General features: G+C 44.8%; 2 protein-coding genes and 1 non-coding gene across 4 annotated transcripts; all 3 read left to right on the top strand.

Moving 5' to 3' along the window:
• The first annotated feature begins 20,122 nt into the window (after positions 1 to 20,122).
• sh3bgrl2 (SH3 domain binding glutamate-rich protein like 2) lies at positions 20,123 to 40,443 on the top strand. Of its 2 annotated transcripts, XM_045721188.1 has the most exons (5): positions 20,123 to 20,430; positions 32,745 to 32,903; positions 33,014 to 33,040; positions 35,297 to 35,377; positions 37,727 to 40,443. In XM_045721188.1, exons 1-5 carry the CDS (start codon positions 20,386 to 20,388, stop codon positions 37,739 to 37,741), a joined length of 327 nt encoding a protein of 108 aa, XP_045577144.1. In that variant the 5' UTR covers positions 20,123 to 20,385; the 3' UTR covers positions 37,742 to 40,443. The 2 variants fall into 2 exon arrangements, with proteins under 2 accessions (XP_045577144.1, XP_045577143.1); XM_045721187.1 differs by lacking the exon at positions 33,014 to 33,040 and having other exon boundaries at positions 32,745 to 32,930.
• Positions 40,444 to 55,107: 14,664 nt separating this feature from the next.
• Positions 55,108 to 60,006, top strand: rps12 (ribosomal protein S12). Its single transcript, XM_014206222.2, has 6 exons — positions 55,108 to 55,192; positions 55,352 to 55,403; positions 56,492 to 56,608; positions 57,316 to 57,418; positions 57,828 to 57,929; positions 59,867 to 60,006. Exons 2-6 carry the CDS (start codon positions 55,390 to 55,392, stop codon positions 59,927 to 59,929), a joined length of 399 nt encoding a protein of 132 aa, XP_014061697.1. The 5' UTR covers positions 55,108 to 55,192; positions 55,352 to 55,389; the 3' UTR covers positions 59,930 to 60,006.
• Positions 55,670 to 55,747, top strand: LOC123743600 (small nucleolar RNA SNORD101). The gene has a single exon (XR_006770456.1). It is a non-coding gene; the product is annotated as a small nucleolar RNA SNORD101 (small nucleolar RNA).
• Positions 60,007 to 72,089: the final 12,083 nt, after the last annotated feature.

Consider the following 72,089-nt stretch of genomic DNA (forward strand, 5'->3'; position numbering starts at 1 on the left):
ATGCCTCCACCCCCAACCCTACACAGCCAATATGCCTCCACCCTCAACCCCACCCAGCCAATATGCCTCCACCCCCAACCCTACACAGCCAATATGCCTCCACCCTCAACCCCACCCAGCCAATATGCCTCCACCCCCAACCCTACACAGCCAATATGCCTCCACCCCCATCCCTACACAGCCAATATGCCTCCACCCCCAACCCTACCCAGCCAATATGCCTCCACCCCCAATCCTACACAGCCAATATGCCTCCACCCCAACCCTACACAGCCAATATGCCTCCACCCCCAACCCCACCCAGCCAATATGCCTCCACCCCCAACCCTACACAGCCAATATGCCTCCACCCCCAACCCTACACAGCCAATATGCCTCCACCCCCAACCCTACCCAGCCAATATGCCTCCACCCCCAACCCTACCCAGCCAATATGCCTCCACCCCCAACCCTACACAGCCAATATGCCTCCACCCCCAACCCCACCCAGCCAATATGCCTCCACCCCCAACCCTACACAGCCAATATGCTTCCACCCCCAACCCTACACAGCCAATATGCCTCCACCCCCAACCCCACCCAGCCAATATGCCTCCACCCCCAACCCTACACAGCCAATATGCCTCCACCCCCAACCCTACACAGCCAATATGCCTCCACCCCCCAACCCTACACAGCCAATATGCCTCCACCCCCAACCCTACACAGCCAATATGCCTCCACCCCCAACCCCACCCAGCCAATATGCCTCCACCCCCAACCCCACCCAGCCAATATGCCTCCACCCCCAACCCTACACAGCCAATATGCCTCCACCCCCAACCCCACACAGCCAATATGCCTCCAACCCCACCCAGCCAATATGCCTCCACCCCAACCCCACCCAGCCAATATGCCTCCACCCCCAACCCTACACAGCCAATATGCCTCCACCCCCAACCCTACACAGCCAATATGCCTCCACCCCCAACCCTACACAGCCAATATGCCTCCACCCCCAACCCTACACAGCCAATATGCCTCCACCCCCAACCCTACACAGCCAATATGCCTCCACCCCCAACCCTACACAGCCAATATGCCTCCACCCCCAACCCTACACAGCCAATATGCCTCCACCCCCAACCCTACACAGCCAATATGCCTCCACCCCCAACCCTACACAGCCAATATGCCTCCACCCCCAACCCCACCCAGCCAATATGCCTCCACCCCCAACCCTACACAGCCAATATGCCTCCACCCCAACCCTACACAGCCAATATGCCTCCACCCCCAACCCCACCCAGCCAATATGCCTCCACCCCCAACCCCACCCAGCCAATATGCCTCCACCCCCAACCCTACACAGCCAATATGCCTCCACCCCCAACCCTACACAGCCAATATGCCTCCACCCCCAACCCTACACAGCCAATATGCCTCCACCCCCAACCCTACACAGCCAATATGCCTCCACCCCCAACCCTACACAGCCAATATGCCTCCACCCTCAACCCCACCCAGCCAATATGCCTCCACCCCCAACCCTACACAGCCAATATGCCTCCAACCTCAACCCAACTCAGCCAATATGCCTCCACCCCCAACCCTACACAGCCAATATGCCTCCACCCCCATCCCTACACAGCCAATATGCCTCCACCCCCAACCCTACACAGCCAATATGCCTCCACCCCCAACCCTACCCAGCCAATATGTCTCCACCCCCAACCCTACACAGCCAATATGCCTCCACCCCCAACCCTACACAGCCAATATGCCTCCACCCCCAACCCCACCCAGCCAATATGCCTCCACCCCCAACCCTACACAGCCAATATGCCTCCACCCCCAACCCTACACAGCCAATATGCCTCCACCCCCAACCCTACCCAGCCAATATGCCTCCACCCCCAACCCTACACAGCCAATATGCCTCCACCCCCAACCCTACACAGCCAATATGCCTCCACCCCCAACCCTACCCAGCCAATATGCCTCCACCCCCAACCCTACACAGCCAATATGCCTCCACCCCCAACCCTACACAGCCAATATGCCTCCACCCCCAACCCCACCCAGCCAAAATGCCTCCACCCCCAACCCCACCCCGCCAATATGCCTCCACCCCCAACCCTACACAGCCAATATGCCTCCACCCCCAACCCTACACAGCCAATATGCCTCCACCCCCAACCCTACACAGCCAATATGCCTCCACCCCCAACCCTACACAGCCAATATGCCTCCACCCCCAACCCTACACAGCCAATATGCCTCCACCCCCAACCCCACCCAGCCAATATGCCTCCACCCCCAACCCCACCCAGCCAATATGCCTCCACCCCCAACCCTACACAGCCAATATGCCTCCACCCCCAACCCTACACAGCCAATATGCCTCCACCCCCAACCCCACCCAGCCAATATGCCTCCACCCCCAACCCTACACAGCCAATATGCCTCCACCCCCAACCCTACACAGCCAATATGCCTCCACCCCCAACCCTACACAGCCAATATGCCTCCACCCCCAACCCTACACAGCCAATATACCTCCACCCCAACCCTACACAGCCAATATGCCTCCACCCCCAACCCTACACAGCCAATATGCCTCCACCCCCAACCCCACCCAGCCAATATGCCTCCACCCCCAACCCCACCCAGCCAATATGCCTCCAACCCCACCCAGCCAATATGCCTCCACCCCCAACCCCAACCAGCCAATATGCCTCCACCCCCAACCCCACCCAGCCAATATGCCTCCACCCCCAACCCCACCCAGCCAATATGCCTCCACCCCCAACCCTACACAGCCAATATGCCTCCACCCCCAACCCCACACAGCCAATATGCCTCCACCCCCAACCCTACCCAGCCAATATGCCTCCACCCCCAACCCTACACAGCCAATATGCCTCCACCCCCAACCCTACACAGCCAATATGCCTCCACCCCCAACCCCACCCAGCCAATATGCCTCCACCCCCAACCCTACACAGCCAATATGCCTCCACCCCCAACCCTACACAGCCAATATGCCTCCACCCCCAACCCTACACAGCCAATATGCCTCCACCCCCAACCCTACACAGCCAATATGCCTCCACCCCCAACCCCACCCAGCCAATATGCCTCCACCCCCAACCCCACCCAGCCAATATGCCTCCACCCCCAACCCTACACAGCCAATATGCCTCCACCCCCAACCCCACCCAGCCAATATGCCTCCACCCCCAACCCCACCCAGCCAATATGCCTCCACCCCCAACCCCACCCAGCCAATATGCCTCCACCCCCAACCCTACACAGCCAATATGCCTCCACCCCCAACCCTACACAGCCAATATGCCTCCACCCCCAACCCCACCCAGCCAATATGCCTCCACCCCCAACCCTACACAGCCAATATGCCTCCACCCCCAACCCTACACAGCCAATATGCCTCCACCCCCAACCCTACACAGCCAATATGCCTCCACCCCCAACCCTACACAGCCAATATGCCTCCACCCCCAACCCTACACAGCCAATATGCCTCCACCCCCAACCCTACACAGCCAATATGCCTCCACCCCCAACCCTACACAGCCAATATGCCTCCACCCCCAACCCTACACAGCCAATATACCTCCACCCCCAACCCTACCCAGCCAATATGCCTCCACCCCCAACCCTACACAGCCAATATGCCTCCACCCCCAACCCTACACAGCCAATATGCCTCCACCCCCAACCCCACCCAGCCAATATGCCTCCACCCCCAACCCCACCCAGCCAATATGCCTCCAACCCCACCCAGCCAATATGCCTCCACCCCCAACCCCACCCAGCCAATATGCCTCCACCCCCAACCCCACCCAGCCAATATGCCTCCACCCCAATCCCCCTAATCTGATAGTGGGAGTGTGTTGGTAGATTCCTAGTCTCCCTTATGGCTCTAATCTGATAGTGGTAGATGCCTAGTCTCCATTATGGTTCTAATCTGATAGTGGTAGTTGGGTGGTAGATTCCTAGTGTCCCTTATGGCTCTAATCTGATAGTGGTAGATGCCTAGTCTCCATTATGGTTCTAATCTGATAGTGGTAGTGGGGTGGTAGATTCCTAGTGTCCCTTATGGCTCTAATCTGATAGTGGTAGTGGGGTGGTAGATTCCTAGTGTCCCTAATGGCTCTAATCTGATTGTGGTAGTGGGGTGGTAGATTCCTAGTGTCCCTTATGGCTCTAATCTGATTGTGGTAGTAGGGTGGAGATTCCTAGTGTCCCTTATGGTTCTAATCTGATTGTGGTAGTGTGGTGGTAGATTCCTAGTCTCCATTATGGTTCTAATCTGATAGTGGTAGTGGGGTGGTAGATGTCTAGTCTCCCTTATGGCTCTAATCTGATAGTGGTAGATGCCTAGTCTCCATTATGGCTCTAATCTGATAGTGGTAGTAGGGTGGTAGATTCCTAGTGTCCCTTATGGCTCTAATCTGACACTGGTAGTGGGGAGGGGCGGTGTCATGGTAATTACTTTGCCCTGTGTTACTTTCTGTCCATCAACTTGTTGTGGGGTCGTAGATTCCTAGTGTCCTTAATGAGAGTAGCTGCTGCATGAGAAACAGCCAATGGGCATCCTAATAAACTAAAATAAAATGTTGTATACCATGCCGCAGCAGCGTGTCATGCTCAACCAGGTGGTCCAGAGAATTTATACTGAGTCCACTATAGACTTCCTGGACGGAACCAACCCCACCAGATCCGCTCCCTCAACAGAGATGCTAAGAACAGGAATACATACGCGGAGGGGGGGGATTAGGCTCTGCTGTTAATACTAGGAGCAGGAATAAATATGAGGGGGGGGTTAGGCTCTGCTGTTAATACTAGGAGCAGGAATAAATATGAGGGGGGGGTTGGGCTCTGCTGTTAATACTAGGAGCAGGAATAAATATGAGGGGGGGGTTAGGCTCTGCTGTTAATACTAGGAGCAGGAATAAATATGAGGGGGGGGGTTAGGCTCTGCTGTTAATACTAGGAGCAGGAATAAATATGAGGGGGGGGGGTTAGGCTCTGCTGTTAATACTAGGAGCAGGAATAAATATGAGGGGGGGGTTAGGCTCTGCTGTTAATACTAGGAGCAGGAATAAATATGAGGGGGGGGTTAGGCTCTGCTGTTAATACTAGGAGCAGGAATAAATATGAGGGGGGGGATTAGGCTCTGCTGTTAATACTAGGAGCAGGAATAAATATGAGGGGGGGGGTTAGGCTCTGCTGTTAATACTAGGAGCAGGAATAAATATGAGGGGGGGGTTAGGCTCTGCTGTTAATACTAGGAGCAGGAATAAATATGAGGGGGGGGTTAGGCTCTGCTGTTAATACTAGGAGCAGGAATAAATATGAGGGGGGGGTTAGGCTCTGCTGTTAATACTAGGAGCAGGAATAAATATGAGGGGGGGGATTAGGCTCTGCTGTTAATACTAGGAGCAGGAATAAATATGGGGGGGGTTAGGCTCTGCTGTTAATAACAGGAGCAGGAATAAATATGAGGGGGGGGTTAGGCTCTGCTGCTGTTAATACTAGGAGCAGGAATAAATATGGGGGGGGGTTAGGCTCTGCTGTTAATACTAGGAGCAGGAATAAATATGGGGGGGGTTAGGCTCTGCTGCTGTTAATACTAGGAGCAGGAATAAATATGAGGGGGGGTTAGGCTCTGCTGTTAATACTAGGAGCAGGAATAAATATGGGGGGGGGTTAGGCTCTGCTGCTGTTAATACTAGGAGCAGGAATAAATATGAGGGGGGGTTAGGCTCTGCTGCTGTTAATACTAGGAGCAGGAATAAATATGGGGGGGTTAGGCTCTGCTGCTGTTAATACTAGGAGCAGGAATAAATATGGGGGGGGTTAGGCTCTGCTGCTGTTAATACTAGGAGCAGGAATAAATATGGGGGGGGTTAGGCTTTGCTGCTGTTAATACTAGGAGCAGGAATAAATATGGGGGGGGGTAGGCTCTGCTGCTGTTAATACTAGGAGCAGGAATAAATATGAGGGGGGGTAAGGCTCTGCTGCTGTTAATACTAGGAGCAGGAATAAATATGAGGGGGGATTAGGCTCTGCTGCTGTTAATACTAGGAGCAGGAATAAATATGGGGGGGGTTAGGCTTTGCTGCTGTTAATACTAGGAGCAGGAATAAATATGGGGGGGGTTAGGCTCTGCTGCTGTTAATACTAGGAGCAGGAATAAATATGAGGGGGGATTAGGCTCTGCTGCTGTTAATACTAGGAGCAGGAATAAATATGGGGGGTTAGGCTCTGCTGCTGTTAATACTAGGAGCAGGAATAAATATGGGGGGTTAGGCTCTGCTGCTGTTAATACTAGGAGCAGGAATAAATATGGGGGGGTAGGCTTTGCTGCTGTTAATACTAGGAGCAGGAATAAATATGGGGGGGGGTAAGGCTCTGCTGCTGTTAATACTAGGAGCAGGAATAAATATGAGGGGGGATTAGGCTCTGCTGCTGTTAATACTAGGAGCAGGAATAAATATGAGGGGGGGTAAGGCTCTGCTGCTGTTAATACTAGGAGCAGGAATAAATATGAGGGGGGGTAAGGCTCTGCTGCTGTTAATACTAGGAGCAGGAATAAATATGGGGGGGTTAGGCTCTGCTGCTGTTAATACTAGGAGCAGGAATAAATATGGGGGGGGTTAGGCTCTGCTGCTGTTAATACTAGGAGCAGGAATAAATATGGGGGGGTTAGGCTCTGCTGCTGTTAATACTAGGAGCAGGAATAAATATGGGGGGGGTTAGGAGTTAGAACTGTTCAACTAAAATGTGCTTCCTTTTTTGTTTTTACTTGATTATAACATTAATCTGTGTTTTCGCTCTGATGGTGAAGACGACTCTTCAAGCAAAGTGGACGTTAAGGAAACGTTAAGGAAGCCTTCAAAGAGGAGGGCAGCACCTTGTACCTAGCTATACTTCTGGCTGTGTGTTCCATAGGTAGTTCCAGGGTTCTAATACTGTTGTTCTGTTTTAATACTGTTGTGTTCCAGGGTTTATAATGCTGTTGTTCTGTGTTGTTTAGGTAGTTCCAGGGTTCTAATGCTGTTGTTCTGTGTTGTTTAGGTAGTTCTCTAGGGTTCTAATGCTGTTGTTCTGTGTTGTTTAGGTAGTTCCAGGGTTCTAATGCTGCTGTTCTCTGGGTTCTTTACGTTGTTCCTAGGGTTCTAATGCTGTTGTTCTGTGTTGTTTAGGTAGTTCCAGGGTTCTAATACTGTTGTTCTGTGTTGTTTAGGTAGTTCCAGGGTATCTAATGCTGTTGTTCTCTAGGGTTCTAATGCTGTTGTTCTGTGTTGTTTAGGTAGTTCCAGGGTTCTAATGCTGTTGTTCTGTGTTGTTTAGGTAGTTCCAGGGTTCTAATGCTGTTGTTCTGTGTTGTTTAGGTAGTTCCAGGGTTCTAATACTGTTGTTCTCTATGGTTCTAATGCTGTTGTTCTGTGTTGTTTAGGTAGTTCCAGGGTTTATAATGCTGTTGTTCTGTGTTGTTTAGGTAGTTCCAGGGTTTATAATGCTGTTGTTCTGTGTTGTTTAGGTAGTTCCAGGGTTCTAATGCTGTTGTTCTGTGTTGTTTAGGTAGTTCCAGGGTTCTAATGCTGTTGTTCTGTGTTGTTTAGGTAGTTCCAGGGTTTATAATGCTGTTGTTCTGTGTTGTTTAGGTAGTTCCAGGGTTCCAATACTGTTGTCCTGTGTTGTTTAGGTAGTTCCAGGGTTCTAATGCTGTTGTTCTGTGTTGTTTAGGTAGTTCCAGGGTTCTAATGCTGTTGTTCTGTGTTGTTTAGGTAGTTCCAGTTTATAATGCTGTTGTTCTGTGTTGTTTAGGTAGTTCCAGGGTTCTAATGCTGTTGTTCTGTGTTGTTTAGGTAGTTCCAGGGTTCTAATGCTGTTGTTCTGTGTTGTTTAGGTAGTTCCAGGGTTCTATGCAATGCTGTTGTTCTGTGTTGTTTAGGTAGTTCCAGGGTTTATAATGCTGTTGTTCTGTGTTGTTTAGGTAGTTCCAGGGTTTATAATGCTGTTGTTCTGTGTTGTTTAGGTAGTTCCAGGGTTCTAATGCTGTTGTTCTGTGTTGTTTAGGTAGTTCCAGGGTTCTAATGCTGTTGTTCTGTGTTGTTTAGGTAGTTCCAGGGTTTATAATGCTGTTGTTCTGTGTTGTTTAGGTAGTTCCAGGGTTCTAATGCTGTTGTTCTGTGTTGTTTAGGTAGTTCCAGGGTTCTAATGCTGTTGTTCTGTGTTGTTTAGGTAGTTCCAGGGTTCTAATGCTGTTGTTCTGTGTTGTTTAGGTAGTTCCAGGGTTTATAATGCTGTTGTTCTGTGTTGTTTAGGTAGTTCCAGGGTTCTAATGCTGTTGTTCTGTGTTGTTTAGGTAGTTCCAGGGTTCTAATGCTGTTGTTCTGTGTGCTAGGTAGTTCCAGGGTTAATGCTGTTGTTCTGTGTTGTTTAGGTAGTTCCAGGGTTTATAATGCTGTTGTTCTGTTTTGTTTAGGTAGTTCCAGGGTTCTAATGCTGTTGTTCTGTGTTGTTTAGGTAGTTCCAGGGTTCTAATACTGTTGTTCTCTAGGGTTCTAATGCTGTTGTTCTGTGTTGTTTAGGTAGTTCCAGGGTTTATAATGCTGTTGTTCTCTATGGTTCTAATGCTGTTGTTCTGTGTTGTTTAGGTAGTTCCAGGGTTCTAATGCTGTTGTTCTGTGTTGTTTAGGTAGTTCCAGGGTATCTAATGCTGTTGTTCTGTGTTGTTTAGGTTGTTCCAGGGTTCTAATACTGCTGTTCTCTAGGGTTCTAATGCTGCTGTTCTCTAGGGTTCTAATGCTGATGTTCTCTAGGGTTCTAATGCTGATGTTCTCTAGGGTTCTAATGCTGCTGTTCTCTAGGGTTCTAATGCTGCTGTTCTCTAGGGTTCTAATGCTGCTGTGTGTGTTTTCAAACAGTTTGTTCCAGGGTTCTCTGGAGGCAGTGGGTAACTCTCCGTCCCCCTCCTCCACCCCAGCCTCCCAGAGAAGGACAGCCAGCACTTTGAGAACTTCCTGTTTAACACATAGAATACATTAATACCCTCTCCAATCCTCCCTCCTCTTCCCAACCTCCCCAACCTCACCCACCTCCCAGGCCTGAGGCCTTTCATCCCAGAGAAGAAGGACAGCCATCACTTTGAGAACTTCCTGTTTAACACATAGAATACATTAATACCCTCTCCAATCCTCCCTCCTCTTCCCAACCTCCCCAACCTCACCCACCTCCCAGGCCTGAGGACTTTCATCCCAGAGAAGAAGGACAGCCAGCCCTTTGAGAACTTCCTGGAGACCAACGGAGTTAAGGACGCCCGCGGCGTCATCGCTTTGGACGCTACCGCCGTACCACCAGCTCCTCAACCACCAATGGGAATGATGCGGCGGGAGGGGGCCGGTCTGACGAAGGGCTAGCCCTTCTCCGAAGGAGATGAGTAGGACCGCATGATCTCTGATATCAGCAACGATATAAAGGCTCTAGGGGTCAGTATGGACCAAGATGGGGTTACGCCCCTAACGTCTAGACCCTAACCCCTACCGACTAGCCCACTACCCCCATGGCTGGGCTGCAGCATGGACCAGGAGGGTCCAGTAACATTCCTAATGGCCCACCTGATGGTGACCTGCTGCTTCACTGTGAGCCATGGTGTAGTTTTGCTCGCCATTCATACTGGTATTTAGGAGCTTCTAACTAAGACTGAAAGACTGACGTTATTCTAGCGTTATTGGCAGTATCTGCTATCAGTGACCAGGATGACGCCGAGGCTGCCCGCCGGAGGGCAGCCATCTTCATTACCCATACTGCTCTGTCTGGAGTCTCTTCACAAATCAGGCTGCGGCCCAAATGGCACCCAATTTCCTATATAGAGCACTACTTTTGAATAAGCTGCCTTTTGACCTGAGCCCTGTATTGGGAGAAATAGGCTGCCCTTTGACCTGAGCCCTATATTATGGGGAATAGGCTGCCATTGGAGACAGAATCGAAGGAGTGACTGTCTGGTCTTGGAATATTCAATATTATATTGTCTGAGGCTTTACGTAGAGGCCTGTATTCCTGACTGACATGGCTGAGGATTTACGTAGAGGCCTGTATTCCTGACTAACATGCCTGAGGATTTACGTAGAGGCCTGTATTCCTGACTAACATGCCTGAGGATTTACGTAGAGGCCTGTATTCCTGACTAACATAGCTGAGGCTTTACGTAGAGGCCTGTATTCCTGACTAACATGGCTGAGGATTTACGTAGAGGCCTGTATTCCTGACTAACATAGCTGAGGCTTTACGTAGAGGCCTGTATTCCTGACTAACATGCCTGGGGATTTACGTAGAGGCCTGTATTCCTGACTAACATAGCTGAGGCTTTACGTAGAGGCCTGTATTCCTGACTAACATGGCTGAGGCTTTACGTAGAGGCCTGTATTCCTAACTAACATGGCTGAGGCTTTACGTAGAGGCCTGTATTCCTAACATGGCTGAGGCTTTACGTAGAGGCCTGTATTCCTGACTAACATGCCTGGGGCTTTACGTAGAGGCCTGTATTCCTGACTAACATGGCTGAGGATTTACGTAGAGGCCTGTATTCCTGACTAACATAGCTGAGGCTTTACGTAGAGGCCTGTATTCCTGACTAACATGCCTGGGGCTTTACGTAGAGGCCTGTATTCCTGACTAACATAGCTGAGGCTTTACGTAGAGGCCTGTATTCCTGACTAACATGCCTGAGGCTTTACGTAGAGGCCTGTATTCCTGACTAACATGGCTGAGGCTTTACGTGGAGGCCTGTATTCCTAACATGGCTGAGGCTTTACGTAGAGGCCTGTATTCCTGACTAACATGCCTGGGGCTTTACGTAGAGGCCTGTATTCCTGACTAACATGGCTGAGGCTTTACGTAGAGGCCTGTATTCCTGACTAACATGCCTGGGGCTTTACGTGGAGGCCTGTATTCCTGACTAACATGGCTGAGGCTTTACGTGGAGGCATGTTTTACACTCAACCAATCACTTCCTACCAAGGTTTACCCTTATCTCAAATCAGCAACAGCTGTGTGCTTCTGTTTACTCTCTTACTGTGTCTTACCCTGTCACCAGTCATTGTGCCTTCAGATACAGGTTACCTCCCAAATGGTACCCTATTCGCTACGTAGTGCACTACTTTTGACCAGAACCCTATGGGCTCTTGTCAAAAGTAGTGCACTATATAGGGAATAGGGTGCCATTTAGGAAGCAGTCGTTTTGTCAGAACCTATAAAGGGTAAAGAGAGAGGACCTTTGACCCCTTGCAGAATGGACGAGGCCTGCCTGCCTTCTCATGCTACATAGAGGCAGAGTATCAAGTGATCTGATTGGCGGACAGTCACAAGTTAATGTGACGTGATTGGTTGTGACGGGTTAATCCCATCGCAGCGGGAACAGAACCGGTCCTTATTTAAATGGAGCATTTATATAGTTCCATTTGGGACTCAACCACAGGTTATATTCCAAGAGATAAACTGGACCTAATATGCCGTTATAGCGGTCTTTACAAGGACATTATGATTTCAGACAACTGAACAATATATATGTATATTTTTGCCCACGATTTCAATTCACTGGCCAATTGTTTGTCTAACGAGTACCTGTTGTATGCTTCTTTTAGTCTATTGATGCATAGACTTGTCATTGATCAAGAGTATAATGTTGACACTATATTCTCTGGTGTGGAGCTGATGGGACTGCTTCAACTGACACCTGATCAGGAGGGTTTATATAGCAGCAATATCCTCTTCCTGCTGGCTGGCTGAGTGGCTGGCTGGCTGGCTGGGTGTGGCTGTCTGTCTCTAAGATAAGGGCTAACATCTGAAAGCAGAAGTACCTTGTTTCTATTAGCTTGCACTAAATTCTGATGCGACTTGTTTTCTTTTAAAACTTCAAAATCGGGATCGGCGTCCCATCCACGGGACGGTTGAGCAAAACGTAATGCGATTAGCATGAGGTTGTAAGTAACAAGAACATTTCCCAGGAGATAGACATATCTGATATTGGCAGAAAGCTTAAATTCTTGTTAATCTAACTGCACTGCATAATTTACAGTAGCTATTACAGTGAAAGAATGTCACGCTGTTGTTCGAGGAGAGTGCACAGTTTTGAACTTAAAGTTATTAATAAACAAATTAGGCACATTTGGGCAGTCTTGATATAACATTTTGAACAGAAACGCAATGGTGCATTGGATCAGTCTAAAACTTTGCACATACACTGCTGCCATTGCACCTGGGCTGGAATAATACATTACAGCCATTCTCTTGCATTTCAAAGACAGTACCAAAACAATTGTTGGTTTTTTCTTTGTATTATCTTTTACCAGATCTAATGTGTTATTCTCCTACATTCCTTTCACATTTTCACAAACTTCAAAGTGTTTCCTTTCAAATGGTACCAAGAATATGCATATCCTTGCTTCAGGGCCTGAGCTGCAGGCAGTTAGATTTGCGTATGTCATTTTAGGCTGAACATTTTTTTTTAAAGTGGCGGATCCTTAACATGACTTATACTTGCCTTTAACCTCCAATCTACATTAAAATCAACACCGCTAAACAAAAGTTTCTACTAAAGCTGTGACAATCTTCTTCCCACTGGCAGCAGCACCTCACAGCCAGCCATCCATCCAGCCAGCCAACACCTCACAGCCAGCCAGCCAGTCAGCCAACACCTCAGTCAGCCTCTCACAGCCAGTCAGTCAGTGACCTTCTCTCCAGAGAGTCTGGCCTCTGGCTGGAACACTCAATGACATTCAGAGACCCAAAGCCACTCCTGCATTGTCTTGGCTGTGTGCTTTGGGTTGTAGTCCTGTTGGAACCTTCTCCTCAGTCTGAGGTCCTGAGCGCTCTCGAGCAGGTTTTCATCAAGGGTCTCTCTGTACTTTGCTCTGTTCATCTTTCCCTTGATCCTGACTAGTCTTCCAGTCCCTGCCGCTGAAAAACATCCCCACAGCATGATGCCGCCACCACCATACGGATGGTGCCAGGTTACCTCCAGATGTGACGCTTGGCATTCAGGCCGAAGAGTTAAATTTTGGTTTCATCAGACCATAAAATCTTGTTTTCATGGTGAGAGTCCTTTAGGTGCCTCTTGGGAAACTCCAAGTGGGCTGTCGTTCCTTTTACTGAGGAGTGGCTTTGGTCTGGCCACTCTACAATAAAGGCCTGATTGGTGGAGTGCTGCAGAGATGGTTGTCCTTCTGGAAGGTTCTTCCATCTCCACATTGGAACTCCGGAACTCTGTTAGAGTGACCATTGTGTTCTTGGGCAGCCAGTTCTAGGAAGAGTCTTGGTGGATCCAAACGTCTTCCATTTAAGAATGATGGCCACTGTAGTCTTGGAAACCTTCAATACTGCAGAATTCTTTTGTATTATTCCCAGATCTGTGCCTCGACACAATTCTGTCTCGGAGCTCTACGCACAATTCCTTCGACCTCATGGCTTGGTTTTTGCTCTGACATGCACTGTCAACTGTGGGACCTTATATAGACAGGTGTGTGCCTTACCAAATCATGTCCAATCAATTACCACAGGTGGACTCCAATCAAGTTGTAGAAACATCAAGGATGATCAATGGTAACAGAATGCACCGGAGTTCAATTTCGAGAGTCATAGCAAAAGGTATGAATACTTATGTAAATAAGGTATCTGTTTTTTTATACATTTGCAAACATTTTTAAAAACCTGTTTTCGCTTTGTCATTATGGGGTATTTTGTGTAGATGTTGGGGTATTTTGTGTAGAAAAAATATTTATTCAATTTTAGAATAAGGCTGTAATGTAATAAAATGTGGACTAAGGGAAGGGGCCTGAATACTCTGAATGCACTGTACACTGAGTGTACAAAATACTAGGAACACCTTCAGACTGGGCGAAGGCTCAGCTTCCAAAAGGACAACGACCCAAAGCACACAGCCAAGACAACGCAGGAGTGGCTTCGGGACAAGTCTCTGAATGTCCTTGAGTGGCCCAGCCAAAGCCTGGAGTTGGACCCGATCGAACATCTCTGGAGAGACCTGAAAATTCCTGAGAGGAGCTTGAGAGGATCTACAGAGAACAACGGGAGAAACAGGTGTACCAAGCTTGGAGGGTCATACCCAAGAAGACTTAAGGCTGTAATCGCTGCCAAAGGTGCTTCAATAAAGTACTGAGTGAAGGGTCTGAAAACTTATGTAAATGTGATATTTCAGTTTTATTATATTTTGCACACAAAAAAAAATGTACATCTCCACAGAGGAACTCCAGAGCTCTGTCAGAGTGACCATCGGGTTCTTGGTCACCTCCCTGACCAAGGCCCTTCCTAAGAACAGCCTCAATTAACCTGCATTCATAAGTTATCGTACTGTATATTTCAAGATTCAGTGGGGTATGCGTAGGCTATATATACTGAGAGTACAAAACATTAACAACAACTTTTTAATATTGAGTTGCACCATTCCTTTTTACTTTCAGAATAGCCTCAATTGTGTCAAGTTGGCTGGATGTGCTTTGGGTGGTGGACCATTCTTGATACACACGGGGAAACAGTTGAGTGTGAAAAACCCCAGCAGCGTTGCAGTTCTTGACATACTCAAACCGGTGTGCCAGGCACCTACTGCCATTACCCCGTTCAAAGGCACTTAAATATTTAGTCTTGCCTATTCACCCTCTGAATGGCACACATACACAATCCATGTCTCTATTGTCTCAAGGCTTAAAAATCCTTCTTTAACCTGTCTCCTCCCCTTCATCTACACTGATTGAAGTGGAGGTGACATCACTAAGGGATCATAGCTTTCACCTGGTCAGTCTGTCATGGAAAGACATTATACACTGAGTGACAAAACAGTAGGAACATGACTCTACTCATTGGTTGTTCACTACAAAATGCTGTTTTGATTTAAAAGAAAATTGTACATACACACTGAAGATGGCTGTGTTTGTGTACACTGTCCCTGATGAAATGAATAATATACTTTTTTTTTATCTAATAATTTAGTAAGCTTTATGCGCCATTGTTTTGAGTGCAGACCCATTCCACCTCTTAGTTTGTCTGAATTGGTTTTACGCCCCCAGCCAAGTTTCTGGGAGAGCGCCATGGTTCCCTTCTGACCAATTTTTCCCCATGCCGACTACTTTATTTCTCATTGTTAGGGTATTTGATGTGTAATTTTTATTTTAAAAAAAGAATATGAATAGAAGCTCAACACTGTATATAGCTATACAGTTGATTGCGAAAGTATTCACCCCACTTGGCATTTTTCCTATTGTGTTGCCTTACAACCTGGAATAAAAATTGATTTACACAACATGCCTACCACTTTGAAGATGCAAAATATTTTTCATGGTGAAACAGACAAGAAATAAGACAAAACATTTTTTAACTTGAGCGAGCATTACTATTCACCCCCCCCAAAGTCAATACTTTGTAGAGCCACCTTTTGCAGCAATTACAGCTGCAAATCTCTTGGGGTATGTCTCTATAAGCTTGGCACATCTAGCCACTGGGATTTTTGCCCGTTCTACAAGGCAAAACGGCTTCAACTCCTTCAAGTTGGATGGGTTCTGCTGGTGTACAGCAATCTTTAAGTCATACCACAGATTCTCAGTTGGATTAAGGTCTGGGCTTTGACTAGGCCATTCCAAGACATTTAAATGTTTCCCCTTAAACCACTCGAGCGTTGCTTTAGCAGTACACTTAAGGTCATTGTTCTGCTGGAAGGTGAACCTCCGTCCCAGTCTCAAATCTCTGGAAGACTGAAACAGGTTTCCCTCAAGAATTTCCCTGTATTTCGTGCCATCCATCATTCCTTCAATTCTGACCAGTTTCCCAGTCCCTGCCGATGAAAAACACCCCCACAGCATGATGCTGCCACTACCATGCTTCACTGTGGGGATGGTGTTCTCGGGGTGATGAGAAGTGTTGGGTTTACCCCAATCATAGCGTTTTCCTTGATGGCCAAAAAAGCTACATTTTAGTCTCATCTGACCAGAGTACCTTCTTCCATATGTTTGGGGAGTCTCCAACATTGCCTTTTGGCGAACACCAAACATGTTTGCTTATTTTTTTCTTTAAGCAATGGCTTTTTTCTGGCCACTCTTCTGTAAAGCCCAGCTCTGTGGAGTGTACGGCTTAAAATGATCCTATGGTCAGATACTCCAATCTCCACTGTGGAGCTTTGCAGCTCCTTCAGGGTTATCTTTGGTCTCTTTGTTGCCTCTCTGATTAATGCCCTCCTTGCCTGGTCTGTGAGTTTTGGTGGGCGGCCCTCTCTTGGCAGGTTTGTTGTGGTGCCATATTCTTTCCATTTTTTTAATAATGGATTTAATGGTGCTCCGTGGGATGTTCAAAGTTAAGGATATGTTTTTATAACCCAACCCTGATCTGTACTTCTCCACAACTTTGTCCCTGACCTGTTTGGAGAGCTCCTTGGTCTTCATGGTGCCGCTTGCTTGGTGGTGTTGCAGAATCTGGGGCCTTTCAGAACAGGTGTATATATACTGAGATCATGTGACAGATCATGTGACACTTAGATTGCACACAGGTGGACTTTATTAACAAATGTTGCACCAAATATTATTTAGGGGCTTCATAGCAAAGGGGGTGAATAGATGTGAACGCACCACTTTTCAGTAAAAAAAAAACAAAATGTAACAAGTACATTTGTTCATTTCACTTCACCAATTTGGACTATTTTGTGTACGTCCATTACATGAAATCAAAATAAAAATCTATTTAAATTACAGGTTGTAATGCAACAAAATAGGAAAAACGCCAAGAGGGGTGAATACTTTTGCAAGGCACTGTAGTAAGAACACTGTATAATGAAACAATCCTCAGTAAGCTAGTGTTTTGAGGGTGAACGGACTATTATTTGGCATTAATAGACTGGTTTTACGAACAACTTTCTATCCAAGGTGGGAAAGAGTGCAAGGCCCTCTTCAAAAAGTAGTGCACTATATAGGGAATAGTGTGCCATTTGAGATACACCCCAAGTCTTACCCTCCTAGAAGTAAAAAAAGAGTTGGCATTGTCTTGGCCTGGTCTCTGAAACACATTGGCCATGTATTGGTGCTCTGACAGACCAATAGCCTGAACAGGAACTCACCTCCCTCCTTGGTCTCTGCCATAGAATTACATATCAAACTTAGTAATTCCGTAGGATCTCTATGGTCCCTGTACTGTCTGGGACTGAAGGTGAGCTTTCTGCGGGAGTATTGTTGTGAACAAATGACTCTGATGCTCTGCAATAGGAGTGAAGTGACAGGAAGAAAGAAATACCCTTTTGTTTGCGTTAGGGCTCCAAGGACCCAAAGGACTTCCAGCCAACTTGACACAACTGTGGGAATCATTGGAGTCAACATGGACCAGCATCCCTGTGGAATGTTTTCGACACCTTCAATAGAACAGTAGGTTATCCTATAGGGTGAAAACAGCACTTCATCCTATAGGGTGAAAACAGCACTTCAATAGGTTATCCTATAGGGTGAAAACAGCACTTCAATAGAACAGCAGGTTATCCTATAGGGTGAAAACAGCACTTCAATAGAACAGTAGATTATCCAATAGGGTGAAAACAGCACTTCAATAGAACAGTAGATTATCCAATAGGGTGAAAACAGCACTTCAATAGAACAACAGGTTATCCTATAGGGTGAAAACAGCACTTCAATAGAACAGCAGGTTATCCTATAGGGTGAAAACAGCACTTCAATAGAACAGCAGGTTATCCTATAGGGTGAAAACAGCACTTCAATAGAACAGCAGGTTATCCTATAGGGTGAAAACAGCACTTCTGACTCTGAATCCTCCTGACCATTAAACAGGGACTTCTTTGACTGAACTACGACTGAATTTAACTACAAAATAACAAAAATCACCATTTGATCCCCATTATGTGTCAGTGTCCCTGACCAGGCCTCTCTCTCCATACCAGTCAGTCAGTGTCCCTGACCAGGCCTCTCTCTCCATACCAGTCAGTCAGTGTCCCTGACCAGGCCTCTCTCTCCATACCAGTCAGTCAGTGTCCCTGACCAGGCCTCTCTCTCCATACCAGTCAGTCAGTGTCCCTGACCAGGCCTCTCTCTCCATACCAGTCAGTCAGTGTCCCTGACCAGGCCTCTCTCTCCATACCAGTCAGTCAGTGTCCCTGACCAGGCCTCTCTCTCCATACCAGTCAGTCAGTGTCCCTGACCAGGCCTCTCTCTCCATACCAGTCAGTCAGTGTCCCTGACCAGGCCTCTCTCTCCATACCAGTCAGTCAGTGTCCCTGACCAGGCCTCTCTCTCCATACCAGTCAGTCAGTGTCCCTGACCAGGCCTCTCTCTCCATACCAGTCAGTCAGTGTCCCTGACCAGGCCTCTCTATCCATACCAGTCAGCAGGGCCAGCCCGCTCATTGGGGGCCGCCTATGGCGGCAGATTGACGAGGGCGCCATTTTCTGAGCTAAACTGACCAAGACGCACCTCCAACAACAACACATAAAACCTCCCAGAATTCTGCACAAAAACAATTAAAATTCCGCTCAACCAGTGGCATATGGGCTTTTTAGGTGAGCACTGATGCCGCCCTGTGATAAGCAGTTCCCACTTTGTCAAAGGCTTGGGCACAAGATATTTTGCTTGTGCGTTCCCAGTGCGCCTAAAGGCTGGAGATAAAATGTATGACAATGTAATGAGACGGACACTTTTTACATCATGCAGCTTTCTCCGATCAAATGGCCTAATCTAAATGCCACTCAATCAAATAACAAACATATCCTAAAAACAGGAAAGGTCAAAGTAAAATGGACCTCAACACCGGTGCCCCCTGTATAAAGCCCCGCTATTGTTATTTACTGCTGCGCTTTAATTATATGTTCTTCTTCTTTTATTTTGTTTCGGGTTTTTTTTGGGGGGGGGTGGTATTTTCTTAAAACTGCATTGTTGGTTAAGGGCTTGTAAGTAAACATTTCACTGTAAGGTGTATTCGGCGCATGTGACAAATAACATTTGATTTGTTGTCCAGGAGTTTCACCCCATTGTCATGATCAGTGGTTTCAAGTTTGTATCTGTCATTTTTTTCGACAAGCTGATCATTGTGAAAAATAAAATACTTCTGCATTTCCCGCTCGCAAATAGACTCAGGATAACTCCTGATAAAGTTGGGTAATGGTACTGCACAAGTGTCCAAAAAGTCCAAAAAGCTGGACATCATATTTGCTGCCGATACGTTTTTGAGGCTCCAAGACTTCAAGGCAGAAGTACTGCAACGACAGTCTCAAGAAGCATCCAGCCTGTGACCTGGATCCTTCTGAGCCTATAGTAATTTAAGTTTAAAGCTAGCTAATTTAGCTATTTCATCAACATATGAGTCGATTATTTGTTTAGGCTTTCAACTAGCTAGCTTGCTAGCTACATTGACTGTTCAATAACGTCTTTGCTAGCTACTTGTAACAGCAATGAATGTATATTATTAGCTAGTTGCTTGCAATCAAACTATTCCATGTCTAGTCTGTTGTTGTTTTCTATCTATCTAACTAGCTAGTTAGTTAGTTAGTTAGCATTTAGGAAAGGTACATCAACCCATCCCGTTCAGATTACCTTGGCTTCACGTCTCCATGGTCAGCCATGATCTGAAACTGATCGACTGAGTTAGCTAGCTGTTTATCTCGCTAGCTAAGGTGTTAGCGGTGCCATGGCAACCCCCGTTCTTCCGCATACTGTAGTTACGTCGTTACGCCAGAGAGTGGCGCTGTGACCACTTGTTGCGTGAGTTCAAGATATTCAGATTTATTCAAGAATACATTCAAATTAATAAGGAGACCTAACCTAATGGTTGTTTCTAGGTTTGTATTAATCTATTCTGAATAAAGAGTTGATCTATATTAGGAATATGTTTTTGATTGTCATTAGCCCTTATGGTGTGTGTGTGATTCATTAAATTGTTGCAACGGTCTGGCGTGCTGTTCTGTGCATTTGTCCTGATCTGTTATTTGTCCAGATTTGTCCTTTTTTCGAAAGGTATTAAAAAGCTCCTGGCTGCAGTAACCTTTCGTTGTATACAAACAAACTATATTTCACATAATGCATGTGTCAAGCAGGCTCAGTGTGGTTCAGTTCAGTCCAAAAGATCAGTGCTGTCAGGACCGCAGGGTGCCGGATGGGGGAGCGCGGTCCACGGTACGACGTTATCGTGGCACTGACTGTAGCCTATAAATACCGGGAGGCGCGCAGCCTACCTACCAACACTGACATTAATATAAACACGGCTTGAACTGCGAGGAGAGGCACTTACATTAGGATCCTACTACTGGGATAAACGCCTCAAGTGAAACGGAATATAAAACCGCTCGAGTTCAGCCGTGCGACGCACAGCACCAAAAATACTATGGTGATCAAGGTTTACATCGCCTCCTCCTCGGGATCTGTTGCGGTGAGTGAGTTCGTGCTCTGATAGTATGTAGCCTACCCGTAATCAAATCTGTAGGATTTATATTCTTCTGTGTGAGTTGCATCAATTGTACAGATGCAGACAGTGCCGTGAGGAGGGAATGCGTTCATCATGCCTTTTGATATTGTTGTTGACATCGGGAGGGGGGGCCTTATGTAAGTTCTCTGACTGATCTCCTATATGCTAGTGAGAAGCAAGATTCTGGAACGCAGCCTGCTATTGCCTTCACTCCAAACGTGTCTAGCATACTTTGATTTTTGAAAACATGGCTATAGACATGTGATTTTTGTTGTTGTTCTTGTGTGTGTCTGTATTAGTTCATTCTGTGTGATTATTCTGAAATCCAACCCATTAGCCCACTACACCTTATTAACCTCCATGTTTTAGGGGTGAGCTTTAATGACTCTACACTAGATGCAGGTCTCAGAGGTTCAACTTGCATCTTGGAGATCTTTCACATCATTATTCCTGGACTAGTAACCGGAAGGTTGCTGGTTCAAATCCCCGAGGCCGACAAGGTACACATCTGTCGTTCTGCCCCTAACCAGGCAGTTAACCCACTGTTCCTAGGCCGTCATTGAAAATAAGAATTTGTTCTTAACTGACTTGCCGAGTTAAATAAAGGTTAAATAAAGGTTACATAAAATTCTCAAGGCCCTCTTCTTTTAGCAGGTACGTGTACACACAGCAGAGCCAGGCATAACGCCTTGTTTGCATCACAAATGGCACCCTATTCCCCTATTCCCCTATGTAGTAGTACACTACTTTTGACCAGAGCCCTATGGGAGCCATGTAGGACCTAGTCAAAAGTAGTGCACTTCATAGGGAGTAGGGTATTGATTGGGATGCAGTTTAAATAGAAGATAATACTCTGTAGGCTTTATTGAGATTTAAATGGTGCACTTCCATTTGATATTGCAGCCTAGGTCCACGTAGGACCACGTAGGACCCAGTAGGACCACGTAGGACCCAGTAGGCCCACGTAGGACTCAGTAGGCCCACGTAGGACTCAGTAGGACCACGTAGGACTCAGTAGGCCCACGTAGGACTCAGTAGGACTCAGTAGGTCCACGTAGGACCCAGTAGGCCCCAGTAGGTCTCAGTAGGCCCAAGTAGGTCTCAGTAGGCCCACGTAGGACTCAGTAGGCCCACGTAGGACTCAGTAGGACAACGTAGGTCCACGTAGGACCCAGTAGGTCCACGTAGGACCCAGTAGGCCCACGTAGGACCCAGTAGGTCCACGCAACAAAAAAATATATAGCCAGCTGCACATGATGTAGGCTTACTTTCCACTGTCTGTCTTTTAAGTGCAAAGAAATGCATATGGTTGTCGTCGTCGTCCCCCCCAACTGGGCCCTGGTCTAAAGTAGTATACTTCATAGGGAATAGGGTGCCATTTGGGAAGCACCCTGTACAACTCTCCCGCTCTAGGTATGTTTTTATCTTATCAGCGCCAAGGTTGAACAAAGTCCATGTTTGCCTCTTCTAACAGTGCTCCCTTTTTCTACATTTGAGTCATTTAGCAGACGCTCTTATCCAGAGCGACTAACAGTAGTGAATGCATACATTTCATACATTTTATTAATTTTTTTCTTCTCCATACTGGTCCCCCGTGGGAATCGAACCCACAACCCTGGTGTTGCAAACACCGTGCTCTACCAACTGAAACAGGATGTCCTCCTCAACTGAACTGTGTCCCTGAATGACATCATTCTCCCTATGGGCCCTGGACAAAAGTAGTGCACTATGTAGGGTATAGGGTGCCATTTGAGATGTAGTCCTGTAGTCCTGTAATGTACTGCAAATGGCCCTGCACCCTTGGTATGTGCTGTTCAAACTAAAGGTCGACCGATTTATGATTATGATTTTCCCACGCCGATACCGATTATTGGAGGACCAATAAAAGCCGATACCGATTATTGGAGGACCAATAAAAGCCGATACTGATTAATGTGTGTGTGATGATGATTACAACAATACTGAATTAACACTTTTATTTTATATTTAATATAATACATAAATAAAATCTATTTAGTCTCAAATAAATAATGAAACCTGTTCAATTTGGTTTAAATAATGCAAAAACAAAGTGTTGGAGAAGAAAGTAAAAGTGCAATATGTGCCATGTAAGAAAGCTAATGTTTAAGTGTCTTGCTCAGAACATGAGCACATATGAAAGCTCTTCAATATTCCCAGGTAAGAAGTTTTAGGTTGTAGTTATTATAGGACTATTTCTCTCTATACCATTTTGTATTTCATATACCTTTAACTATTGCATGTTCTAATAGGTACTTTAGTTTTGCCAGCCTAATCTCGGGAGTTGATAGGCTTGAAGTCATAAACAGAGCTGTATTTCAAGCATTGTGAAACACAGCAAAGTGCTGTTTGAATGAATGCTTACGAGCCTGCTGCTGCCTACCACCGCTCAGTCAGACTGCTCTATCAAATCATAGACTTAATTATAATATAATAAACACACAGAAATACGAGCCTTTGGTCATTAATAAGGTCAAATCCGGAAACTATCATTTCGAAAACAAAACATTTATTCTTTCAGTGAAATACGGAACCATTCCGTATTTTATCGAACGGGTGGCATCCCTAAGTCTGTTGCTGTTACATTGCACAACCTTCAACGTTATGTCATAATTATGTACAATTCTGGCAAATTAGTTCGCAACGAGCCAGGCGGCCCAAACTGCTGCATATACTCTGACTCTGCGTGCACTGAACGCAAGAGAAGTGACATAATTTCCCTAGTTATTATTGCCTGCTAACATGAACTTCTTTTAACTAAATATGCAGGTTTAAAAAATATATACTTGTGTATTGATTTTAAGAAAGCCATTGATGTTCATGGTTAAGTACATTGGTGCAACGATTGTGCTTTTGTCGCGAATGCGCTTTTGTTAAGTCATCACCTGTTTGGTGAAGTAGGCTGTGATTCAATGATAAATTAACAGGCACCGCATTGATCATATGCAACGCAGGACAAGCTAGTTAAACTATCATCAACCATGTTTAGTTAACTAGTGATTATGTTAAGATTGATTGTTTTTTTATAAGATACGTTTAATGCTAGCTAGCAACTTACCTTGGCTCCTTGCTGCACTCGCGTAACAGGTGGTCAGCCTGCCACGCAGTCTCCTCGTGGAGTGCAATGTAATCGGCATCCAAAAATGCCGATTTGTTATGAAAACTTGAAATCGGCCCTAATTAATCGTCCATGCCGATTTTTAATCGGTCGACCTCTAGTTCAGACGGCCCTGCCGCCCTGGTCGGAGCGGTTCAGACGGCCCTGCCGCCCTGGTCGGAGCGGTTCAGACGGCCCTGGTCGGAGCGGTTCAGACTTGTTTGTCCCACACACACACACACTGTGATTTTAATGTCAACATAATGAGTTAGAAAGAGGAATGTCTTTTAGTGGCTGTTTTCAATCTTCACATGCACCGCTGAATTTCAAACCTTGAAAGTAGGCCTGACACTTTTTTTTTTTGTATTTTTTTTGAGCCTTTGAATATAAGTAAAGTCTTTTATCTCCCCATGATCAGTCATTTGACCATAGGGTTGTGTACTCTGGTTGTGTACTCTGGTGTGACCTGAGGGAATGGATTGATCTAAATGGTATTAATTAGAAGAAAAATACTCTATTGATTTATTCTCCTTAAAGGCCACGGAAATTCTGCTTCTGCTTTATCCTAACCCTCCAATTGCTTCCCTACTCCCTACAATCTTTTCCCCCTGTTGGATTGACTGTCCCATCTGTCTAACCTCTAACCTCCCGTTCCCGAAAGAACATGGGGCCTGTCGCTCTTCGGGTTTCACATGAGAAGAGAGAGGCAGACCCTTTAGAGGATAATATTTATTAAAGTCTCTCTTAAGAAATGCCTCTAGTCTTAGGTAACGGGATAAATTATTCATGCATTTTAGTTTACCGTATCTCTGGAATGGGAAAACAAAAACACAATTGCTGCTGTAGTGTTTACAAAAGTTATTTTTAACCCGGTGAGAGACACACACACACACACACCTTGAATACCCTTGGTGTCATCTATGTTTTGAGTTTTCATTCAGTTTGGATGCCATTTTAAATAGAATTATAAAATGACAGTTTGACGAGAAAGAATGGAAAGTGACATGCAGCCCTCATCTGTTTTAAGTACAGGGAGAGGGCAAGAGAGAGGGGTGGAGAGGGCAAGAGAGAGGGAAGGAGAGGAAGGAGAGGGCAAGAGAGAGGGCAAGAGAGAGGGGAAGGAGAGGAAGGAGAGGGCAAGAGAGAGGGGAAGGAGAGGAAGGAGAGGGCAAGAGAGAGGGAAGCGCGAGGAAGGAGAGGGGTGGAGAGGGAAGCGCGAGGAAGGAGAGGGGTGGAGAGGGCAAGAGAGAGGGAAGCGAGAGGGCAAGAGAGAGGGAAGCGAGAGGGCAAGAGAGAGGGAAGCGAGAGGAAGGAGAGGGGTGGAGAGGGCAAGAGAGAGGAAGGAGAGGGGTGGAGAGGGCAAGAGGGAGATTAGCAGAAAGGGAAATGTACAGAGAGAAATATAGAAAGCAAGTAGGAGGGAAACAAAGGGGTAGAGCTAGCTGAACAGAGTGAATCATTATAAGAAGTGATTTCGAACCCTGAAATGAGCAGCTCCAGATTAGATCAGATTAGTGGAGTGGTAATCATCCGCCCAGAACGGACGAGTTGACAACCACACTTCATCCTTTTAGATGGAAGGATGAAACTACCCTCATCGCTCTGAGTTGGGAAGATGGCACCTCGTTGTGATTCCACACAACATATGTAGAGACTTTAGTAATGTTGTTTTAGAGGCGGTATTTTACTGTAAACGGTAGTGTTTTAGAGGTACTATGTTACTGTAAACAGTAGTGTTGTTTTAGAGGCACTATGTTACTGTAAACAGTAGTGTTGTATTAGAGGCACTATGTTACTGTAAACAAGCACTATGTTACTGTAAACAGTAGTGTTGTTTTAGAGGCACTATGTTACTGTAAACAGTAGTGTTGCATTAGAGGCACTATGTTACTGTAAACAAGCACTATGTTACTGTAAACAGTAGTGTTGTTTTAGAGGCACTATGTTACTGTAAACAGTAGTGTTGTTTTAGAGGCACTATGTTACTGTAAACAGTAGTGGTGTTTTAGAGGCACTATGTTACTGTAAACAAGCACTATGTTACTGTAAACAGTAGTGTTGTTTTAGAGGCACTATGTTACTGTAAACAGGCACTATGTTACTGTAAACAGTTGAGATCCCACATCCTCTTTTACAACCAAAGATGTGACCACCCACATATTATCTCTGTATTTTTCTCTCTCTTACTCATTCTCTCTCTCTCTTACTCATTCTCTCTTTCATTTTCTTTGTCTCTCTCTTTCACACACACACTGGCTGTGTGGTGACGTGGTGTGATGAGAAAAGGATTAGTCCTCTGTCTTAACCTCTGTTAATCTCTGAACTACAGCACAGTACTACTACACAAACAGTAATACACTACGTCACCGTGTCCTGCATGTCTGTCTGTCTGCCTGTCTGTCTGCCTATCAATGATTGATTGTTCAGTACTACTACATTAATCTCCTTTTATATTGCCCTGGCCTCATTTGTCTTTGTGTCAAAACAATGGTTTCATTGTGCCCTCACCATCCCTAAACACACACAGGCACAGGCTTACACACACACACACACACACACACACACACACACACACACAATAGACCTCCAGCAGAGATGAGTTTGTAAGAAACTAGACAATGGTTCATGCCTGCTATGAGGAGAGAGTTCTGACAGTTAAGCGTAAATCATAGTCCATAGACAGAGAACGCGATTGTCCGGTGTCCCATTGTGACATAGCTACAAGGCTCTGAGACCACTCCCCCCCCCCCTCTCTCTCTCTCTCTCTCTCTCCCCCCTCTCTCAATTTCAATCTAAGGGCTTTATTGGCATGGGAAAAATATGTTAACATTGCCAAAGCAAGTGAAATAATAGATAAGAAACATTTTACATTACACTCACAGAAGTTCCAAAATAATAAAGACATTTTCAAATGTCATATTATGTCATATATAAACAGTGTTGTAACGATGTGCAAATAGGGAAAATAAATAAACATAAATATGGGTTGTATTTACAATGGTGTTTGTTCTTCACTGGTTGCCCTTTTCTTGTGGCAACAGGTCACACAATCTTGCTGCTGTGATGGAACACTGTCGAATTTCACTCACTAGATATGGGAGTTCATCAAAATTGTGTTGTTTTTTAATTCTTTGTGGATCTACAGTGGCCTTTCTCAATAGCAAGGCTATGCTCACTGAGTCAGTACATAGTCAAAGCGTTCCTTAAGTTTTGGTCAGTCACAGTGGTCAGGTATTCTGCCACTGTGTCACGTTCGTCGTAATAATTGGACCAAGGCGCAGCGTGAGTAGCGTTACACATCTTTATTATAACGTGAAACTTCAGCAAAATACAAAAACAATAAATGAACAAACGAAATGTGAAGACAGCAAGGTGCAAATAGGTACCTACACAAAAAACAAAATCCCACCAACACAGGTGGGGGAAAAATAACTACTTAAATATGATCCCCAATTAGAGACAACGATTACCAGCTGCCTCTAATTGGGAATCATACAAATCACCAACATAGAAATACTAACCTAGAACCCCACATAGAAATAATAAACTAGAATACCCCCTAGTCACGCCCTGACCTACTTCACCATAGAGAAACAATGGCTCTCTATCGTCAGGGCGTGTCACTGTGTACTCTCTGTTTAGGGACAAATAGCATTCTAGTTTGATGTTTTTTTTTTTGTTAATTCTTTCCAATGTGTAAAGTAATTATCGTTTTTGTTTTCTCGTGATTTAGTTGGTTTATTTGGTCTAATTGTGTTGCTGTCCTTGGTCTGTTTTGTGTTTTCTGAACAGAGCCCCAGGACCAGCTTGCATACGGGACTCTTCTCCGGGTTCATCTTTCATGTTGTTGTTTGTTTAGTGTTTTCCAATTTTTACAAGTGATTCGATTCTATGGATTCTTCAACTACACTGAGCTGATTTCTGACGTGCTGTTCCTTCTTTCCGTAGTGTATTTCTGTATTGTTTTAGTGATTCACCATAGTGAAGGACTAGACTCAGGTTTTCTGGGTCTCTGTGTTTTTGGTTGGACAGGTTTCTCAATTTCTTTCTTATGTTTTTGCATTCTTCATCAAACCATTTGTCATTGTTGTTCATTTTCTAAAGTTATTTGCTTGACATTTTTAGATTTGATAGGGAAGCAGAGAGGTTAGATATACTGTTTAGGTTTTCTACTGCCAAGTTTACACCTTCACTATTACAGTGAAACATTTTGTCCAGCAAGTTTTTTTTGGTAGATTTCAACACTATTTTCCTTCAATCTATAGCATTTCTTAATATTATTCAATTTCTTTGGCTTTGATGCCTCATTGATTGAGCAAAGCTCTGTTCCAGTAGACTGTGATTTTGCTGTGATCTGAAAGGGGTGTCAGTGGGCTGACTGTGAACGCTCTGAGAGACTCTGGGTTGAGGTCAGTGATAAAGTAGTCTACAGTACTACTGCCAAGAGATGAACTGTAGGTGTACCTACCGTAGGAGTCCCCTCGAAGCCTACCATTGACTATGTACATACCCAGCGTGTGACAGAGCTGCAGGAGTTGTGACCCATTTTTGTTGGTTATGTTGTCGTAGTTGTCTAGGGGGGCATATGGGGGAGGGAATGCTGTCACCTCCAGGTAGATGTTTGTCCCTCTGTGTTCTGATGGTGTCGGGTTCTTGTCCAGTTCTGGCATTTAGGTCACCACAGACTAGTACATGTCCCTGGGCCTGGAAATGATTGATTTCCCCCTCCAGGATGGAGAAGCTGTCTTCATTATAGTATGGGGATTCTAGTGAGGGGATATACAGTTGAAGTCGGAAGTTTATATACTCCTAGGTTGGAGTCATTAAAACTCGTTTTTCAACCACTCCACAAATTTCTTGTTAACAAACTATTGTTTTGGCAAGTCGGTTAGGACATCTACTTTGTACATGACACAAGTAATTTTTCCAAGAATTGTTTACAGACAGATTATTTCACTTATAATTCACTGTATCACAATTCCAGTGGGTCAGAAGTTTACATGCACTAAGTTGACTGTGCCTTTATTAAACAGCTTGGAAAATTCCAGAAAATTATGTCATGGCTTTAGTAGCTTCTGATATGCTAATTGACATCATATGAGCCAATTGGAGGTGTACCTGTGGATGTATTTCAAAGCCTAGCTTTTAAACTCAGTTCCTTTGCTTGACATCATGGGAAAATCAAAAGAAATCAGCCAAGACCTCAGAAAAAATAATTGTAGATCTCCACGAGTCTGGTTCATCCTTGGAAGCAACTTCCAAACGCCTGAAGGTACCACGTTCATCTGTACAAACAATAGTACGCAAGTATAAACACCATGGGACCATACAGCCGTCATACCGCTCAGGAAGGAGACACGTTCTGTCTCCTAGAGATGAAGGTAGTTTGGCGCAAATCAATCCCAGAACAACATCAAAGGACCTTGTGAAGATGCTGGAGGAAACCGGTACAAAAGTATCTACAGTTGTGGCCAAAAGTTTTTATAATGACACAAATATTAATTTTCACAAAGTCTGCTGCCTCAGTTTGTATGATGGCAATTTGCATATACTCCAGAATGTTATGAAGAGTGATCAGATGAATTGCAATTAATTGCAAAGTCCCTCTTTGCCATGCAATTGAACTGAATCCCCCAAAAACATTTCCACTGCATTTCAACCCTGCCACAAAAGGACCAGCTGACATGTCAGTGATTCTCTCATTAACACAGGTGTGAGTGTTGATGAGGACAAGGCTGGAGATCACTCTGTCATGCTGATTGAGATTGAATAACAGACTGGAAGCTTCAAAAGGAAGGTGGTGCTTGGAATCATTGTTCTTCCTCTGTCAACCATGGTTACCTGCAAGGAAACACGTGCCGTCATCATTGCTTTGCACAGAAAGGGCTTCACCGGCAAGGATATTGCTGCCAGTAAGATTCCACCTAAATCAACCATTTATTGGATCATCAAGAACTTCAAGGAGAGCGGTTCAATTGTTGTGAAGAAGGCTTCAGGGCGCAAAGAAAGTCCAGCAAGCTCCAGGACCGTCTCGTAAAGTTGATTCAGCTGCGGGATCGGGGCACCACCAGTACAAAGCTTGCTCAGGAATGGCAGCAGGCAGGTGTGAGTGCATCTGCACACACAGTGAGGCGAAGACTTTTGGAGGATGGCCTGGTGTCAAGAAGGGCAGCAAAGAAGCCACTTCTCTCCAGGAAAAACATCAGGGACAGACTGATATTCTGCAAAAGGTACAGGGATTGGACTGCTGAGGACTGGGGTAAAGTCATTTTCTCTGAATCCCCTTTCCGATTGTTTGGGGCATCCGGAAAAAAGCTTGTCCGGAGAAGACAAGGTGAGCGCTACCATCAGTCCTGTGTCATGCCAACAGTAAAGCATCCTGAGACCATTCATGTGTGGGGTTGCTTCTCAGCCAAGGGAGTGGGCTCACTCACAATTTTGCCTAAGAACACAGCCATGAATAAAGAATGGTACCAACACATCCTCCGAGAGCAACTTCTCCCAACCATCCAGGAACAGTTTGGTGACGAACAATGCCTTTTCCAGCATGATGGAGCACCTTGCCATAAGGCAGAAGTGATAACTAAGTGGCTCGGGGAACAAAACATCGATATTTTGGGTCCATGGCCAGGAAACTCCCCAGACCTTAATCCCATTGAGAACTTGTGATCAATCCTTAAGAGGCGGGTGGACAAACAAAAACCCACAAATTCTGACAAACTCCAAGCATTGACCATGCAAGAATGGGCTGCAATCAGTCAGGATGTGGCCCAGTCTTGAAAAAGAAGGGTCAACACTGCAAATATTGACTCTTTGCATCAACTTCATGTAATTGTCAATAAAAGCCTTTGACACTTATGAAATGCTTGTAATTATACTTCAGTATTCCATAGTAACATCTGACAAAAATATCTAAAGACACTGAAGCAGCAAACTTTGTGGAAATTAATATTTGTGTCATTGTCAACTTTTGGCTACGACTGTATATCCACAGTAAAACGAGTCCTATATCGACATAACCTGAAAGGCCGCTCAGCAAGGAAGAAGCCACTGCTCCAAAACCGCCATAAAAAAGCCAGACTACGGTTTGCAACTGCACATGGGGACAAAGATTGTACTTTTTCATGAAATGTCCTCTGGTCTGATGAAACAAAAATAGAACAGTTTGGCCATAATGACCATCATTATGTTTGGAGGAAAAAGGGGGAGGCTTGCAAGCCAAAGGAGACCATCCCAACCGTGAAGTACGGAGGTGGCAGCATCATCTTGTGGGGGTGCTTTGCTGCAGGAGGGACTGGTGCACTTCACAAAATAGATGGCATCATGAGGCAGGAAAATTATGTTGATATATTGAAGCAACATCTCAAGACATCAGTCAGGAAGTTAAAGCTTGGTTGCAAATGGGTCTTCCAAATGGACAATGACCCCAAGCATACTTCCAAAGTTGTGGCAAAATGGCTTAAGGACAACAAGGTCAAGGTATTGGAGTGGCCATCACAAAGCCCTGACCTCAATCCCATAGAAAATATGTTGGCAGAACTGAAAATGTGTGTGTGAGCAAGGAGGCCTACAAACCTGACTCGGTTACACCAGCTCTGTCAGGAGGAATGGAACAAAATTCCCCCAATGTATTGTGGGAAGCTTGTGGAAGGCTACCTGAAACGTTTGACCCAAGTTAAACATTTTAAAGGCAATGCTCCCAAATACTAACTTCTGACCCACTGGGAGTGTGATGAAAGAAATAAAAGCTGAAATAAATAATTCTCTCTTCTGACATTTCACATTCTTAAAATATAGTGGTGATCCTAACTGACCTAAGAAAGGGAATTTTTACTCTGATTAAATGTCAGGAATTGTGAAAAACTGAGTTTAAATGTATTTGGCTGAGGTGTATGTAAACTTCCCACTTTAACTGTAGGTAGCATTCAGGAGGACATTTTTCTTTAAGATAATTTCCTTTTGAATTTCTAGCCAAATGTAAAATGTTCCTGTTTTGATTAATTTAATAGAGTGGGCTAGGTCTGCTCTATACCAAATTAGCATACCCCCTGAGTCTCTTCCCTGTTTCACACCTGGTAGTTTGGTGGATGGGACTACCAGCTCTCTGTAACCTAGGGGGAAACCATTGGGTCCATCTCCTCTATACCATATTTCTTGTAGGTTGACAATGTTTGTATTTCTGATTTTCTTTGAAGTCTAGGTTTCTGCTCTTTAGGCCAAAGGCAGATGACCTCAGGCCTTGGATATTCCAGGATGAGATGGTGAAGGCTTTGTGTTCCATAAAGTGTCCAATGCTGTTGGTTCGCTCTCGCTCTCTCTCGCTCTCATATTTATATATGGTGACTGGGTCCAGCTGGAGCACTCAGCAGACTGAGAAACAGGAAGGTGGTACCGTCAGCAAAGTGTGTGTGTGTGTGTGTGTGTGTTTTTAATAACCTACAGAGAAGTGTGGGAGTTTGTGTTCTCACTGGGATGTTTTTCCTACTCGTCACAGTCACACACAAGGTTTTAAACTATCTTCTCATTACTTCTGTAGGGACCGAACCAAGCTCAGCTGACCACCCTGTAGTAGCTGGCCTGGCTTGGACCTGTAGTGTGTGACCTTTTTCTAGGGAGTTTTTCCTAGGGAGTTTTTCCTAGCCACCGTGCTTCTACACCTGCATTGCTTGCTGTTTGGGGTTTTAGGCTGGGTTTCTGTACAGCACTTTGAGATATCAGCTGATGTAAGAAGGGCTTTATAAATACATTTGATTTGATCCAGTGTGTTCTACCGACAAGTTACAAACTAAACAGATTGTAATCTAGCAAACGAGTATAATTTGATTGATGCTAATTTGAGTAAAGTCACAACAACTTTCTAAAATGGTGACATTAACCAATAGGGCTTTAGTCAACACTAATGTAGTAAATGGAGAACAAGGTTCCCTAATTTCATCCATTACCGTCAGAGATGGACACCATGATCAGTACAATACACTGTGTGTTTGTTTAGTCTGTCCATACGGGAGTCTCAGCACGTCTGATCTCTCTCTCTCTACTGGGGGGTCAGGTGACAGACCTTCTTCAGTATGGTTCTCTTGTATATCGTGTGACTTCCTTCCAAATCCTGTATCCTGACTCGATGATTTGGAAGTCTTTTTTTCTCCCCCCCCCCACCCTACAGGTGAAGAAGCGCCAGCAAGCTGTGGTGGGGTTCTTGGAGGCCAACCGGATCTCCTTCCAGGAAGTGGACATCACCAATGTGGAGGAGAGAAGGCTGTGGATGTACCAACACATCCCTCAGGAGAAACACCCAGACAAGGGCAACCCGCTTCCCCCACAGATCTTCAATGGAGACAGCTACTGTGGGGTAAGAGATAGATACCGTAGTGATCCTCACTAACCCTAACCCAGGAGAAACACCCAGACGAGGGCAACCCGCTTCCCCCACAGATCTTCAATGGAGACAGCTACTGTGGGATAAGATAGCGAGGAGGTGGACATAAATCCATCCATCTAACACAAGAACTGGTCCTGAACCCAAAACGCAGCCACGTAATGTTAATGTAGGCGTATGTGATGACATGCGTCTACAGGAATGGCCACGGGACTTGCGGTTGCGGCAGATGCAGCCCTCTAGTCTAGCAATTAGCCTGTATTACGTAATCTAATGTTATCATTTAGCATATAGCCTGTGTTAGTTGGTCTAATGTTATCATTTAGCATATAGCCTGTGTTAGTTGGTCTAATGTTATTATTTAGCATATAGCCTGTGTTAGTTGGTCTAATGTTAGCATTTAGCATATAGCCTGTGTTAGTTGGTCTAATGTTAGCATGTAGCCTGAATGGTCAGTTGGTGAACGAGCTAGCTAACATTAGCTGTCCTGCGCCCTGTGTTGAGTGATAAATGAGCGAGCTAGCTAGCGGTGCTAACGTCAGCCGTCCTGTGCCCTGTGCTGAGTACGGCATATTGCTGGGTAACCCCTGCTGCGTAATCCCATTGCTCCATGGGGCAGATTATCAAGGTAGCATCCCATATTGCACCCTATTCTCTTTATAGTGCACTACCTTTGGCCAGAGCCCTCAGGGAATGTCTGTTGTCATGTTAGACTGTGTGTAAGGAAACGTACAGTATTATACAGAGTCATGGGTCCACGGAACTCCCTTCCATTTTACATACATAGCGCAAGTGAACAGCAATGTTAATGGTTTTTAAATGTATGTAAATTGTAAAGTATTTTGTCTGTCTTTTTTTTTTTTACGTGTCAGACCAGAGTAAGACAAGCTGTTGCTAATGAGGCTCTCAACAAAAAAAAAATGTGTGTGTGTGTGTGTGTCAGCTATTTGATCACCTGTCTGCAATTGCTAATATCCCATCCGTAACCGCCTATGTGAAAACCTGAGGCCCGAAAATATAGAAAATGCGATATAGGCTTCAGTCAAAGACGGCAACAACAACAACACAAATGTACACGGGCTGCAGGAATCTCTTGTTACCTGATTTTTAGATATGTTTCTGGTTTTAATTTCCAACGTTTTGTTAGTCAACTTGTCTATAACTAGATGCATGCAGCTTCTCTTCTGTCGTTTTTATATGTTACCCTAGAAGACTCAATAAACCCTTGTTAACCAGAATTAATGTCATAAATCGATAGAATGTACGCTTCAATCTAGTTCACATCGGGTCAAGTTTTCTCTATCGTCTTTTGCGGAGCGGAAGATGTTTTAGGGACCCCGGGGGGAGAAAGTACAATAAACGCAACAACAAAAAACAAACAAAAAACATGAAATCACTTTGACCGGTTGTAAGGAAATAGAATGCTGTGAATACGACCCAACGTGTTTCTGATCAGATTTCAGTTCGTCTCGGATATTTTATGTGGTTGAAATACTATCAGCTTCTATGATGCTTTTATCGTAAAGACGTCACCTCTACAGATGGTATCTAACTGAGCATTGCGTTCTCTCAAGATGCTGAAATGAATAAATCACTCCTATAATTCCCAAGTCCAAATTTTGCCTACATCTAGTGGATCATTTAACTGCAAGAAAATCTTAATTCTGCAAGAGTTATTAATAATTCTATGTGAGAGGTTATAGACCTACAGTCAGTGTCCAGTGTTCAGTTTCCATTTAACCTGAACAGTAAGGCTACAGTTCCCTTGACGCGCCATGGGCCTAATTTGAAGTCCCGCCTCACAATCATCACATCATAATATAGCCAACACTGCTATCATCCTCGTCTACCACTTCACCTAATCTTTTTCCAAACATTGCTTTTTCTAGCCCCCCCCCCTTCTCTTTTATGCTCAGCTCTACATTTCGAGAACTTTTGTCTTATTGAATTAAACTTCAACCATGTCCTTTTTGCCTCCACGGATTGACGTAAACGTTTTCTGCCTGTTCCCGAAAGCATTATTTGTCGATTGGCTGTGTAGGGTATTTGGCGCATATACAGTTAAGCCCTAAAGCTCGGGCTTTTGCACTAATACCAGAGCCTGAAATAATGAAAGAAAACCTCAATGTAGCCTATAGATATAAATTGCACAGGAATTATTCATTTATGGATTTTCTTTTTAAGGTATTGCTTGTCTTTTATTCCACCAGCCCTTCAGCCACACAATATTTATTGACCCTAAACCTGTCCAACGCACGGATATAACAGCGAATTATGACTCAACTCGTGTGTGTGTGTGTGTGTGTGTGTGTGTGTGTGTGTGTGTTTCATTCCATCAGGACTATGAGGACTTCTTCCAGTCCAAGGAGAACAACACTGTGTTTACATTCCTAGGCCTCAGCTCACCACCCTCAGTAACGGTATGACACACACACACACACACACACACACACACACACACACACTGTTTGCAAGGGAAAGGTCTGAAGACTATAAGGCTCCACTAGTTGTACAGCTACGGTGGTGGAGGAGCCCTCGGCAGCTGCAGGGCTGGAGGGGCCCTCGGCAGCTGCAAGGGGCTGGAGGGGCCCTCGGCAGCTGCAAGGGGCGGAGGGGCCCTCGGCAGCTGCAAGGGGTGGAGGAGCCCTCGGCAGCTGCAAGGGGTGGAGGGGCCCTCGGCAGCTGCAAGGGGTGGAGGGGCCCTCGGCAGCTGCAAGGGGCGGAGGGGCCTTCGGCAGCTGCAAGGGGCGGAGGGGCCCTCGGCAGCTGCAAGGGGCGGAGGGGCCCTCGGCAGCTACAGGGGTGGAGGAGCACACTTCCATTGTTCTCCTAGAGTGGCTGAATATGTTCCTGTCTTCTAGATGACTCGTATCTGATTCCTGAGAATATACAGGATGTTCCTGTCTTGATATATGACCCTGAGAAGGAACACAGTCTGATTCACTTGTCCAGAAGACATCACATGGTCTGACCACGTGTCCCAAATGGCACCCTATTCCTTCTATAGTGCACTACTTGGGCTCTATAGGCTCTGGTCCAACGTAGTGCACTATATAGGGAATAGGGTGCCAATTGGGACGAATTCATTGTCTCGTTTTCCACAGATTATCAGTAACCAGGATCATTAGATTTTCCTTCAATCACATGCCTGGTCTGTCTCCAGTCTGGCAGCTGATTGGATAACTCCACTAATTGGCTGGGATGTGCTTTAACATAGACCAGTGGACTTGAATGAGTGCTTCGTCCCAAATGACACCCTATTCCCTATACAGTGCACTACCTTCTACCCCCTTTACGGCCCTATGAGCCCTGTTCAAATGTAGTGCACTAGTTAGGGAATAGGCTGTCATTTGGGACGCATCCTGGTTTGTTTGTTGATGAGGACTTTTTAATAAGGTTGATGTTGCTGACAAACAGAACACGGTGATCTCTCTCTCCAGGAGACTCCTGAATGAACAGGGTCCCTTGGGAACCTTTCAGCTTGGATTTCAGCATGCTGGGATAATGTATTGTGTTGATTCAGCATGCTGGGATAATGTATTGTGTTGATTCAGCATGTTCTGAGAATGTATTGTGTTGATTCAGCATGCTGGGATAATGTATTGTGTTGATACATCATGTTCTGATAATGTATTGTGTTGATTCAGCATGCTGGGATAATGTATTGTGTTGATTCAGCGTGTTCTGAGAATGTATTGTGTTGATTCAGCATGCTGGGATAATGTATTGTGTTGATTCAGCGTGTTCTGAGAATGTATTGTGTTGATACATCATGTTCTGATAATGTATTGTGTTGATACATTATCACAGCATGCTGAATCAACACAATACATTATCAGAACATGATGTATCAACACAATACATTATCACAGCATGCTGAATCAACACAATACATTATCAGAACATGATGTATCAACACAATACATTATCAGAACATGATGTATCAACACAATACATTATCACAGCATGCTGAATCAATACATTATCAGAACAGGATGTATCAACACAATACATTATCAGAACAGGATGTATCAACACAATACATTATCACAGCATGCTGAATCAACACAATACATTATCAGAACATGCTGTATCAACACAATACATTATCACAGCATGCTGAATCAACACAATACATTATCACAGCATGCTGAATCAACACAATACATTATCACAGCGTGTTGATCTGTGTTGATGTTTTGATAATGTATTGTGTTGATTCAGCATGCTGTGTTGATGCTCTTGTTGTCTATGCAGTGCTGGATCCTTGTGTATGGCTGCATTTATACATTTGACTGATCAGATTTCCAGTAACTGGTCTTTTTGACTGATCAGATTTCCAGTAACTGGGCAAAATATCAGAATTGGGCATCCTGTGTAACTGTAGCCATTCATTGACTAAGTGGCTTTGTCCTGATACATGAGGTAGTTTTTATTTATTTATTTATTTATTTATTTATTTGACAAGGACAATGCACATCAATTAACATTTCTGTAAATGTTATGAACACAATCAGATGGTTGCTTGTTTGATTAATTGATAGTTTTGAGTGATTTGGTTGACCCTTCTTCTACCTCATATCTCCTCAGGATTGATTGGTTCCCCTCTACCTTATCTCTCAATTTTGGTTACCCTTCTTCACCTCATATCTCCTCATTATTCTTCTTCTACCTCATATCTCCTCAGGATTGATTGGTTGACCCTTCTTCTATCTCATATCTCCTCAGGATTGATTGGTTGACCCTTCTTCTATCTCATATCTCCTCAGGATTCCGAGTCGTAGGCGGTAGCGTGGGGAGTCGGGAGGTCGCAGAGCACATCACTTCCTGTATTACATCACTTCACCTCTCCCGGAGATCTCACCATAGTGACGCCACCATGTTGCCAAACACCCCAACACTCTGACCTCTCTGAGCCCCTCCACCCTATCCCCACCCCAAAAAAACACCTCAGCCTCTTCCCCCACCTACAGCCATCTAACCTGACACAGGAGGAGGGGAGGGGCTTCAGACCAACTGGAGGAAAATCAGACCAATAGAAGGAGCTTCAGACCAAGTGGAGGAGCATCAGACCAATAGAAGGGGCTTCAGATCATGGGAGGCGGGGCTTCCCCCCCCCAAAACAATGGCCAATGATTTTCCTGATTTAAAAAAAAAAAAAAAAAAAGTATATTTTTTTGGTTTTGTACAACTGCTGGTACTCATGACGATCTAGTCAGTGGTTCCTGTTTGTGTTAGCGGTAAATAATTAGATTGAGGTTTCTTTACTGCTATGTATTCTTTGGTCAGTTGTTCAGAACACTGTGTAGCCGCTCTTCTATCAACAGCAGAATGTAGCTCTCCTGTCAGAGTAGCCAAGTTGTCCTGCCCTTCTATCAACAGCAGAATGTAGCTCTCCTGTCAGAATAGCCAAGTTGTCCTGCCCTTCTATCAACAGCAGAATGTAGCTCTCCTGTCAGAGTAGCCAAGTTGTCCTGCCCTTCTATCAACAGCAGAATGTAGCTCTCCTGTCAGAATAGCCAAGTTGTCCTGCCCTTCTATCAACAGCAGAAGGTAGCTCTCCTGTCAGAGTAGCCAAGTTGTCCTGCCCTTCTATCAACAGCAGAATGTAGCTCTCCTGTCAGAGTAGCCAAGTTGTCCTGCCCTTCTATCAACAGCAGAATGTAGCTCTCCTGTCAGAATAGCCAAGTTGTCCTGCCCTTCTATCAACAGCAGAAGGTAGCTCTCCTGTCAGAGTAGCCAAGTTGTCCTGCCCTTCTATCAACAGCAGAAGGTAGCTCTCCTGTCAGAATAGCCAAGTTGTCCTGCCCTTCTATCAACAGCAGAAGGTAGCTCTCCTGTCAGAATAGCCAAGTTGTCCTGCCCTTCTATCAACAGCAGAATGTAGCTCTCCTGTCAGAGTAGCCAAGTTCTGTATGCGGTCAGACAGATAAAGCTGACCTGAGGTCGAAACTGGTAACACTAAAGTTGGACTTATGGTTAAAATCGAGGCGAGAGATGGAGTCCGCTACAGGTGTATTAGATGGGACTGCAATGTCCAACGGCCCATAGACTCCCATCAAGTCCCGTTCTGAATCGCTGTGAAACCAGACGTCTTGACATACGAAGGGCCGGCTGGTGGGATTGTTATGAGCCCACTGAAGGCTGTGTTAAGTAATGGAAGAGGAGACCAACTGGGAACTGGTGTTTTTTTAATTACTCCTCCCTCTCTCCCCTCTTCTCTTCCCTCTCTCCTCTTCTCTCTCCCCTCTTCTCTTCCCTCTCTCCTCTTCTCTCTCCCCTCTTCTCTTCCCTCTTCCTCTCTCTCTTCTCTCTCACTCTCCCCTTCCCCCTCTCTCCCCTCTTCCTCTCTCTCTCCTCTCTCACTCTCCCCTTCCCCCTCTCTCCCCTCTTCTCTTCCCTCTTCCTCTCTCTCTCCTCTCTCTCTCCCCTTCCCCCTCTCTCTCTTTCGCCTCTTCTGTTTCACTTTCTCCTCTTTCCTGTCTCTCCTCTTCCCCCTCTCTCTTTCCTGTCTCTCCTCTTCCCCCTCTCTCTTTCCCGTCTCTCCTCTTCCCCGTCTCTCCTCTTCCCCGTCTCTCCTCTTTCCCGTCTCTCCTCTTTCCCGTCTCTCCTCTTTCCCGTCTCTCCTCTTTCCTGTCTCTCCTCTTTCCTGTCTCTCTCCCCTCTTCCCCCTCTTTTATTAAATGATCATGGATGGGTGAATCATTGTGTTATGTTTACACATCACAGGCTTACACTCTGCCCACACACACGTTCCCCCACTGACTCAGACTCATTCCTAGTGAATGTAGTGCCATCTTGTGTTTTGATCTGTCACTGTTAACCTGACTAAAAATAACATTCCTTTTGATACATGCCATTTATATGTACTCTTTATAGTAGTTATATATATATATATATTGACAATCTCTACGGCCTGGTTTCCCGGACCCAGATTAAGGCAATAGACCTGAGATTCTCCATTGACTTCTTGTTTTTGTTTTTAATCCAGAGACTAGGCTTAATCTGGATCTGGGAATCCGTCCCTATAAATGATTTTAGTTGTCTGTCCTCTGTGTGTTGTTTTGGGTTTTGGCCGTGTTCAAGAGCTTCACAACCGCAATGTATCATGGGTAAATTGTGACTGACGAACACGGCCTTTTGACCTGGCTAACTAAAACTGTCATCGATGATTCTACACCAATGTTTTTCCCAACTCCCGGTCCTCCAGTACCCCCAACAGTACACATTTTTATTGTAGTCCCGAAACGAGCACACCTGATTTCAACCTGTCATCAGGCCTTCAACGAGTTAAAATTAGGAGTGTTTTGTCCAGAGCTACAACAGAGATGTGTGTTGTTGAGGGTACTGGAGGATCAATGCTCTACACGATGTTGAGAAAACAAATCAACCTTTTTGTTACGATGACATTGTTGTATGTTGATAGACCATCTGTAAATGCTCCCCCTATACAAATAAAATATTACCGTAGTTCCCTCAAACTCAACTCTGGACCTCACAGACAGTTCCACTTTTTGTTGTTGTTGTCTTTGTTTCTCTCTAATCAGGGACTGATTTAGACCTGGGACACCAGGTGGGTGATTCCCCCTCTAATCAGGGACTGATTTAGACCTGGGACACCAGGTGGGTTATTCCCCTCTAATCAGGGACTGATTTAGACCTGGGACACCAGGTGGGTGATTCCCCTCTAATCAGGGACTGATTTAGACCTGGGACACCAGGTGGGTGATTCCCCCTCTAATCAGGGACTGATTTAGACCTGGGACACCAGGTGGGTGATTCCCCCCTCTAATCAGGGACTGATTTAGACCTGGGACACCAGGTGGGTGATTCCCCCTCTAATCAGGGACTGATTTAGACCTGGGACACCAGGTGGGCGATTCCCCCTCTAATCAGGGACTGATTTAGACCTGGGACAGCATGTGGGTGATTCCCCCTCTAATCAGGGACTGATTTAGACCTGGGACACCAGGTGGGTGATTCCCCCTCTAATCAGGGACTGATTTAGACCTGAGACAGCATGTGGGTGATTCCCCCTCTAATCAGGGACTGATTTAGACCTGGGACACCAGGTGGGTGATTCCCCCTCTAATCAGGGACTGATTTAGACCTGGGACACCAGGTGGATGATTCCCCTCTAATCAGGGACTGATTTAGACCTGGGACACCAGGTGGGTTATTCCCCTCTAATCAGGGACTGATTTAGACCTGGGACACCAGGTGGGTGATTCCCCTCTAATCAGGGACTGATTTAGACCTGGGACACCAGGTGGGTGATTCCCCCTCTAATCAGGGACTGATTTAAACCTGAGACAGCATGTGGGTGATTCCCCCTCTAATCAGGGACTGATTTAGACCTGGGACACCAGGTGGGTGATTCCCCCCTCTAATCAGGGACTGATTTAGACCTGGGACACCAGGTGGGTGATTCCCCTCTAATCAGGGACTGATTTAGACCTGGGACACCAGGTGGGTGATTCCCCCTCTAATCAGGGACTGATTTAGACCTGGGACACCAGGTGGGTGATTCCCCTCTAATTAGGGACTGATTTAGACCTGGGATACCAGGTGGGTGATTTCCCCCTCTAATCAGGGACTGATTTAGACCTGGGACACCAGGTGGGTGATTCCCCCTCTAATCAGGGACTGATTTAGACCTGGGACACCAGGTGGGTGATTCCCCCTCTAATCAGGGACTGATTTAGACCTGGGACACCAGGTGGGTGCAATTTAATTATCAGGTAGAACAGAAAACCAGCAGACTCCGGATCTCGTAGGGTAAAAGTTTATATACAGTGAGGGGAAAAAAGTATTTGATCCCCTGCTGATTTTGTACCTTTGCCCACTGACAAAAATGATCAGTCTATAATTTTAATGGTAGGTTTATTTGAACACTGAGAGACAGAATAACAACAACAAAAATCAAGAAAAACGCATGTCAAAAATGTTATAAATTGATTTGCATTATAATGAGGGAAATAAGTATTTGACCCCCTCTCATTCAGAAAGATTTCTGGCTCCCAGGTGTCTTTTATACAGGTAACGAGCTGAGATTAGGAGCACACTCTTAAAGGGAGTGCTCCTAATCTCAGTTTGTTACCTGTATAAAAGACACCTGTCCACAGAATCAATCAATCAGAATCCAAACTCTCCACCATGGCCAAGACCAAAGAGCTCTCCACGGATGTCAGGGACAAGATTGTAGACCTACACAAGGCTGGAATGGGCTACAAGACCATCGCCAAGCAGCTTGGTGAGAAGGTGACAACAGTTGGTGTGATTATTCGCAAATGGAAGAAACACAAAAGAACTGTCAATCTCCCTGGGGCTCCATGCAAGATCTCACCTCGTGGAGTTGCAATGATCATGAGAACGGTGAGGAATCAGCCCAGAACTACACGGGAGGATCTTGTCAATGATCTCAAGGCAGCTGGAACCATAGTCACCAAGAAAACAATTGGTAACACATTACGCCGTGAGGGACTGAAATCCTGCAGCGCCCGCAAGGTCCCCCTGCTCAAGAAAGTACATCTACATGCCCGTCTGAATCAAATCAAATCAAATGTATTTATATAGCCCTTCTTACATCAGCTGATATCTCAAAGTGCTGTACAGAAACCCAGCCTAAAACCCCAAACAGCAAGCAATGCAGGTGTAGAAGCACGGTGGCTAGGAAAAACTCCCTAGAAAGGCCAGAACCTAGGAAGAAACCTAGAGAGGAACCAGGCTATGAGGGGTGGTCAGTCCTCTTCTGGCTGTGCTGGGTGGAGATTATAACAGCACATGGCCTAGATGTTCAAATGTTCATAAATGACCAGCATGGTCAAATAATAATAATCATAGTAGTTGTCGAGGGTGCAACAAGTCAGTAACACAAGAGTAAGTGTCAGTTGGCTTTTTCATAGCCGATTTTTGAGAGTATCTCTACCGGTCGAGCTGTCTCTAGAGAGTTGAAAACAGCAGGTCTGGGACAGGTAGCACATCCGGTGAATAGGTCAGGGTTCCAGCAGGTCTGGGACAGCAGGTCTGAGACAGGTAGCACGTCCGGTGAACAGGTCAGCGTTCCATAGCTGCGGGCAGAACAGTTGGAACTGGAGCAGCAGCACGGCCAGGTGAACTGGGGACAGCAAGGAGTCATCAAGCCAGGTAGTCCTGAGGCATGGTCCTAGGGCTCAGGTCCTCCGAGAGAGAGAAAGAAAGAAAGAAAGAAAGAAAGAAAGAAAGAAAGAAAGAAAGAAAGAAAAAGAGAATTAGAGAGAGCATATTTAAATTCACACAGGACACCGGAAAAGACAAGAGAAATACTCCAGATGTGACAGACTGACCCTAGCCCCCCGACACATAAACTACTGCAGCATAAATACTGGAGGCTGAGACAGGAGGGGTCAGGAGACACTGTGGCCCCATCCGATGAAACCCCCGGACAGGGCCAAACAGGTACGATAAAACCCCACCCACTTTGCCAAAGCACAGCCTCCACACCACTGGAGGGATATCTCCAACCACCAACATACCATCCCGGGACAAGGCCGAGTATAGAAAACAAAGATCTCTGCCACGGCACAGCCCAAGGGGGGGCGCCAACCCAGACAGGAAGACCACGTCAGTGACTCAACCCACTCAAGTGACGCACCCCTCCCAGGGATGCCATGGAAGAACACCAGTAAGCCAGTGACTCAGCCCACGTAATAGGGGTAGAGGCAGATAATCCCAGTGGAAAGAGGGGAAACCAGCCAGGCAGAGACAGCAAGGGCGGTTCGTTGCTCCAGCCTTTCCGTTCAACTTCACACCCCTGGGCCAGACTACACTTAATCATAGGACCTACTGAAGAGATGTGTCTTCAGTAAAGACTTAAAGGTTGAGACTGAGTCTGCGTCTCTCACATGGGTAGGCAGACTATTCCATAAAAATGGAGCTCTATAGGAGAAAGCCCTGCCTCCAGCTGTTTGCTTAGAAATTCTAGGAACAATTAGGAGGCCCGCATCTTGTGACCGTAGCGTACGTGTAGGTATGTACGGCAGGACCAAATCGGAAAGATAGGTAGGAGCAAGCCCATGTAATGCTTTGTAGGTTAGCAGTAAAACCTTGAAATCAGCCCTTGCCTTAACAGGAAGCCAGTGTAGGGAGGCTAGCACTGGAGTAATATGATAAAATTTTGGGGTTCTAGTCAGGATTCTAGCAGCCGTATTTAGCACTAACTGAAGTTTATTTAGTGCTTTATCCGGGTAGCCGGAAAGTAGAGCATTGCAGTAGTCCAACCTAGAAGTAACAAAGGCATGGATTAATTGTTCTGCGTCATTTTTGGACAGAAAGTTTCTGATTTTTGCAATGTTACGTAGATGGAAAAAAGCTGTCCTTGAAACAGTCTTGATATGTTCTTCAAAAGAGAGATCAGGGTCCAGAGTAACGCCGAGGTCCTTCACAGTTTTATTTGAGACGATGGTACAAACATCCAGATTAATTGTCAGATTCAACAGAAGATATCTTTGTTTCTTGGGACCTAGAACAAGCATCTCTGTATTGTCCGAGTTTAAAAGTAGAAAGTTTGCAGCCATCCACTTCCTTATGTCTGAGACACAGGCTTCTAGCGAGGGCAATTTTGGGGCTTCACCATGTTTCATTGAAATGTACAGCTGTGTGTCATCCGCATAGCAGTGAAAGTTAACATTATGTTTTCGAATGACATCCCCAAGAGGTAAAATATATAGTGAAAACAATAGTGGTTCTAAAACGGAACCTTGAGGAACACCGAAATGTACAGTTGATTTGTCAGAGGACAAACCATTCACAGAGACAAACTGATATCTTTCCGACAGATAAGACCTAAACCAGGCCAGAACTTGTCCATGTAGACCAATTTGGGTTTCCAATCTCTCCAAAAGAATGTGGTGATCGATGATATCAAAAGCAGCACTAAGATCTAGGAGCACGAGGACAGACGCAGAGCCTCGGTCTGACGTCATTAAAAGGTCATTTACCACCTTCACAAGTGTAGTCTCAGTGCTATGATGGGGTCTAAAACCAGACTGAAGCGTTTCGTATACATTGTTTGTCTTCAGGAAGGCAGTGAGTTGCTGCGCAACAGCTTTTTCAAAAATTTTTGAAAGGAATGGAAGATTCGATATAGGCCGATAGTTTTTTATAATTTCTGGGTCAAGATTTGGCTTTTTCAAGAGAGGCTTTTTTACTGCCACTTTTAGTGAGTTTGGTACACATCCGGTGGATAGAGAGCCGTTTATTATGTTCAACATAGGAGGGCCAAGCACAGAAAGCAGCTCTTTCAGTAGTTTAGTTGGAATAGGGTTCAGTATGCAGCTTGAAGGTTTAGAGGCCATGATTATTTTCATCATTGTGTCAAGAGATATAGTACTAAAACACTTTAGTGTCTCCCTTGATCCTAGGTCTTGGCAGGGTTGTGCAGACTCAGGACAACGGAGCTTTGGAGGAATACGCAGATTTAAAGAGGAGTCCGTAATTTGCTTTCTAATGATCATGATCTTTTCCTCAAAGAAGTTCATACATTTATTACTGCTGAAGTGAAAGCCATCCTCCATTTGCGAATGCTGCTTTTTAGTTAGCTTTGTGACAGTATCAAAAATAAATTTAGGATTGTTCTTATTTTCCTCAATCAAGTTGGAAAAATAGGATGATCGAGCAGCAGTAAGGGCTCTTCGATACTGCACGGTACTGTCTTTCCAAGCTAGTCGGAAGACTTCCAGTTTGGTGTGGCGCCATTTCCGTTCCAATTTTCTGGAAGCTTGCTTCAGAGCTCGTGTATTTTCTGTATACCAGGGAGCTAGTTTCTTATGACAAATGTTTTTAGTTTTTAGGGGTGCAACTGCATCTAGGGTATTGCGCAAGGTTAAATTGAGTTCCTCGGTTAGGTGGTTAACTGATTTTTGTCCTCTGACGTCCTTGGGTAGGCAGAGGGAGTCTGGAAGGGCATCAAGGAATCTTTGGGTTGTCTGAGAATTTATAGCACGACTTTTAATGCTTCTTGGTTGGGGTCTGAGCAGATTATTTGTTGCGATTGCGAACGTAATAAAATGGTGGTCCGATAGTCCAGGATTATGAGGAAAAACATTAAGATCAACAACATTTATTCCATGGGACAAAACTAGGTCCAGAGTATGACTGTGGCAGTGAGTAGGTCCAGAGACATGTTGGACAAAACCCACTGAGGCGATGATGGCTCCGAAAGCCTTTTGGAGTGGGTCTGTGGACTTTTCCATGTGAATGTTAAAGTCACCAAAAATTTGAATATTATCTGCGATGACTACAAGGTCCGATAGGAATTCAGGGAACTCAGTGAGGAACGCTGCATATGGCCCAGGAGGCCTGTAAACAGTAGCTATAAAAAGTGATTGAGTAGGCTGCATAGATTTCATGACTAGAAGCTCAAAAGACGAAAACGTCGCTGTTTTTTTTGTTGGTAAATTTAAATTTGCTATCGTAAATGTTAGCAACACCCCTGCCTTTGCGGGATGCGCGGGGGATATGGTCACTAGTGTAACCAGGGGCTGAGGCCTCATTTAACACAGTAAATTCATCAGGCTTAAGCCATGTTTCAGTCAGGCCAATCACATCAAGATTATGATCAGTGATTAGTTCATTGACTATAACTGCCTTTGAAGTGAGGGATCTAACATTAAGTAGTCCTATTTTGAGATGTGAGGTATCACAATCTCTTTCAATAATGGCAGGGATGGAGGAGGTCTTTATACTAGTGAGATTGCTAAGGCGAACACCGCCATCTTTAATTTTGCCCAACCTAGATCGAGGCACAGACACGGTCTCAATGGGGATAGCTGAGCTAACTACACTGACTGTGCTAGTGGCAGACTCCACTAAGCTGGCAGGCTGGCTAACAGCCTGCTGCCTGGCCTGCACCCTATTTCATTGTGGAGTTAGAGCCCTGTCTATGTTAGTAGATAAGATGAGAGCACCCCTCTAGCTAGGATGGAGTCCGTCACTCCTCAACAGGCCAGGCTTGGTCCTGTTTGTGGGTGAGTCCCAGAAAGAGGGCCAATTATCTACAAAATCTACAATTAATTGATGCCGACACATCTTTCTAGCTGATTTACACGCTGAAGCTATGTTGCGCTTGGTGACCTCTGACTGTTTCATCCTAACATCGTTGGTGCCGACGTGGATAACAATATCTCTATACTCTCTACACTCGCCAGTTTTAGCCTTAGCCAGCACCGTCTTTAGATTAGCCTTAACGTCGGTAGCCCTGCCCCCTGGTAAACAGTGTATGATCGCTGGATGATTTGTTTTTAGTCTAATACTGCGGGTAATGGAGTCGCCAATGACTAGGGTTTTCAATTTGTCAGAGCTAATGGTGGGAGGCTTCGGCGTCTCAGACCCCATAACGGGAGGAGCAGAGACCAGAGAAGTCTCGGCCTCCGACTCCGACTCGCTGCTTAATGGGGAGAACCGGTTGAAAGTTTCTGTCGGCTAAATAAGCGACACCGGTTGAGCATTCCTACAGCGTTTCCCTCCAGAAGCCATGAGAAAGTTGTCCGGCTGCGGGGACCGTGCGAGGGGGTTTATACTAACATTACTATCTGTACTTACTGGTGGCACAGACGCTGTTTCATCCTTTCCTACACTGAAATTACCCTTGCCTAACGATTGCGTCTGAAGCTGGGCTTGCAGCACAGCTATCCTCGCCGTAAGGCGATCGTTCTCCTGTATATTATAAGTACAACGACTGCAATTAGAAGGCATCATGTTAATGTTACTTAGCTTCGGCTGTTTGAAGTCCTGACGAACCATGTCCAGATAAAACCTCCGGGGTGAAAAAGTTGAATAAAAAAAGTTGAGTGAGGGAAAAACTAAAAATATAAACGGTAATGAAAAAGTAAAAACCGTGAAGTAGTCAGGTAGCAAAGTTAGATCGGCAACAAAACGCACAGCAGCACGTAAACAAGTCTGCAAGTTGTGACCGGAAACAGGACCGGAAACAATGTTAAGTTTCCAATGAACATCTGAATGATTCAGAGGACAACTGGGTGAAAGTGTTGTGGTCAGATGAGACCAAAATGGAGCGTTTTGGCATCAACTCAACTCGCCGTGTTTGGAGGAGGAGGAATACTGCTTATGACCCCAAGAACACCATCCCCACCGTCAAGCATGGAGGTGGAAACATTATGCTTTGGGTGTGTTTTTCTGCTAAGGGGACAGGACAACTTCACCGCATCAAAGGGACGATGGATGGGGCCATGTACCGTCAAATCTTGGGTGAGAACCTCCTTCCCTCAGCCAGGGCATTGAAAATGGGTTGTGGATGGGTATTCCAGCATGACAATGACCCAAAACACACGGCCAAGGCAACAAAGGAGTGACTCAAGAAAAAGCACATTAAGGTCCTGGAGTGGCCTAGCCAGTCTCCAGAACTTAATCCCATAGAAAATCTGTGGAGGGAGCTGAAGGTTCGAGTTGCCAAACGTCACCCTCGAAACCTTAACCTCTCTAGGGTCGGCGGGACGAAATCGTCCCACCTACGTAACAGCCAGTGGAATCCCATGGCGCGTTATTCAAATACCTTAGAAATGCTATTACTTCAATTTCTCAAACATATGACTATTTTACACCATTTTAAAGACAAGACTCTCGTTAATCTAACCACACTGTCCGATTTCAAAAAGGCTTTACAACGAAAGCAAAACATTAGATTATGTCAGCAGAGTACCCAGCCAGAAATAATCAGACACACATTTTTCAAGCTAGCATATAATGTCACAAAAACCCAGAAGACAGCTAAATGCAGCACTAACCTTTGATGATCTTCATCAGATGACACACCTAGGACATTATGTTATACAATACATGCATGTTTTGTTCAATCAAGTTCATATTTATATCAAAAACCAGCTTTTTACATTAGCATGTGACGTTCAGAACTAGCAAACTTCCGGTGAATTTACTAAAAATTTACTAAATTACTGACGATAAACGTTCACAAAAAGCATAACAATTATTTTAAGAATTATAGATACAGAACTCCTCTATGCACTCGATATGTCCGATTTTAAAATAGCTTTTCGGTGAAAGCACATTTTGCAATATTCTCAGTAGATAGCCCGGCATCACAGGGCTAGCTATTTAGACACCCAGCAAGTTTAGCACTCACCAAAGTCAGATTTACTATAAGAAAAATGTTATTACCTTTGGTGTTCTTCGTCAGAATGCACTCCCAGGACTTCTACTTCAATAACAAATGTTGGTTTGGTCCCAAATAATCCATTGTTATATCCAAATAGCGGCGTTTTGTTTGTGCGTTCAAGACACTATCCGAATGGTAAAGAAGGGTCACGAGCACGACGCATTTCGTGACAAAACATTTCTAAATATTCCATTACCGTACTTCGAAGCATGTCAACCGCTGTTTAAAATCAATTTTTATGCCATTTTTCTCGTAAAAAAGCGATAATATTCCGACCGGGAATCTGCATTTAGGTAAACAGACGAAAGAAAATAAAGCACGGGGTCGACTCGTGCACGCGCCTAAGCCCATTGTCCTCTGATCGGCCACTTGCCAAACGCGCAAATGTGTTTCAGCCTGGGGCTGCCTCGATATCATTCAGCTTTTTCCCGGGCTCTGAGAGCCTATGGGAGCCGTAGGAAGTGTCACGTTACAGCAAAGGTCCTCAGTCTTCGATAAACAGAGACAAGAAGAACAAGATCTTGTCAGAGAGGGCACTTCCTGTAAGGAATCTTCTCAGGTTTTGACCTGCCATATGAGTTCTGTTATACTCACAGACACCATTCAAACAGTTTTAGAAACTTTAGGGTGTTTTCTATCCAAACGCCAATAATTATATGCATATTCTAGTTACTGGGCAGGAGTAGTAACCAGATTAAATCGGGTACGTTTTTTATCCGGCCGTGTCAATACTGCCCCCTACCCCCAACAGGTTAATGACTTGGAGAAGATCTGCAAAGAGGAGTGAGACAAAATCCCTCCTGAGATGTGTGCAAACCTGGTGGCCAACTACAAGAAACATCTGACCTCTGTGATTGCCAACAAGGGTTTTGCCACCAAGTACTAAGTAATGTTTTGCAGAGGGGTCAAATACTCATTTCCCTCATTTAAAATGCTAATAATTTGATAACATTTTTGACATGCGTTTTTCTGGATTTTTTTTGGTTGTTATTCTCTCTCTCACTGTTCAAATAAACCTACTATTTAAATTATAGACTGATCATTTCTTTGTCAGTGGGCAAATGTATAAAATCAGCAGGCGATCAAATACTTTTTTCCCTCACTGTACCCCTGCCATAGTTGATCCCCCCAAACTATTTTTTTTAATGTTTTGATTCGTTACAGAGAAAATTGGTTGACACATTTTGCTGAGTCCTACTTGCCATTGACTATAATGCAATATGCAAATATGTCTAATGCATATTCTTAAACACTATTCTAAAACTCATATTACATCAAAATCCCATTCTGAATTATCTCGCTGCACTACATTTTAAATGTTTTCCCGCTGTGCATATAAAGCTGTTTTTTTGGGGGGGGGGTTTACAAAAAGGGAAAGGTTGAATCACTATATTGGTGCAAGGATTTGTTTATCCATCTTTGGACTTTTTAAAGTAATTTATATATACACTGAGTGTACAAAACATTACGAACACCTGCTCTTTCCATGACGCAAACTGAGTAGGTGAAAACTATTGTTAAACTCTTGTTAAATCCACTTCAATCAGTGTAGATGAAGGGGAGGAGACAAGTTAAAGAAGGATATTTAAGCCTTGAGACCATAGAGACCTGGATTGTGTATGCGTGCCGTTGAGGGTGAATGGGCGAGACAAAATATTTAAGAGCCTTTGAACGGGGTATGGTAATAGGTGCCAGGAGCACCAGTTTAAATCAAGAACTGTAACGCTGCTGGATTTTTCAGGCTTAACAGTTTCCCGTATGTATCAAGAATGGTCCACCACCCAAAGGACTTCCAGCCAACTTGACACAACTGTGGGAAGCATTGGAGTCAACATGGGACCAGCATCCCAGTGGAATGATTTTGACACCTTGTAGAGTCCATGTGCTGACGAATTGAGACTGTTCTAAAAGACAAAAAAGGTGTTCTTAATGTTTTGTTCACTCGGTGTGTGTGTATATATATATAATATATATATATATATATATATATATATATATATATATAGCCTACCCCACTGATTCTTGAAATATACAGTCGTGCCCCAGTCAGAATCCAAAATACCAAATCAGAACTTGTTTTACTGCTGTGTTTGTAAACAATGTAATTGTAAACAAACACTGTAACACTTCAAAACATGGTTAACCCTAAAGCACCAACATGTAAAAAAAAAACATTCCTTTTCCTTCTGAAATTTTTGGACTTTGTCAAGCCAACTAGTTGTCAACATAAAAAAAATATTTGCTATAATTTCTGGGTTATTAAGGAGGAATGGAAAATAATCTATTTTGTATGCTAGTGGTACTATGTTAAATATTGACTCAACAGTAAAAACAAATATATATATTTTTTAAATACAACCAAATTTGGTACAAAGGTGGATGTATGTAACTCTTGACGATGAATGCTGCCGTGGTGGTTTCTCTGACAAACGTTTTTAATGGATTTTTTTCAATGATTTAATTATTTCATTTTATTTTATATCCAGTATTTATCATTTATTTTGGATCCACCAACGCATACAGCCACAGTGCTGATACCTCTAGATTTGTCCCTTGATCCTTTTAGTAGCCTGTTGGCTAGCAAGCAAAATGGCTGAATTGAGTAAAAGGATGTTCTCCTGCTTCTACACAAAGCAGTGAAAACTCCTTTGATTCTTATCGCTGACCGTAAGGCCATTAAATGCATTTTATGTGACACAGTCATCCCAGTGAAGGACTTTTCTGAACTTCACCTTTGTCAAAATACCACAAACTAAATGCTGCCAAGAAGAGGATCGTTACTTTACTTGAGGAAATGAAACATCTGGATGAGCGTCTAATTTTGAATAAGGACGCCTCACGTTTAACCGCATTTCTTGACGCCACTGTAATGGAACTTTTATGGATCTTGAGTATTTTCCCACCTTACGGCCTTCTGAACCTAGCCAAAAGTCAGATGCTATCAGCTCTACCCCAGGCGGCGTGAATGGATTGTGATTGGATCCAGGAGGAGGAAGTGACCCGCACTCCAGTGCTCTGTTGTTGTTTTTTTCTCGCAGCGTCGTGATATTAAACTCAAATCGTTTTGAGCCACTGTCTTCCTCAGGGCGTACGGAGACCGGGTACGGACAGATGCTGTAGTTTCTACACTGACGCTGTCTTCCTCAGGGCGTACGGAGACCGGGTACGGACAGATGCTGTAGCTTCTTCACTGACGCTGTCTTCCTCAGGGCGTACGGAGACCGGGTACGGACAGATGCTGTAGTTTCTACACTGACGCTGTCTTCCTCAGGGCGTACGGAGACCGGGTACGGACAGATGCTGTAGTTTCTACACTGACGCTGTCTTCCTCAGGGCGTACGGAGACCGGGTACGGACAGATGCTGTAGCTTCTACACTGACGCTGCCTTCCTCAGGGCGTATGGAGACCGGGTACGGACAGATGCTGTAGCTTCTACACTGACGCTGCCTTCCTCAGGGCGTACGGAGACCGGGTACGGACAGATGCTGTAGTTTCTACACTGACGCTGTCTTCCTCAGGGCGTACGGAGACCGGGTACGGACAGATGCTGTAGCTTCTACACTGACGCTGCCTTCCTCAGGGCGTACGGAGACCGGGTACGGACAGATGCTGTAGCTTCTATACTGACCACCTCCACTACTGGCTACACTATGGGCTCTCGTGTCCCCCCCCCCCGTTCCTCTGATGGGAGATACGGCAGCGGGGGAATTCGACCAGCGCCGCTCATCATTGGAAGCTGAATGGTAAGGAACATCTCCTTGTCAGGGATTAGAACCCTATGCAATCCGGGTATAAGGATATCACTACGCTACTTCCTGAAGCCAAAATCCACAGACTGATACTGTTATAGTACATGTGGGATTTAATCACATTAAGTTGGCCAGCTCTGAACTGCTTAAAAGTGACTTCATGGAACTAATTACAAAACTGAAATACCTAAACAAGCGTCCCATTCATATCGGGTCCCATACCCACGATGAGACGTGGATACGGTAGATTCAGTAGGTTACTATCACTATCACTTACTATCACTTCTTCTGGCTAAAGAGTTATTGTAACTCTGTCAATGTTGTCTTTTTATATTGATAACTTTTTACACTTTTTGGAAAGAGAAAAGATTCTACAAAGAAGATGGAATTCACCCAAACCATTCCAGGGTTTATACATTGCAAGGCCCTTTTTAAGGCTGCTCTGAGAGTCCTCCCGAGTGGTGCAGTGGTCTAAGACACTGCTAGCTGTGCCACTAGAGATCCTGGTTTGAGTCCAGGCTCTGTCGCAGCCGGCCGTGACCGGGAGACCCATGGGAGCGACGCACAATTGGTCCAGCATCGTCCAGGCTAGGGGAGGGTTTGGCCGGCAGGGATGTTCTTGTCCCATCGCGCACTAGCAACTCCTGTGGCGGGCCGGGCGCAGTGCACGCTGACACTGTCGCCAGGTGTGCGGTGTTTCCTCCGACACATTGGTGCGGCTGGCTTCCGGGTTAAGCAGGGCATTGTGTCATGAAGCAGTGCAGCTTGGTTGGGTTTGTGTTTCGGAGGACGCACGGCTCTCAACTTTCGCCTGTCCCGAGTCAGTACAGAAGTTGCAGTGATGAGACAAGACTGTAACTACCAATTGGATAGCATGGGGAGGAAAAAAACACATTTATTCCTGCTGTGAGATGTTCAGACAGTACATTACCTATCAGACAGTACATTACCTATCAGACAGTACATTACCTATCAGACAGTATATTACCTATCAGACAGTACATTACCTATCAGACAGTACATTACCTATCAGACAGTATATTATCTATCAGACAGTACATGACCTATCAGACAGTACATGACCTATCAGACAGTACATTACCTATCAGACAGTACATTACCTATCAGACAGTACATTACCTATCAGACAGTACATTATCTATCAGACAGTACATTACCTATCAGACAGTATATTATCTATCAGACAGTACATTACCTATCAGACAGTACATTACCTATCAGACAGTATATTATCTATCAGACAGTACATTACCTATCAGACAGTACATTACCTATCAGACAGTACATTACCTTGAGCGGAGTGACTTACAACAAGTGCATTACAATTAGGATGAGGCTGAAAACACTACAGTTGCAGTCACAAACCAAACCTTCCTCGAAACAAATGAGTTAGTCACCATAGAGATGCAGCAGAGCAACTCAATTCATCACTCACACCCCCATATAATCCGATTTACTTCCCAGCTAACAATTCTAGGGAGAGATAACATTTTTGTAATGTTACTCATTAATGTTACCCTAATGTTTCAGTGTCCAGTTTTCCGTTAGTGAGGGGAACATTCAAACTGTTAGCAAAAACCTGTTTTGTTGTTAGAGTTAGGAGAACATTCCCTCAATGTCAAACAGAACATACGTGCTTGCCATGTTCTCATAATGTACAATATTACTGTTCTAGACACGTTTCATGGGAATGTTGACAGAACATTAATGTTTCCAGTTTTCTGTGGGTTAGGAGAATATTCCATGAACGTCCGACCAAACATACACAGCACTCATTCACAGTGTGGCATGCCATGGCAGAGTTTATGGAATTAGTTGGCATGGCCCATAGACTTCCACTTTCAAAGTACAGCAACAACAAAAACTAACCCCAGTTTTGCATTTTTTAAGAAAATATGAAAATGTGCATACAAAAATATGCATGTTATGCATCCTACAATCACAGAAAGCAACAGCCATAAACTGTATGCAATCCAACCACTCCAATGCATTTTTGTTTAGGCGCCACTTAGCGGCAATAGATGTAATTAAAAAGACGCCAGTCGACCGACATATTAAAATAACCCAAATAAACATTTAATATCTTGTATGAACAGTGTCATTTTAAATATGTTCAACGAATTGTATATTACGATTTTACACAACGGAAATTCTACAAACTTCAGTTTTCTGAGTCGTTTCTATTAGACAGGCAGAATCATGACTACCTACTTCTCGGGTCCTTCTTCTGCCCTTAAATGAATGTCGCCGACTGCATGACGTTCTCTTTACCCGCTGTCAGAGAGGAGATTGGGTGGGTTTCTAAACATCTCAACAAATAATCTGTCGGATTTATCAAACATCGTTTGTTGAAAATTCACCACAATCATTTTATCATCATGAATAGTAACGTTTCTTTCATATTTGATCAATATTACAGTAACTTTTCTTTCATATTTGATCGATATTGCAGAACTTTAGGTCCCCCCCCACATCCATCGATAATCTACAATGGCCGAGGAAGGGTAAGCGTTTAGCTCAGAGCCAAGGCTAGCTAGCCAACAAATGTGTGAACTTTTCAAAGTTTAATTGCGTGTCAAGTGTTGTGTTCCAAAAAATATAATTTCCATGCTTCTACTTGCACTTCTATAACTCTTGTCAACACTGGGATATCCGTACCTGGAGTCCCCCAGCTAATACATGTGTTTTAGTCCGGTGGCTGAAACCAAGTTACTATTTTATATGTGAATATAGCTGCATTGCTAACGGAGTAGTTAGGATAGTTCCCGGCGCTTGTGTGATGATTTATTTTCTTTAGTCGGATACCCCTTCACTCTAAATTATGAGTGAGATCCCCTATCTGACAAACCGGGAGATTGCGCACATTTAACCCGGCGGACTAGCGGCTTTACCGGTCAGTTGTAGCCAACTAAACTCTTGTACCCCCTCCTCTCCCATCCCCCGCGTCTCCCCATGTCCTCTCCCCCTCGTCTCCCCCTCCTCTCCCCCTCGTCTCCCCATGTCCTCTCCCCCTCGTCTCCCCATGTCCTCCCCCCCTCGTCTCCCCATGTCCTCCCCCCCTCGTCTCCCCATGTCCTCTCCCCCTCGTCTCCCCATGTCCTCCCCCCTCGTCTCCCCATGTCCTCCCCCCTCGTCTCCCCATGTCCTCTCCCCCTCGTCTCCCCATGTCCTCTCCCCCGCGTCTCCCCATGTCCTCTCCCCCTCGTCTCCCCATGTCCTCTTCCCCTCGTCTCCCCATGTCCTCTCCCCGCGTCTCCCCATGTCCTCTCCCCCGCGTCTCCCCATGTCCTCTCCCCGCGTCTCCCCATGTCCTCTCCCCCTCGTCTCCCCATGTCCTCTCCCCCTCGTCTCCCCATGTCCTCCCCCTCGTCTCCCCATGTCCTCCCCCCTCGTCTCCCCATGTCCTCCCCCCTCGTCTCCCCCTCGTCTCCCCATGTCCTCCCCCCTCGTCTCCCCATGTCCTCTCCCCCTCGTCTCCCCATGTCCTCTCCCCCTCGTCTCCCCATGTCCTCTCCCCCGCGTCTCCCCATATCCTCTCCCGTCTTTCCCCCACCTCGTCGTCCTTGTCCTGCCTTGTCCTCTCCCCCCTCAGCATCGCTGCCGGAGGTGTGATGGATGTCAACACCGCTCTCCCTGAGGTGCTCAAGACCGCCCTCATCCACGACGGTCTGGCCCGCGGTATCCGTGAGGCCGCCAAGGCGCTGGACAAGTGAGTCTACATTTCTGGTCATTGTATGTGTCCTAAATGGCACCCCTTTCATTTCATGTGTAATGGCTGGCACACAGTACACTACTTTTGCCTAGAGATTTATGTAGGGAATAGGGTGTCATTTGGGACAGGTGATAAATTGATTGTATTTTTTCCCTGCTGTGTTCTATTAGCTAGGCAAAGTGTGGTGAAAGTATGGCTGATAATTTGGTTGCCGCCTTTACCCCAAAATCTGAACTATATCTGTCCCAAATGGTACCCTATTCCCTAGCTAGTGCACTACTTTTGAAAGGAGTGTTCTATATACTAGGGAATAGGGTGTCATTTGGGAGGTAGATGCGGTTATATTTTTTGGATATTTTCGGCGCTGTATCGTTTTCACAATATCGTAACGTACCAAAACTTGTTTTTTTCTTTCATAGCTCGTTTCTATCTTTTTTTTTTAAATAGGGAGACAATTTTGTTTTCAGTACTTATTTCCATGACTGATCAAAATGTTGTCATGGCTCTCCTGTCGCTCTGCAATATGTTTGGAACATCGAAATCGTAATTCATATGGGATCGTGAGAATCACAATACATATTGTATCGGCCCCTAGATATCGTGAGGTCCCTGGTAATTCCCAGCCGTAGCACACTTAATGTAGTTACCTAGTTATATTCTTTATGTTAACTGCGCCTCGTTCTCTCGTCCTCTCCCGTGTCCAGGCGCCAGGCCCACCTCTGCGTTCTTGCTGCCAACTGTGACGAGCCCATGTACGTCAAACTGGTGGAAGCCCTCTGCGCCGAGCATCAGATTAACCTCATCAAGGTATAAATCCTGGGATAGATGGTGTGTGTGTGTGTGGGAGGGGACGTGTAGGGGTTACACCAATGAGAAAGCAGGAACCGGTGCGTCTTTACAAGTTGAGAGAAAGTAGGCTGTTTTGACCTGTGGGAACCAATGAAAAGTAAAGTGTTGCTATGTTATGGTGCTGAACGAGGGTGCCATGACGATACTGAGGAGGGTGTCTATTTATACTGCTCCCTATCCTCTCTATAGTGCACTACTTTTGACCAGAGCTCTATGTACCCTGTTAAACAGTAGTGCACTATATATAGGTTTTCTGTTTGGGACACAACCACTAAAGACTTGCTACTAGGATGTAGCACAGCTTTTCGCCTGTATTGAATCCTTCCATCTTTTCTCTCTCTTCCTCTGCCTCTTCCCTGTCCACCAGGTCGATGACAACAAGAAGCTTGGCGAGTGGGTCGGTTTGTGTAAAATCGACCGTGAGGGCAAACCCCGTAAGGTGGTGGGCTGCAGCTGTGTTGTAATCAAGGTATATACAACAAATATTAAAAAAAAAAAAACACTGGCCTGTAAATCTTCTGGAAACGCCTGGGAGAGCTGTATTTATGGAGGGAATGTTCCTCGTGGTGTAGAGTTATGAGGGTTGAATGTGCTGTTGGTGCCAGTCGAGTGCAGCTGCTGTGCTGTCAGTGTCATGCAGCTGCTTGTTCTATACATCTGGCCAGAGTGTCTGCCAGAGTACGAGCCCCTTCACCTCACTGTGGTGTCTGAGGTCCCAATAAATGGCTACATTGACAATTTTATTAGAGTTACTTCACCATACTGACCACAACGAACAGTGTTTGACTTTATCCACGTTTTGTTACGATACAGCCTTATTCTGAAATTGATTCAATTGTTTCCCCCCATCAATCTACACACAATACCCCATAATGACTAAGCAAAAGCACATTTTTAGAAATCTTTGCAAATGTATTAAAATATCACATTTACATAATGTATTCAGACCCTTTACTCAGTACTTTGTTGAAGCACCTTTGGCAGCGATTACAGCCTCGAGTCTTCTTGGGTATTACGCTACAAGCTTGAAACACCTGTATTTGGGGAGTTTCTCCCATTCTTCTCTGCAGATCCTCTCAAGCTCTGTCAGGTTGGATGGGGAGCATCGCTGCACAGCTATTTTCAGGTCTCTCCAGAGGTGTTCGATCGGGTTCATGTCCGGGCTCTGGCTGTTCCACTCAAGGACATTCAGAGACTTGTCCCGAAGCTTAGGGTCATTGTCATGTTGGAAGGTGAACCATCGCCCCAGTTTGAGGTCCTGAGGGCTCTGGAGCAGGTTTTCATCAAGGATCTCTGTACTTTGCGCCTTTCATCTTTCCCTCGATCTTGACTAGTCTCCCAGTCCCTGCCGCTGAAAAACATCTTAACAGCATGATGCTGCCACCACCACGCTTCATCGTAGGGATGGTGCCAGGTTTCCTCCAGACGTGATGCTTGCCATTCAGGCCAAAGAGTTCAATCTTGGTTTCATCAGACCAGAGAATATTGTTTCTCATGGTCTGAGAGTCTTTAGGTGCCTTTTGGCAAACTCCAAGAGGGCTGTCATTTGCCTTTTACTGAGGAGTGGCTTCCGTCTGGCCACTCTACCATAAAGGCCTGATAGTTGTCCTTCTGGAAGGTTCTCCCATTTCCAGAGGAACTCCAGAGCTCTGTCAGAGTGACCATCGGGTTCTTGGTCACCTCCCTGACCAAGGCCCTTCTCCCCTGATTGCTCAGTTTGGCCGGGCAGCCAGCTCTAGGAAGAGTCTTGGTGGTTCCAAACTTCTTCCATTTAAGAATGATGGAGGCCACTGTGTTCTTGGGGACACTTCAATGCTGCAGAAATTTTTTGGGTACCCTTCCCCAGATCTGTGCCTCGACACAATCCTGTTTCGGAGCTCTACGGACAATTCCTTCTACCTCATGGCTTGGTTTTTGCTCTGATATACACTGTCAACTGTGGGACCTTATATAGACAGGTGTGTGCCTTTCCAAATCATGTCCAATCAATTGAATTTACCACAGGTGGACCCCAATCAATTTGTACAAACATCTCAAGGATGATCAGTGGAAACAAGATGCCCCTGAGCTCAATTTCGAGTATCCTAGCAAAGGGTCTGAATAATTATGTAAATAAGGTATTTTTTTAAATATATATTTTTACATTTGCTCATTTCTCAATCTATTTTTTGCTTTGTCATTATGAGGTATTGTATGTAGATTGATGAGGAAAATAATCTATTTTTACAATTAGGCTGTAACAATACAAAAATGTGTCAAGTGGTCTGAATACTTTTGGAATGTAGTGTATGTACTTAGTCCCAAATGGGACCCTATTCCCTATATAGGGAACAGTGCCATTTAGGACTGAACTGTCTTATAGCTAGCCCCTGTATAACACTTCATTTATAAATCTCCCTCCCCCAGGACTATGGCAAGGAGTCTCAAGCCAAGGATGTGATTGAAGAGTACTTCAAGGCCAAGAAATGAGGTGTCGTTTTTCAATAAAAACTTGTGGAAATAAGTTTTTCTCTCTCTGGAGTTTTATTAAAGGAAAGGTTCACCCATTTTCATCTATTTTTGTGCGTCTCTTGAGTGTTCTTGTCGATTTTTCCCCTGGGTCATTTTAACGTTTTCATGTGTATCTGATCGAAGACATCTCATCATACATGTCAGATTTCAATACTATCCATTGTCTTAACTCGAATGTGCCATTAATCTTATTTTTTTTGCTGTGTTTTATTTAACCTTTTTTTATTTATTTTTCCTTTATTTAACCAGGTAGGCAAGTTGAGAACAAGTTCTCATTTACAATTGCGACCTGGCCAAGATGAAGCAAAGCAGTTTGACACATACAACAACAGAGTTACACATGGAGTAAAACAAACATACAGTAGAACGAAAGAAAACAAAAAGTTATATACAGTGAGTGGAAATGAGGTAAGTTATGGCAATAAATAGGCCATGGTGGCGCAGTAATTACAATATAGCAATTAAAACACTGGAATGGTAGATGTAAAGAAGATGAATGTGCAAGTAGAGATACTGGGGTGCGAATGTGTAATTTAACGGAAGGTCCAGCACGTTTTTACCGATTTGTCTCTAGTCCAGGGTGCATAACGTGGTTCCGTTACCAGTGATATTATAGGAAGGAGATGGGAATGTATGACGCCTCAACCCAGCAGCCTGTCGACCAATCGCGTGTACGTTGTTATGCAGCGTCACGTCGTTGCTAAGCTAATCGTCATGCCTTGTCCAATCGGTGTCTTGTTTTCCCCGGAAGTTCACATCACGATTACAAAGCTATACAATACTTACAGCTGGCGAGTTAATTATCTCGGGAAAATATATGAGTAATGTTGTACTACTTGTTGACGAAATTCGTGCAAATAATGGTGTGTTTTTTTTAGCTGGCGGCCAATGAGCCCCCCCCATCATTGACTCCTTGTTCCAGAATGCACCGCGCGGCTAATTAACGTAGCATTTGCAACGTTTCCGTCTCAAAAGTATATCTTCCGTTGCGAATGAGACTGTCAGGCACATCGATCTGCAGGTTGAACATGGTGAGATTGTAAACTCCTCAATTGAAAGCTGTAAAATCGCCTGAAACTACACTAACTATGTTTACATGCTGATATTGTCTTTTGGTATTATTGTGTGTAGCTATGACTGATACTGAGCTAGCCATCCAACCCATTGCATTGTGGATGTTGTAGTCGGTTGCTATAAACCTGAAAATGAAATATTTCTTGAAATATTGTTCTCGTATATTAGTGTTTAAATACAAAGCTCTCAATCTCCCCCAGACCTGCAATTAGTACATTTTTGCATTAAATAATTAATAATTGACCCATTCTGCTTCTTGAACACAATTTAGGAATACCCAGAGCTTAGTTCAACAGTCTCTTATACCATCAGAACCCAAAATATATGCTTGTTTTGGCGGGAGTGATGACAGTTCTGTAATTCCAGGTGAGTTTTGTCACCAATCGGTTATAGAGATTAGCTAGCAGACAGCCTGCTCATTAACGACACAACGGGGTCGTTTCCTGGACACACATTAAGACTAGTCTTGGACTAAAGCATGTTCATTGGATAATCTCCATTTTAAAATAGCTTTTTGGTCCAGGACTAGGCTTAATTTGTGTCCAGGAAACCATCCCTAGGTCTGCTGATAATGAACAGGCTGGCTGACATTACACTATTTATACTCCATTGGACTCTGGAGTAGTGTAAAACGTGTTTTTGGGAGTGATGAATCATGCCACGCCATATGGTATTGTCATGCTAGCCTTCCCCGAACTGTTGCCACGAAGTTGGAAACGCAGAACCCTCTCTAGAATGTCATTGTACGCTGTAGCGTTAAGATTTCCCTTCACTGGAACTAAGGTTTCTAGGCCTGAACCATTATTCCTCCTCCACCAAACTTTACAGTTGGCATTATGCATTGGGGCAGGTAGCGTTTTCCTGGCATCCGACAAATCCAGATTAGTCCATCGGCGATGGTGAAGCGTGATTCATCACTCCAGAGAAATGCATGGTCTGTGCTCGATTTAATACACCTGTCAGCAATGGCTGTTGCTGAAATAGCCAAAATCCACTAATTTGAAGGGGTGTCCACATACTTTTGTGTGTATGAGACTGGTGTGGGCATGACCAGTCCATGTGATACAGAGCCTGATGACATCTAGAGCAGGTAGGGTCTATATTTGTTTTATTTTTTTTAATTTCATCTTTATTTAACCAGGTAGGCCAGTTGAGAACAAGTTCTCATTTACAACTGCGGCAATGGCCAATATAAAGCAAAGCAGTGCGACACAAACGACGACAACAGAGTTACACATAAACAAACCACATAGATCTGTCTATAGTCTGGCGTTCGTCTACTACTGCTAAAGTGTAGGCCATGAAATACTTCAAACTGTAGTAACCCATGTCTAATTCAAATAGAGGATGACTGTATCCTGTTAATTGCAGAATACCGGTTCTCTGGGGTATACCTTGCACCTCTAAACTAGCTGTTCTAAGGGAGATAAATATAATGCTTGTGGTTTTAACACTCTTCAGTCCTTTCTGAAACCATAGCTGAAAGGCTGTGTCTATGAGGGAGGGTCGTGACGACTGGTTTGGAAATAAAACGCATAGGTGAGAACTTGTCTATATGCAAATTGGATCTTAAACCGAGACCATATCCTGAGTTAACTTTTCACAGTAGGGTTGTTTGAGTGATATTGTTTGCTCAATGGACTAAGGAGACCAGGGATGATATTTGACATGAGTGCTTTTCCATAAGTGACCCCCACCGGTTCTTCCCACTCTAAAAGACCGAAAAAAGGTTATCTTGTGAATATTGGTAGCCCAGTAGGGAATTACCATTGAAAGGAAATGAATCTGAAGATGGATTAGCATACAGAAACAGTTTGTGGACCTGCCCTCTTCGACTTATACCTGTCATCCCCGCTCCGCCTCTCAGGGAGATGACTAGGGGTTCGATGGCTATATCAAACAGGAGAGGCCTCAGCGGACAGCCCTGCCAATTTCCTCTATGCAGGGAGAAATACTGTGAGAGAGGGTGCTGTTAGTACGAACAGATGCTTGAAGAGCTGAATACAGGGCCTTTATCCACAAGACAAAAGTACGGTCCGTATCTAAATCTTTCAGTGCTGTAAGAAGCAATTCAATACAGGCAACAACAACAAAAAAAAGCCTTGTGGGCATCCAGAGAGATCAGGGCTTCTGGAATAGGGGAAGAGTTTGTGTAAAGAATGATTTTTTTTGTGTGGCATAAACACAGCTAATCAGACAGCCAGAGCCTTAGTAAGTATCTTTATAGTTACAACAAAGCAAGAGGACTGATATTACAGTCTGTGATATGGTTGGAGGGATTGACTCCTGTTTGAGTGTCTCGTTTAAAAAAAACAAAATGGCGCGATTAGAGCGCTATCATTTTACTTCTGATGAGTAAAGGTCCACGTATATCATTTTTATTTAATCATTAATACACTTTTTGTCTGAGGTGATCTCACTTGCTGAGGGCCAGACGCTGCCGATTGCCTCAGTTGATGGCATATAAAGTTTACTGACCCGTTCTCCATATTCATTGTGGTTTGGTCTGAATTTTGAAGGATTTTAAGTGAAGGTGCTCTGCTAAACAGGTTTGAAAGAGTATCAAATTCAGTCTGTAATGTGATTCTCTCCTCATAGAGGTCTGCAGATGGCACGGTTGAGTGCCTCTGATAAATGTCGTTTTTATAAGATTAGTAAATTCTGTAAGACACTCTGACCTCTTCTTCAGGCGGCATTATATGATATGATCTGGGCCACGTACAGTAGGCTTTCAGCGCTTCCCATAGGGTGCACATACTTGCCTCTGTTAGCCGATTGACCTCGAGGATAAAAATCATCTATTTGGGATGATATATAAAGTGTTAAATTCTTCATCTGAGAAGAGACGTGGATTGAGTCGCCAAGTGCGTTGTGGGAGAACGTTATCAGGAAAACACAATACCATTACCCCTGGGATGTGGTCTGAGATTACCTCATGATGATACCATTACCCCTGGGATGTGGTCTGAGATGACCTCATGATAACACCATTACCCCTGGACTGTGTTCTGAGATGACCTCATGATAACGCCATTACCCCTGGGATGTGTTCTGAGATGACCTCATAATAACACCATTACCCCTGGGATGTGTTCTGAGATGACCTCATAATAACACCATTACCCCTGGGATGTGTTCTGAGATGACCTCATAATAACACCATTACCCCTGGGATGTGTTCTGAGATGACCTCATAATAACACCATTACCCCTGGGATGTGTTCTGAGATGACCTCATAATAACACCATTACCCCTGGGATGTGTTCTGAGATGACCTCATAATAACACCATTACCCCTGGGATGTGTTCTGAGATGACCTCATAATAACACCATTACCCCTGGGATGTGTTCTGAGATGACCTCATAATAACACCATTACCCCTGGGATGTGTTCTGAGATGACCTCATAATAACACCATTACCCCTGGGATGTGTTCTGAGATGACCTCATAATAACACCATTACCCCTGGGATGTGTTCTGAGATGACCTCATAATAACACCATTACCCCTGGGATGTGTTCTGAGATGACCTCATAATAACACCATTACCCCTGGGATGTGTTCTGAGATGACCTCATAATAACACCATTACCCCTGGGATGTGGTCTGAGATGACCTCATAATAACACCATTACCCCTGGGATGTGGTCTGAGATGACCTCATAATAACACCATTACCCCTGGGATGTGTTCTGAGATGACCTCATAATAACACCATTACCCCTGGGATGTGGTCTGAGATGACCTCATAATAACACCATTACCCCTGGGATGTGTTCTGAGATGACCTCATAATAACACCATTACCCCTGGGATGTGTTCTGAGATGACCTCATAATAACACCATTACCCCTGGGATGTGTTCTGAGATGACCTCATAATAACACCATTACCCCTGGGATGTGTTCTGAGATGACCTCATAATAACACCATTACCCCTGGGATGTGTTCTGAGATGACCTCATAATAACACCATTACCCCTGGGATGTGGTCTGAGATGACCTCATAATAAGTGGACTTTAGAATCGGGAGCATCTTGTCTAGGAGGAAAAGATGAATTCTGGAATACGGCCTGATGGACTGGGGAAAATAAAGAATATTGTTTAGATGTAGGATTTTTAAATCTCCAGGGGTCTCTTACACCATATGCCTGGTTAAAATAATTATTAACCCGTGTTGATTTAGAGAGGGGACCCTGATTGAGTTTTAGAGCGGTCTAATGTGGGGTGCAGGACAGTTAACATCCTTGCTAGTTGTCACGTCCTGACCAGTATAAGGGGTTATTTGTTATATTAGATTGGTCAGGACGTGGCAGGGGGTATTTGTTTAGAGTGTTTCGGGGTTTGTTGGGCTATGTGTTTATGTAGAGGGGTGTTTGATTAGAGTGTTCCCGGGGTTTTGGTTTATGTTCTATGTTAGTATATTTCTATGTTCTAGTCTTTCTAATTCAATGTTTAGTTTATTGATTTGGCCTTCAATTGGAGGCAGCTGTTCCTCGTTGCCTCTGATTGAAGGTCCTATGTATAGGGGTGTTTTGATTATGGGAATTGTGGGTAGTTGTCTCCTGTTTAGTGTCTGTGCACCTGATAGGACTGGTTAGTGTCTGTGCACCTGATAGGACTGTTTAGTGTCTGTGCACCTGATAGGACTGGTTAGTGTCTGTGCACCTGATAGGACTGTTTAGTGTCTGTGCACCTGATAGGACTGTTTAGTGTCTGTGCACCTGATAGGACTGTTTAGTGTCTGTGCACCTGATAGGACTGGTTAGTGTCTGTGCACCTGATAGGACTGTTTAGTGTCTGTGCACCTGATAGGACTGGTTAGTGTCTGTGCACCTGATAGGACTGGTTAGTGTCTGTGCACCTGATAGGACTGGTTAGTGTCTGTGCACCTGATAGGACTGGTTGTGTCGTTCGTTGTGTCGTTGGTTGTGTCGCGTTTGTTTTTCCTTCTTTTCACAATTAAAGAAGAGGAGTATACATTTTCCCGCTGCACCTTGGTCCCTTTCATACGACGACCGCTACACTAGTATGAATTAGTGAGTGTTCAGATCTGGGAGGAGCGAGAAACTCTCAGGAAAATAAATTGGTCATTGTTCCAATTAGGAGCATAAATACTGGCTAACACAACTGGGATGTTATATAGTTTGCCCTGCACAATAACAAAACTGACATTTTTGTCCGATATCACCTTTTGATTCTACCAAAACGGAACATCTCCATGAATCTAAATAGAAAAGCCGCAGCATTTAGCATGAAACTTGGAATGGAATATCTGCGAGAATCCTCCCCTTTGAGTCTAGAATGATCCGTCATTCAGAGATGTATTTCCTGGAGACACAGAACTTATAAAAGGTGGATATAGTGTAAATGGGAATATACCCCCTACTACAGTGGACTCGGTGGTTCAAACCGGCCGTGTTCCAACTGACAAATGTAGTTGCTGCCCTGACTGGCCTATTTGGCAATGCCATAGTTAAGATTAAGGCTATTCAAAACCTTTGGAAAAACTCTGCAAAGGGGGACAGGGAGGTGGGGAAGAAAACTGAAGAAAAACAAGAAACATAACATCCATTCACATTGAGGACTATACAATAAGACCCCTGGTCTCTCTCTGAACCAGAGGACTATACAATGAGACCCAGCCCTGGTCTCTCCCTGAACCAGAGGACTATACAATGAGACCCAGCCCTGGTCTCTCCCTGAACCAGAGGACTAAACAATAAGACCCCTGGTCTCTCTCTGAACCAGAGGACTATACAATAAGACCCCTGGTCTCTCTCTGAACCAGAGGACCAAACAATAAGACCCCTGGTCTCTCTCTGAACCAGAGGACTAAACAATAAGACCCCTGGTCTCTCTCTGAACCAGAGGACTAAACAATAAGACCCCTGGTCTCTCTCTGAACCAGAGGACTATACAATAAGACCCAGCCCTGGTCTCTCTCTGAACCAGAGGACTGTACAATAAGACCCCTGGTCTCTCCCTGAACCAGAGGACTAAACAATGAGACCCCTGGTATCTCTCTGAACCAGAGGACTAAACAATAAGACCCCTGGTCTCTCTCTGAACCAGAGGACTATACAATAAGACCCAGCCCTGGTCTCTCTCTGAACCAGAGGACTATACAATAAGACCCAGCCCTGGTCTCTCTCTGAACCAGAGGACTAAACAATAAGACCCCTGGTCTCTCTCTGAACCAGAGGACTAAACAATAAGACCCCCTGGTCTCTCTCTGAACCAGAGGACTATACAATAAGACCCCTGGTCTCTCTCTGAACCAGAGGACTATACAATAAGACCCCTGGTCTCTCTCTGAACCAGAGGACTAAACAATAAGACCCAGCCCTGGTCTCTCTCTGAACCAGAGGACTATACAATAAGACCCCTGGTCTCTCTCTGAACCAGAGGACCATACAATAAGACCCCTGGTCTCTCCCTGAACCAGAGGACTATACAATAAGACCCCTGGTCTCTCTCTGAACCAGAGGACTATACAATAAGACCCAGCCCTGGTCTCTCTCTGAACCAGAGGACTAAACAATAAGACCCCTGGTCTCTCTCTGAACCAGAGGACTATACAATAAGACCCCTGGTCTCTCTCAACCAGAGGACTATACAATAAGACCCCTGGTCTCTCTCTGAACCAGAGGACTAAACAATAAGACCCCTGGTCTCTCTCTGAACCAGAGGACTAAACAATAACACCCCTGGTCTCTCTCTGAACCAGAGGACATTACAATAAGACCCCTGGTCTCTCCCTGAACCAGAGGACTAAACAATAAGACCCCTGGTCTCTCTCTGAACCAGAGGACTAAACAATAAGACCCCTGGTCTCTCCTGAACCAGAGGACTATACAATGAGACCCAGCCCTGGTCTCTCCCTGAACCAGAGGACTATACAATGAGACCCAGCCCTGGTCTCTCCCTGAACCAGAGGACTATACAATGAGACCCAGCCCTGGTCTCTCCCTGAACCAGAGGACTATACAATGAGACCCACCTGGTCTCTCTCTGAACCAGAGGACTATACAATAAGACCCCTGGTCTCTCTCTGAACCAGAGGACTAAACAATAAGACCCCTGGTCTCTCTCTGAACCAGAGGACTAAACAATAAGACCCAGCCCTGGTCTCTCTCTGAACCAGAGGACTATACAATAAGACCCCTGGTCTCTCTCTGAACCAGAGGACTATACAATAAGACCCAGCCCTGGTCTCTCCCTGAACCAGAGGACTAAACAATAAGACCCCTGGTCTCTCTCTGAACCAGAGGACTAAACAATAAGACCCCTGGTCTCTCTCTGAACCAGAGGACTAAACAATAAGACCCCTGGTCTCTCTCTGAACCAGAGGACTATACAATAAGACCCAGCCCTGGTCTCTCTCTGAACCAGAGGACTAAACAATAAGACCCCTGGTCTCTCTCTGAACCAGAGGACTAAACAATAAGACCCCTGGTCTCTCTCTGAACCAGAGGACTAAACAATAAGACCCCTGGTCTCTCTCTGAACCAGAGGACTAAACAATAAGACCCTGGTCTCTCTCTGAACCAGAGGACTATACAATAAGACCCCTGGTCTCTCTCTGAACCAGAGGACTAAACAATAAGACCCCTGGTCTCTCTCTGAACCAGAGGACTATACAATAAGACCCGCCCTGGTCTCTCTCTGAACCAGAGGACTATACAATAAGACCCCTGGTCTCTCTCTGAACCAGAGGACTATACAATAAGACCCCTGGTCTCTCTCTGAACCAGAGGACTATACAATAAGACCCCTGGTCTCTCTCTGAACCAGAGGACTATACAATAAGACCCAGCCCTGGTCTCTCTCTGAACCAGAGGACTAAACAATAACACCCAGCCCTGGTCTCTCTCTGAACCAGAGGACTATACAATGAGACCCCTGGTCTCTCCCTGAACCAGAGGACTATACAATAAGACCCCTGGTCTCTCTCTGAACCAGAGGACTATACAATAAGACCCCTGGTCTCTCTCTGAACCAGAGGACTAAACAATAAGACCCAGCCCTGGTCTCTCTCTGAACCAGAGGACTATACAATAAGACCCCTGGTCTCTCTCTGAACCAGAGGACTATACAATAAGACCCCTGGTCTCTCTCTGAACCAGAGGCTGTATTAACCCCTAGTACAGTGCCTTACAAAAGTATTCATCCCCCTTAGAGTTGTTCCTATTTTGTTGCATTACAACCTGTAATTCAAATGGATTTTTATTTGGATTTCATGTAATGGACATACACAAAATAGTCAACAACAAAAAAACTTGTTTTGAAAAATTCGGAAAAATAAAAGGCATGTGGGAGACTCCCCAAACATATAGAAGGTACTCTGGTCAGATGAGACTAAAATTGAGATTTTTGTCCATCGAGGAAAACGCTATGTCTGGCGCAAATCCAACACCTCTCATCACCCCGAGAACACCATCTTCACAGTGAAGCATGGTGGTGGCAGCATCATGCTGTGGAGAGGTTTTTCATCGTCAGGGACTGGAAAACTGGTCAGAATTGAAGGAATGATGGATGGCGCTAAATACAGGGAAATTCTTGAGGGAAACCTGTTTCAGTTTTCCAGAGATTTGAGACTGGGACGGAGGTTCACCTTCCAGCAGGACAATGACCCTAAGCATACTGATAAAGCAACACTCGAGTGGTTTAAGGGGAAACATTTAAATGTCTTGGAATGGCCTAGTCAAAGCCCAGACCTCGATCCAATTTAGAATCTGTGGTATGACTTAAAGATTGCTGTACACCAGCGGAATCCATAAAACTTGAAGGAGTTGGAGCAGTTTTGCCTTGAAGAACGGGCAACAATCCCAGTGGCTAGATGTGACAAGCTAATAAGACACATACCCCAAGAGACCTGCAGCTGTAGTTGCTGCAAAAGGTGGCTCTACAAAGTATTGACTTTGGGGGGGGGAATAGTTATGCTCGCTTAAGTTTTCAGTTTTTTTTGTCTTATTTCTTGTTTGTTTCACAATAAATAATATTTTGCATCTTCAAAGTGGTAGGCATGTTGTGTAAAAAAATCTATTTTAATTCCAGGTTGTAAGGCAACACAATAGGAAAGGGGGTGAATACTTTCGCAAGCCACTGTACACACTGTCATTGAATCAGAGGCTGTACTAACAAGGACTGTGACCGTTTAGTCACGGTAATTAGGCTTCTCTAAGCTCTGATGCTGCTGATGGTCATTAGTATCCTACCAAACTAGCTAACTGCCTGGTACTCAGCACTCTATTGTCCCTCTAAATCACTCTGACATCAATACAAATGTAATGGAAAATCGAATCAAACACTTCATGAGAGCCCATGAGCTCATGTTGCACAACATTTCTATAGGCTATGCAATTGCGGGAGTAAATAGAGTGATGGCCTCTATTAAAAAGAGGAGGTTCAGCTTTCTATAGGCTAGGCCTACTGTATGTATTTCCCAACTTTCCTAATATAAAGCACATTGTTTATCTTTACAACAGGAGAATAGCCTACCTGACTGGCATGAAAATGAACCACGGGAAAAGCCTCCTCCATTCACTATTTACCTGCATATTTACCTGTATTTTTGTCCCCGTTGCTCCTGTTTCGAGCCAGGTGCATGATAATGGTCCATTCTGAATCAAAATAAATTTCACACGTCAGCGTCTTCTTATTGCTAAGATAACAGGCCATCCAGGACCGACAGGCGATGTCAGAGGAAGGCCCAACATTTAAAAAAAAAAAAGACTCCAGTCACCCCAGTCATAAACTGTTCTCTCTTCTACCGCACCGCAAGCGGTACCAGAGTGCCAAGTCTAGGTCCAAAAGGCTCCTTAACAGCTTCTACCCCCAAACCATAAGACTGCTGAACAATTAATCAAATGGCCACCCGGACTATTTACATTGACATTGCTACTCTCTGTTTATTATCTATGCATAGTCACTTTACCCCTACCTACATGTACAGATTACCTCGACGGACCTGTACCCCCGCACATTGACTCAGTACCGGTACCCCCTGTATATAATACCTCATTATTGTTATTTTATTGTGTTACTTTTTATTTCATTTTTTTAACTTTAGTTTATTTAGTAAATCTTTTATTAACTCTATTTTGTTGGTTAAGGGCTTGTAAAGTAAGCATTTCACGGTAAGGTCTACACCTGTTGTATTCGGGGGGATGTGACAAATAAAATTGGATTTGATTTATGAAGGTCAATAATCATTCCCTTAACTTGTATCCCCTCTAGTGGATTTAGTTGGTATGACATGTACCGACGTACATTTTTATAAATGTCCATGGCGATGAGGCGTTAGTCTGCTACAGCCTATACTGCTACAGCCTATACTGCTACAGCCTATACTGCTACAGGCTATACTGCTACAGGCTATACTGCTACAGCCTATACTGCTACAGGCTATACTGCTACAGCCTATACTGCTACAGGCTATACTGCTACAGGCTATACTGCTACAGCCTATACTGCTACAGCCTATACTGCTACAGGCTATACTGCTACAGCCTATACTGCTACAGGCTATACTGCTACAGCCTATACTGCTACAGGCTATACTGCTACAGCCTATACTGCTACAGGCTATACTGCTACAGGCTATACTGCTACAGGCTATACTGCTACAGGCTATACTGCTACAGGCTATACTGCTACAGGCTATACTGCTACAGCCTATACTGCTACAGGCTATACTGCTACAGGCTACACTGCTACAGCCTATACTGCTACAGGCTATACTGCTACAGGCTATACTGCTACAGGCTATACTGCTACAGGCTATACTGCTACAGCCTATACTGCTACAGCCTATACTGCTACAGGCTATACTGCTACAGCCTATACTGCTACAGGCTATACTGCTACAGCCTATACTGCTACAGGCTATACTGCTACAGGCTACACTGAGCTACATAATACCGAAGGGGAAAAGGCCAAAAAAACGAGCATTAAAACCTAAACAGGGAAACCCTTTGCTGTAAGTGATTATACATTAATGGTTACCTGAAAAAAAATGTAGAGCTAAACAAAATA

This window comes from Salmo salar, chromosome ssa06, assembly GCF_905237065.1.
Source record: "Salmo salar chromosome ssa06, Ssal_v3.1, whole genome shotgun sequence".
Classification (NCBI taxonomy): Eukaryota; Metazoa; Chordata; class Actinopteri; order Salmoniformes; family Salmonidae; genus Salmo; species Salmo salar.

Coding starts and splice junctions, on each gene's coding strand:
- sh3bgrl2 (XM_045721187.1), top strand. CDS start 20,386: ATGGTGATCAAGGTTTACATCGCCTCCTCCTCGGGATCTGTTGCG. Junction 20,431..32,744: donor CCTCCTCGGGATCTGTTGCG/GTGAGTGAGTTC, acceptor CCCACCCTACAG/GTGAAGAAGCGCCAGCAAGC. Junction 32,931..35,296: donor ATGGAGACAGCTACTGTGGG/GTAAGAGATAGA, acceptor TCATTCCATCAG/GACTATGAGGACTTCTTCCA.
- rps12 (XM_014206222.2), top strand. Junction 56,609..57,315: donor GCCGCCAAGGCGCTGGACAA/GTGAGTCTACAT, acceptor TCCCGTGTCCAG/GCGCCAGGCCCACCTCTGCG. Junction 57,930..59,866: donor GCAGCTGTGTTGTAATCAAG/GTATATACAACA, acceptor TCCCTCCCCCAG/GACTATGGCAAGGAGTCTCA.